A 72,089-nucleotide genomic window follows, 5' to 3' on the forward strand; every position below is an offset into this window, starting at 1 on the left:
GTTCGTTTCGTTGTAAACGATCATGGATTATTTACTGCTGGCTGGTTTGATGTGAAAAAAAAGACTGTTCCAGCTTATAATCCACGATCATATACGAGCAAGCGAACAGGCTAGATACAAACAATGTCTAGATACATAGTAAAACTAATATATTTAGAAAAGTTAAAACGTCTAATTTGGAACGGAGAGAGTATTAAAATCTTACCAAAAAAAGTTTTGAATATCAATTTTATTATTTTTTTGCAGACTTTAGTTTTGAATACTTTGTTAAGTGTTAACCAACCAGACTGGGGGCAGGTCAACATAAACAAATACAGAGCAACTGTTTAAGGTAGTGGTGGCATTAAAAATACCTAAAGTTTACTTCTGCATACACATGTATACAGAAGACAACGGCAATTGGGAATTCAGGAGATTTGGCATCAGACATAACCTCATGGCATTCTCATTTTCAGGTACAGAAACGAACATACAAGCTGAAGCGTGCTAGCTTCTGTAACAAATATACTTGCTAATGAACCAAAAACAGGCTCCAACGAAGAAAAAAAAAACAAAATAATGCAATGACTTGGCAAGATAAGCTTGGGGATCAATCTTGTCGGTGAAAGCCAAAAGACTAGACATATGAAAGCAAATGGTGACTCTTCTGCAATGAAGGGTGTCCAGCTTGCTTTTGTGTTCTTTTACCATCTACACAGAAATCAATCTTCCAGGTACAATTTGTTAAGATACAGTTCATTAGAGAAAGTTAAGTAAAAAGAATATAACGTAAAAATGATAAGCTGATACCAGATCACAACTTGCTCAGGGAATGAAGTATTCAAATGCTTTTCATTTTAATTTAATTCAATAAATGAAACCAGAGAACAACTGGATTCAGAAGAGAGTATTGCTGATGGCAGTGGAATTCCAGGCTTAAACACCCTCACAAGTTGAAAGTATATCGGAATGTAGGTACGAAAACAGGTGGAAATAATCAGAAAAAATATATTTAGGACTCCTTTGGAAGGTAGGAATCGTACATGAATTTCACTAGAATCAGCTCATTCACATGAAAACTGCAAAAAACAAGAAAAATCCTCGCATTTCACAGGTGTCCTTAAATGAAAAGAATCTTGGTGGGTCAGAAATTTTCCATGTGTCATTTCAACTACTTATTAGCGGTGGCTGCAGTATTGACTACAACAGAATAGAAAAAACAAATTTTATATACAGTAAATATCAGAAACGGTCATAAACAATCACTTTTACAAAAAATAAGTCCCTATCGATATTTACACACCAGCAGAAGCTTTCTGTGTAGAACATATGCCAAAATACAATTTCATTAAATAAGAAACAATAAAGCTACAAATCAACATAAAACTACGTTAAGCTTGCTGGAAACATGTGTTGCCTACTTGCCTTGATGGAAACTAGTTAATTTCCAGCTTGTGTGCCTTCCAAAAAAAAATCCAGCTTGTGCTGAATTGTGATTTTACGAAGAGTTAGAAACTCCTAATATAATGCTGCTGAAAGGAAAGTGCAATGGAAAAAATCATGACCATTGTTTTTTTTTTTGGGGGGGGGGGGGGGGGGGGGGGGGGGGGGGGGGGGGGGGGCACGGGGGGTGCATTGATTTAGTGGTTACTATAGTCCACTACTCCGCATCCAAACTAAGTTAACTTGTAGTCTGCTTGCACAGATAATGTATTAGGATTTAGGATATTAGGTGCAAGTTTCATACTGGACCATATTACCATGAGGAGTATAGTTCTGCCTTGAAGGGGGGCAAATTTTCTGAATGAAAGACATCTTGGTCAGTGTTCAACATGTAAATAAGAACAGTGCTGCTAAAGCATTATTGTTACCAAAATTATACAGCCAAATTATCTCTCCCTTGCAGTCATCCAGGTGTGGAGATGCCTCGGGGACATAGCTATAGTATGGCTAACTAAGCTGTACAACCATATTTTTCAATCGAACAAGATGCCTGACGAGTGGAAGAGAAGTATATTGGTACCGATCTACAAGAATAAAGGAGATATTCAAAGTTATACTAATTACCGGGGAATTAAGTTGATGAGCCATACTATGAAGCTATGGGAGAGAGTTATCGAGCATCGCTTGAGAGCAATAACGCGAGTCTCTATGAACCAATTTAGTTTCATGCCCGGAAGGTCAACCATGGAAGTCATTTTCTTAATAGGACAAGTTATGGAGCGGTATAGTGAGAAGAAGGACCTACAAATAGTTTTTATTGACTTGGAGAAGACTTATGATAAAATACCAAAGAATGTTATGTAATGGGCTTTGGACAAACATAAAGTCCCAACGAAGTACGTCGAGCTCATTAAGGACATGTACAACAATGTTGTGACTAGTGTTCGAACAAGTGACGGAGACACGGATGACTTCCCGATTAGGATAGGACTACATCAAGGGTCAGCTTTGAGCCCTTATCTGTTTGTCTTAGTGATGGATGAGATCACAAGGGACATACAAGGGGACATCCCTTGGTGTATGCTTTTCACGAACGATGTAGTGCTAGTTGATGAAAGCCGGACAGGAGTGAATTAGAAACTGGAGTGATGGCGGGAGACTTTAGAGTCCAAAGGTTTTAGACTCAGTAGAACTAAAACTGAGTATATGAGATGTGACTTAGGCACTACTACTCGGGAGGAGGAAGATATTAGTTTGGAAGGTCAAGTAGTGCCTCGGAAGGATATGAAGGATAGCTTTTGATATTTATGATCAATGCTACAGAGAGACGGGGATATTGATGAAGATGTTAGCCATAGAATCAAGCAGGGTGGATGAAGTGGCGCCAAGTATCTGGTGTCCTATGTGACAAAATGTTACCACAGAAGCTAAAAGACAAGTTTTATAGGACGGCGATTAGGCCTGCTATGTTGTATGGCGCAGAATGCTGACCTACGAAAAGATAACATGTTCAACAGATAAGTGTCGTGGAAATGCGTATGTTGCGTTGGATTTGCGGCCATACAAGAAGGGATCGAGTTCAGAACGATGATATACGTGATAGATTAGGGGTAGCACCAATTGAAGAAAAGCTTGTCCAACACCGGTTGAGATGGTTTGGACATATCCAACGGAGACCTCCAGAGGCACCGGTGCGTAGTGGAATCCTTAGCCAGGATAGTAACGTGAAGAGAGGCAGAGGAAGACCGAAGTTAACTTGGGTAGAGACAATAAAAAGAGACTTGAAATGATGGAATATATCCAAAGACTTAGCCTTAGATAGGAGTGTTTGGAAAACAACTATTCACATGCATGAACCTTGATTGCTTCTGTTGGGTTTCAACTCTAGCCTACCCTAATTTGTTTGGGACTTAAAGACTTCGTCGTCGTCCAGGTTGCTCCATCAATGACAGGCAGGGAGATGTAAGGAAATGATAAATAGTCCCTGCCTTAGTAACTACTAAGCGGACCACATAAAATGCATTTAATTCAATCCAATCACTCAAAACAGGTACTTTCATGATGGAATGCATCCCACAGCAGATTTTAAGACTAAGCTAGGAAACACTCTTTTACATAAAAAGCCATGTTAAATGTAATATCTGTGCATCTTCGATTGTTTTCTCAATTCTTTTGAAAATAGGCATGATAATTTTTTGATGAAATAGGCATGATAATTAATACATTCAGCTTTCAAGAATCAAGATTCAAGAGTATGATATATATTTTTGAATGGAGATTTGCAGAATGACTAGGTCAAGAAACCAACAACTTCGGAGGGGTTCAGTTGAGAAAGATGATATCAGAGCTCATTTGCACTGTCATGAATTTTCTACAGTATTTTGTTAGATAAATGGCAACTAAACAACTGCAGCTAGCAGTTTGTAGACATCACAATTAGCATCAGTAAATCAAGTTTGTATTGGAAGCAGTGAGCAGAGCAGATAGCATATACCCTGCCATTCTATTGCCTTAACAGCTTTTTCTGCCTCTGCTTGCGATGAATATCTGACAAAACCAAATCCCTTCATCCTTCCAGTTTGTTGGTCTCACATGAGTCGAGCGGCACTTTATAAGATACAGAGACCAACATAAAACTGAAAATAAGCTATTTTGGTTCAATTAGCACAACCAATACTGTTACGAAACCAGATATAAACTCTTAAGTTTCAATAAGAAATATGAAGATTCCCAACTGCATTTGGTAAGGAGCATGGCAGGGCCTATAATAGTATATAGCACAGGTGATCTACCTTCCTCTAAAGTGCCGAATGGTGAAAATACTTCTTTGAGTTCTTCCTCCGTTGTATAGAATGACAATCCTACAAAAACACAATAAAACAGAGTTAATACTGGATGTGGTATGCCACAACCACACTAGTAATACTAGTAACAGGCAGCATTTGACAACATACTTAGTAAGACAGGGATGTATGTTCCCTATGAACCGAACTTGTACAGCTTCATCACTCATCAGTGTGCATAGATAGTATTGAAACATTTACAGCAGCTTTCAATTTATTGAGGTCCATATTAACCAATGGGAATAATCTCCAAAACACGATTGACAGTAGTACTTCAGGAGGTGAAGATGACAGCCTACCACACATACCAGTATACCACCAAAGATGAAGGCACTGAAGTGCCAAAGCTACTCAGAATGCTGCTTCAACACTAGATGCACGAATACACCAAATTCATCAGCATTTGTTATGGCCAACTACTTATGGAGGAACTGGGAAGCAATCAGGCTTAACACAAATGGAGAAACCTTGAAATCATCATTGTCGCTATGTGTTACCATCAAAAGGAATCTCTGATAGCACCAGGCACTACTTGCAAACCCTGAAATCCACATCCTCACAAGCAAAGATGATATGATCACACATTCACAAAGTTCTGGCACAAATCGAATCATCATTTCATCACATGGTGAACCATATGGCTACAATACATAGTCAATGCTCACAAATATCTCCGTGCTGAAGAACCTGACACCCTTCAACCTCGTGACTTCGCATCTTCATCGGTAATTCGTGTCCAGTTCTCCACTCTCCGCTCAAAATGTTAGATCCCCAAATTACCAGAGCTGAAGAAAATTTGAGAAGGCACCGATACAACTATATTCCACAACGGGGGCATCAAATCTAAGGCACGATTTATAAAGCAGGGGAGCTAACTATTCGTCTTGTTCCCGATGAGAACATCAACGATTTCACAGCACATACATATGGGAGGTGAGCGGGAGAGGACACAACGAAGAACCCTCGGGAGACCTAACAAATCCGTGGATGCTCCAGCTGGTGAACTTGGTTCCAGCTCGCTCAGTTGCTGGTGAACTTGGTGACGGCCTTGGTTCCCTCGGAGACGGCGTGCTTGGCGAGCTCCCCGGGGAGGACGAGGCGCACGGAGGTCTGGATCTCGCGGGAGGTGATGGTTGGCTTCTTGTTGTACCGCGCGAGCTTGGCGGCCTCGCCGGCGAGCTTCTCGAATATGTCGTTGATGAAGGAGTTCATGATGGACATGGCCTTGGAGGAGATACCGATGTCGGGGTGCACCTGCTTCAGCACCTTGAAGATGTAGATTTTGTAGGTCTCCACGCTCTTCTTGGCCTTCTTCTTCCCCTTCTTCTCGCCGCCCTCCTTGCCGGAGGACTTGGAGGCGGGCAGGCGCTTCTCGGCCTTGGGCTTCTTCCCCGCGGGCGCCTTCTCCGCCTTCTCCTCGGCCGCCGGCTTCTTATCCGCTGGTTTCTTCTCGGCCTTGGGCGCCATCGGGTCGGGGGTGTCGGGTATACGAGGGAGACGGGGGGCGATGCGGTTGGTTCGAGACACGGGAGGGAGGAGGCTTTTCTTGGTGTGGAATGGGGATTCGGGGGAGGGGAGCTTTTGTAGAGGAACACGATGGAAGGAGATTGGTGGAGATGGGTGGGGCGCGGATCGATGAGTTGTCCCGACCTGCAGGCGTTGGATTTGGGCCGCCGCGGGAGGATGGACGGCGGAGAGTGGAGCGTTGAATTTTCCGCGGGTAGTGATAGTGACGCGTGGAACGAAGTAGATGGGTCCGCAGCGTCCGCGCGTGCTGTTTCAAGCTGGCCGTGCCGTTTGTTTCCGATATCTTGGAGATTAATTTAAAATTAGAGTTTGGCCATTTAATGGAGCCTATTTTAATTATATAAAATTAACAAAATAAAATTACCCTCGCCTCTGCATGACTGCATCAACCGACGTCTGGTCTCTCTTCCTGCACGTAGCCAGTTGGACGGGAACTCACGGTTTCTCTTTCCTACATGAACCAGAGGAAAAAACGAAAAGGGAAAACACTAGCAAAAGAACTTGTCTTCGCTTGAACTGTTACTAACAAATATGTTTGTGTATTCTAACAAAATCAACAGCTCGTTGCACGGTCAGTTAAATGACTTACGACTCGTTATTTACGTCACCGATTGTGTTATCTATTTTATCAATGAGTTTTAAGATCAGACTATGTACTATGGTTATACACATGTTGTGCTATCTCATGGTTTAGATTATGCTAGTTTTGGACGAAAACAATTATCCTTTTTGTATTTGGAATTGGAAATGTGTGGATGACAAGAGTGAGATGCAGATAGTGAGAATAAAGCGCGGTGGGATGGGCTAACATATAAAAAAAATATGAGAGCTGAATTATTTCCTTTTTTAAATATTATGTACTCAATCTATTTTAAATTATAAAACATTTTGACTTTTTTACCTATATTGTTTCCACTACGTACTCCCTCCCTTCAAAAATAATGCAACTATGAGTTATGTGCCAATCAATTAGCTTAAGTTTTTTTAACGGAGCTTAAGTTTGACCAAGTCTATAATAAATATTATCAATATTTATGTCTCCAACTAGGTTTACTATGAAAATATATTTCATAATTAATCTAGTGGTGCTTATTTTGCATCATAAATGTTAGTACATTTTTGTATAACTTTGGTCAAACCTCAAACTGTTTGACTCTAAATGTGATAATTGTGTTCTTTTTGAGATAGTAAGGGTATCTAGACGATTAGACATATTGTATATCTAAGTGTATAACAAAAATTATATATCTAGAAAAACTAAAATATCTTATAATTTGGAATACGGGGAGTGCAAAAAATATATTTATTTAGATAAATCACCATATCTCATAAAAATACAGATATGATAGGAGTACATACTGTAGTATATAGTACAATAGAGCTAACAACTTATTCATGAAGGTTTACCAAGTCTGGTAAATGGGATGTCATTCTTGTGGTCATTGACAAGTTCTCAAAGTATGGATATTTCTCTCCATTAGCTCATCCTTATACTGCTACGCACATTGCATAAACCTATTTCAATAACATCTATAGATTTCATGGCCTGCCAAAAGTTATTATTAGTGATAGAGATAGAGTGTTCACTAGTACTTTATGGCGAAAGTTGTTTTCTCACTGATACTAAGCTTATGATGAGCTCTGTATACCATCCACAGTCTGATAGCCAGAGTGAGAGATTAAATTAGTGTTTGGAAGGATTTTTGAGGTGTGTTGTTCATTCCTGTCCCAAAGAAGGGAGTAAACGGCTTCCACTTGTAGAATTTTGGTATAATACTTCTTATTAGTCTGCATATTGTATGGACACACTCATAGGCAGTTGGGTATCATTGATCCTAGAGCAGCTACTATCTCAGACTTGTCTGCTTGGCTATCTGAGAGAAATTTGTTAACAATGTTGATTCAGCAACAATTGTTGAGAGCTCAGCGGAGAATGAAGCATCATGCCGATAAACATAGATCAGAGAGAGAATTTCAAGTGGGAGATCTGGTCTATTTTAAATTACAGCCACATTTCGCACAAATCACAAGCTCTCCTTAGTTTTATGGACCTTGATTCATCCCGTGGTACATGTTTCACAGATCAAGAAACAAATACCGAGGTATTGGATTCCTTGAGTTCAGTTGCCACTGATCCAGATATGGACATGTTGCATGTCCAGGTAATTTAGGAAGCTCGAATTCTTGAAGGAAGTGTGTTGTTGTCGAAGGTACCACTGTTGTGGGACAACTTGCCCCGCTCAATGGCTATCTTTGGAGGACCCTGAAGACATGTAGCGTCGGTGTCTCACAGCTTGGAGACAAGTTATAATGGGGAAGAGTATGTCAGGTACCCAAGCAGCAAGAGCAAGCGCGGCAACTGTGGTTGAAGGCACATGGTTTAAATCGTTAGGTGCATGGGTGTGTGGATTGGCCGCTTTGCCCATCTTAGAGGCCTAAAGGTGTGTAAGTTTTGTACTGGACATGGGGGGTTAAGGAATAACTACCCTGTCACAGAGTTAGGGCTTGTTTGGTTGCAACCCTGGATCGCGATCAAAGAGTCCGACCAGGTCGCGACTTCATTCATCACCCCGTATGGTTCGTACTGTTATGTAACCATGTCTTTCGGTCTGAAGAACGCTGGCGCCACCTATCAACGGTGCATGCAGCGATGCTTTGCCGACCAAATCGACCCGCCTGACCAACCTGACCAAGTCGAGTGGCCAAAACTAACAATCACCGTCTATGTAGATGACATAGTGGTGAAAACGGCTCAAGCTAGCGACCTGATCGCAAACTTGGCCACCACATTCGCGAACCTCGAAAGGTTCAGCGTCAAATTGAATCCTGAAAAATGTGTTTTCGGGGTTTCGAAGGGGAAGCTGCTCGGATACATCGTGTCCGAGCGCGGCATCAAAGCCAACCCCGAAAAAATCACGGTCATCTCCAACATGGGCCCTATACGCAACGTCAAGGACGTACAGAGGCTCACCGGCTGTTTGGCCGCCCTGAGCCGGTTCATCTCCCGACTAGGCGAACGGGGGATGCCTATCTACAAAAGCCTCAAAACATCACTAACGTCGGCTCCAATCCTTGTCGCTCTCGAACGGGGAGAATCCCTCCTCCTCTACATCGCGGCAAGCAACCACGTTGTGAGCGCCGTCGTCGTCGTCGAGAGGGAGGAGCCGGGACACCCCCTGAAGGTCCAACGACCGGTGTACTTCTTCGGTGAGGTACTCACCGACGCCAAAATTCACTACCCCTAGGTTTAGAAGCTTCTGTACGCCGTGCTGATGGCGACTCGGAATCTCATGCACTACTTCACCGACCACGAGGTCATGGTCATCACCTCATACCCACTCGGGGAGGTCATCTGTAACCGCGTTGCCGTCGGCCAAATCTCTAAGTGGGCTCTCGAGATCATGGGCCACGACATCAGGTATGTCCCCCGCACCGCTATTAAGTCTCAGGCTCTTACCGACTTCATCGCCGAATGGACGGAAGTCCAGCTCCCGACCCCGGACGTCACCCATGAGTACTGGACGATGTACTTCGATGGGTTGGTCATGGCGCCTGGCTCGGGGGCTGGAGTGGTTTTGATCTCCCCGGATGGGAGCAGGCTCCACTACGCGATCTGTCTCTATTTTTTAGCCTCGAACAATGCCACGAAGTATGAGGCCCTCATCAATGGACTGCGCATCACCGTCGAGCTCGGCGCCACGTGGCTGTATGTCCGCGGTGACTCAGAGTTGGTCATCGACCAAGTCATGAAGGAGTCCTCCTACAAGAGCCCTCTCATGGCGACGTACTGCCAGGAGGTGCACAAACTCGAGGACAAGTTTCAAGAAATCGAACTGCATCATGTCCCTCGAAAGGACAATATCGCCGCTGACTTCCTCACAAAATTGGCGGCCAGACGGGAACCGCCCGCCGACGGGGTCTTTGTAAACGACCTCCACGAGCCATCTGCCTGCATCCTAGAGGACCCGACCCAGACATGCTCCAACACCAATCTGACACTCGGGGGCTTCGACCCCCCGACATGCCTCGACCCCGACCGAGCGCTCGAGGGCTCTAACCTTGGTGCCTCCATGACAACGTTGCCCGGTGACATCGCCGTGATGGCACTTAATCCGGCCAACTGGAGAGCACCACTGCTCGCCTACCTCCTCGAGGAGGTTCTCCTACTAGAAAGGACTGAAGCGCGATGAATCGCTCGATGCGCCAAGACGTTCGTCACCATTAGTAACAAAGTTTACAAGCGAAGTCCGCCAGGAGTGCTCATGAAGTGCATCCCGACCAACCAGGGGAAACAACTTCTCGAACTCCATGCCAGAATCTGTGGACATCACGTAGCCCCAAGGTCGCTGGTCGGGAAAGCCTTTCGCCAAGGTTTTTACTGGCCCACTACGCTGCGAGATGCAGAGGAGGTGGTCCGTAGGTGTGAAGGATGCCAGTTCTACGCTCGACAAACTCACTGAAAGCTCTAGTTTGGTTTTGGTGAATTGATAAAACCCTAAGTGTTAACCTAGTTTATCAAAGTGATTATGAGATAGGTAGCACATTCCAAGTGATGAAGCAAATGAAGATCATGACATGATGATAGTGATGCCATGGTGATGATCAAGCGCTTGGACTTGAAAAGAAGAAAGAGAAAAACAAAAGGCTCAAGGCAAAGGTATAAATTGTAGGAGCCATTTTGTTTTGGTGATCGAGACACTTAGTGTGTGTGATCACATTTAGGATCGATAGTCGTACTATTAAGAGGGGTGAAACTCGTATCGAAATGCGGTTATCAAAGTGACACTAGATGCTCTAACTCATTGCATATGTATTTAGGATCTAGTGGAGTGCTAACACCCTTGAAAATGTTTACGAAAATATGCTAGCACATGTGCACAAGGTGATACACTTGGTGGTTGGCACATTTGAGCAAGAGTTAGGAACTTCACCGGCGGAGTGTTGTGAGGTCGAGATGGCGGACTAGAGGGGGGTGAATAGTCATTTCTAAAATTAATTACGTCGGTTAACCAAAACAAGTGCGGAATTAAAACTATCGATCTAACCAAGACTACATCCCTCTATTTATGTTCTCTAGCACCTTCCAAAGATACTAATTAAGCAGCAAAGGTGCCAGGCTAGCTAGAGCTCACCTAACCAATTCTAGAAGCAAGGTCACACAAACCTATGCCACTAGTACTTTAAGCAACAAGGGAGCTTCTACACATGCTAGTAAACAAAAGCACAAAGCCAACTAAGCTCACTAGCAATGCTCAATAACAAGGCAACCAAAGCCAAATTAGAGAGCGCAAATACTTAACTACACAAACTAAGCAATGTGACTAACAAGGTTACACAAACCAAATTAGCCATGTAAGAGAGCTATTTCTATGCTACACAAGCAAGAAGGTAACTAGTGAGCTACACAAACTAACTAATTACAAGAGCAACTATACAAGCACAATGTATATAAAAAGTAATCACAAGCTTGTGTAAAGGGATTCCAAAACAACGGGAAGAACAATTTTTATCCAATTTTCATGAAATTTCTACAACATCTCATACCATAAGTCTAGAGCATGTACACCAATTTTTATGCCAATCTGATAAGTTTTGATCACACAAACATGGCTAAGATCACAGCTCACTTGGTTAGCTTATGATCATTCAACTAGCAAGCTTCAACTCAATTATTTACAAGTCATCAAATATATCCAATGAATCACCAACAACTTGAATTATAGAACTTGTATATTGATAGCACTTGGACTTCACTCAATTTTCTCTTGGCATTAGGTTTGGATGTGCACTAAGCTTATAACTTGATTCAACATATGATGAATAATGTGAGATCAATTGAATCAAGTCTCCAATGTCGATGGTACCTACAAACAATTATCCACTTTTTGATGGTACCCAAATAAGTTTGGGTCCTCTCAAGTTAGGAGCAATATACTTAGGTAACACCTTAGTATGAGTAGCAGGATGTTTTGCAATAGCAACCATAGAGGTACCATTACCATCCTTTCTAAGCACATTATTATTAACAATTGAAATAGGCTTAGAAATGTCACCTAGGGGACATGAATGTGCCATGTGTCCCTTTTCCTGGTATGAGTAGCACTCTCTTTTTGCTTGAGCCTTCTCTTCTTTGCTCATGTGGTGCTTCTCATTGCCTTGCCTCTCATGGATTGCTTGAGCATTCTTCTCAAGCTTGTTAGGTGTCGACACAGAATTTTCGTCTCCGTGCCGAGGACACACGTAGCAAGCCGGAAGGGTCCGCTCGATGGACCAGATCCGCCTAGCTTCAGCGCAAGGGTGGTCGATCCTGTGCAATCCTCTCCGAGACATGTCAATCAATTTGACCCTGCAATTGATAAGGAGAGAAAGCTCATCAGTGATTAAGGGCGGAACGTGCTAGTGTTGCCAGACAGTTCCGAATGTGCGGCTCTGAGAGCCGATATGAGAGGAGATCGACTAAATAGTCGATTCCAGCATATTCATAAGAATAAATCGATTAAAGCTCATGGGGTCATATAAGAAGAATCGGTTATCATTCAGGATAAATATTATTTAAGCAAATTTAATCAATGGCAATAAGATATCAATGATGATCGATTTATACTAAGCCAATGATTACAAGTAACTGAACTCCTTTTTATATAAAGAGACAATTCAACACCACTTAACCATTTAATAAAGATAAATCTAATGAACATGTTAGATCTCATCCATCGCCATGACCAGTGGGGCATGAGGCAGAATCATGCAGGCCGTAGTAACAACAATATACTCGATGACCCTAACTCATTACTAATATCAGTGGGGTATGAGGCAGAATCATGCTGGCCGTAATACAATAATAAGATCATGGGGCTAACATATCTTTTAACTTATCTCTACTTTAATGATCTCGTAATGTGAACTGTTCGTAAAAGCACTCGATATCGGCTAAACAACCAATTCAGGCATAGCGCATAGTTAAGGTCATGCCTCCTTAGGAACGGGTCTACCAACTAACGATCCCCACTCCATGGTGCCAACAGTGGGGTGAGAGGCAGAATCCCACAGGCCATGATGACAGGCCATGGAACGGTTTTCATTAACCAATAGATCTACTCGAGATCGAACATGCCTTAACCACACGCTATGCACGATTAAGATTGATGTAAAACAGCCGATAAAAGCATAATTCATCGTTTAAGGTGTAGATTAGATCAACTTTAAATTAGCAAATAATGAGTTAAACAAGATATAAGGCCGATCTAGATCAATCTCAATCGGGCAGAGTGATATTGCTGTAATTAGATAAACGATGAAAGCAATAAGCAATATCGGTAACTTAATGAATCTACCAAAGACTGCCATACTAAGGTAGAGCTGATAACTTGACCTTGATCTAATTCAAGTAGTGGGATGTGAGGCAGAATCACACATGCCATACTTGAATTAGATAAGAGTCGATAACTAGCCTATACCAGAGTCGCAGTGGGGATCGACCGGATCGATGCAGCCATACGAACAGAGGTATAAATCATGACGATACTTATAGACAAGCAGTGGAGGTCGACCGGATTAATGCAGCCGTACTCGTTGAAGAACTCGTCGAGATCTACTCTACTCCTACTCCTAAGGGGTGGCCGGAGCCAAAAAAAAGTAATTGACTTGTATTTAATTGATTGTTGTCTTTACAATAGCCGGGGCTTTGATATTTATACCTAGAACCTAAACATGAATCCTACTCGAGCACGATTCGTTACAATCCTTGGCATAAACGAAAATATTCCTAATTTAAGATAACTTGGACTCTAATCTTTCCCTTTTTGTAGAGTCCAGCATGTCTCGTCCTGGCGCCGATCATAACCTTCGTCATTATCTGCTGGCGCTATCTAAAGAAAGCCGATTCTAGTTTTGCGCTCAAATTAGCTGGTTCCGATCTGCACGCAATTGATTCCCTAACGACATGACCCTGGGAGCTTTTGAGTCCCTATGACTCTTCCTCCAAATTTTGGTGTAAACACATGCCCCCCAATTTTGGGATAAAAGTAATTTTATTCTAAAATTATCACGTCTGTATCCCTGATTGGTCCACAGTCATGGGTAGAGAACCTTGATCTAGGGTCTACTGCTTGTTGCCGCTTGCGTCCACTCATGAGCCTATGCCTCAAAACTTATCACTGCTTCACGGGCACTTGGATTTATCTTCATCGGCCGGCTATAAAATATCTATCCGACCTTGGTGAGAGCAACTCAACAATTCAGCCATGTCTTTCTTCTTCCTATCTCTTTGAGTGCCCCTGACTCTGCTGGACCCTCCATGGTCTTGTTATGAAGATCTTGAGCAGTTAGAAGAATTCTTATGCATAGGGTGATTGTGTCACTTATTCTAGCGCCTCGTTGGGCAAGAAGACCAGCCATTGCGGTTAGAAGAATTCTTGTGATATCACCTGAGTCCTCACTTCATGCTCACAAGGCTGTTTTGGTGTTTACGAGGGCTAGAGGGTGTGATCACCTTTCCCTTGTTGCTCCTCCAAATGCCCATCAGGAAAGCCTAGGCTTCTTTCCCATAGTTCCTCAATTTATCGAGAAATCTGTTGAGCATATGTTAGGCGGACGAACTTTCTTCTTCTCTGGTATAATTTATTGATGGGCCGATGCGACTTGGCTCACAATGAGTTTCGGTCTTGCGGAAATCTGGACTCCCTTCAATCCAAAGAAGTTCTGGTGGGTTAATCTTTAGTCAATGTATCCATCCCATGATATTTTGTAATCTGGGGAAGCAATAAATGCGAATATGTTATCTCTTCGTTATCCGTCCCCTGAATTCCCAGAGTGTTGATCCATTTCCGTTTCCGATTTCAATTTCATACCTCCATCGAAATCTATCTTCTCGCTTTCCTAGGCTATATATACGGGCTATGGCTGTGAACCAAAAAACAACCCTATTTGTCTCAACTCCTCTTTGTCTTCAGTACATCCTCTACCTTTCTGTAGGTTTGAGGTCATGGAGAACAACAAGAGGTCTACTGAAGAAGCCCGTAATGGATCCACACCATCACGCCAACGCCCTCGTCATCAAGAGGACGCATCTTGGGGTGCTCCCATCACTTTGGATCAAAGGGCCAACTCCACCCAGCTCTCGGGGTCATCTTTGGTACCAATCCACTGCTAGCTTCCCTGTCACTTGAGGCAACAGATCAGCAATGACGATCTGCTGGCCTCCATCGACCGGACCGACCAGCATCTAGCCAACTGCCTCTCCCTAGCAGAATCGACTTTGGCCATGATCGAAGACCGATCTCCCCCCAGGGTCGGCCTAGTGAGGGAAAGGTTGGCCAGGGTTGAAGCTAGAATCATGGGTGAGATGTCTGCCATTATTTCTCTGTTCTTTCTTGATTTTACCCTCAAGATCTCTGATCACTCTTTCCTTAAATATTTTAGATCTAACTGCTCAGTTGGAGAGTCTTCGATCAGCCGTGGATCATGTGGCGGGGTTTGTCAATGCTAGGGGCACCGTTTCGGTGGTTCGCTTGCATGACATCCCAAATCGTGTCAGGGAGGTTGCCCTTCATGGTGTTCGTCATGGCGCTGCCATGGCGTTGGCTGCTGCACAAGCCCGTTCGGGCCATAATCTTTGGCTTCTTCCCCATGGTTTTCTAGACACAGTGCACCCTAGGGAGCATGAGCGCTTGGTTGAAGATTTTATGAACGTCGCCAACTCTATAGCTTTCAATACCCTGGCCGACGACATAGTAGGCAAAGTGTTTTCTAGCCCGTAGCTTGTAATAGGTGATGTTTAGCAAATAACTTCCTCGCCTTGAGTGGTTTCCCATTGTTTCGTGCTTCATACCCTTCACTTTGTTTGTGTTTGCTTTGCTTCTATAGGCGATACACACCATATCGGCTTTTACTCCTTTGGGTTCACCTTTTGTACCGAAGGCGATATCTTTTTAATATCGGCTATTAAAGCTATCGACCGAACATATCGTTTATTAAGTATTGATCCAAACGCTAGGATAATATTTCTTTAAATATTTCCTGTTGATTGCTCGGTCAAATTCTTCCTCTCTTTTTAACATTTCCAAAATATAAGCATTACCAGGCGCACAACGTTTGATCCGATAGGGTCCTTCCCAGTTAGGTGACCATTTGCCGAATTTACTGTCCTTTGATCCGATCGGCAATTTCACTTTCCAGACCAAGTCTCCTTCAGAGAATTGCTTAATCTTGACCTTTTTATTATAATATTTTACAACCCTTAGTTTATTGGCTTTGATATTCTCAAGAGCACGCAGTCGAAGGCAACTCAAGTCTTCTAGATTGTCTATCATCAGATTCTTGTAAACTTCAGCTGATAAATCATTCTGCAACATAACACGTCTCGATCCGGTCTGAACTTCTCAAGGAAGGACTACGTTATGGCCATACACAAGCTCATAAGGTGATGTTTTAATTGATCCATGACAGGTCATCCTGTATGCCCATAGTGCCTCATTAAGCGTTGAATGCCACTTCCTGGGCTGTTCCTCAATTTTCTTCTTGATCAGCTTAATCATAATCTGATTGGACGCCTCTGGCAGACCATTAGCCTGAGCATAGTAAGGAGACGAATTTAGCAGCTTGATCCCTATACTGGCAGCAAAATCTCTGAATTCCTCTAATGTGAACATGGTCCCTTGATCGGTAGTAATGGTTTGGGGAATCCCAAAACGATACACAATATGCTCCTTGACAAAATCAACCATGTTTTTTGAAGTTACCGTTTTCAAGGGGACTGCTTCAACCCACTTGGTGAAGTAATCTATTGCTACCAATATGAACTTATGTCCTTTGCTCGAGGGTGGAAAGATCTGGCCAATTAAATCAATTCCCCAACCCTAAAACGGCCATGGCTTGATTATTGGGTTCATGGCCGATGCAGATGACTTCTGGATATTACCAAAATATTGATAGTCTTGGCATCCCTTATAATATTTAAAACAATCTTCTAATATTGTTGGCTAGAAATATCCAGTTCTGCGGATAATCCACTTCATCTTATAAGCCGATTGATGAGCTCCACATATCCCTTCATACACTTCACCCATCAACACCTTAGCCTCTTCTTGATTCAGGCATTTGAGTAAGGCCCCGTCGATCGTTTTGTAATACAACTGATTATCCAGCAGAACATATTTAGTAGATTTATACCTTAGCTTTCTGGTAACTTTTCGTGATGGATCTCTAAGGTAGTCGACTATCTCAACTCTCCAGTCATTATCCAAGGTTTCATTGCCCAAGATTTCTTGAATTACTCGATAACCTGATGCACTTTGAGCCAAATGGTTAGCTTCTTGATTTTGTGCCCTCGGAATGTGCTGAAATGAGACATGAGAAAACTCTTTGAGCAACCTCTAACACTTGTCATAATATCTCCTCAAAGTGTCTTCTTTGCACTCATATAGGCCGATCAACTAATTAATAATTAACAGTGAGTCTCCAAATATTTCAATTGCTTCGGCCTTTACCTCATGAAGAAGTTGAATCCCTCTCAAAACAACCTCATATTCTACTTGATTGTTGGTAACCATTGGCTTGGTTGGAAAGGCAAACTCAAAATTTGCCCCCCGAGGCGAAATAATAACAATACCAATGCCACCACCTTGCTTGCAAGATGATCCATCAAAGAATAACATCCAAGGTACCGGCTCTACATAATTCATGCTTGGTTTACGATGCTGGGTGACAAAATCGGCTATTACCTACCCTTTGACTGCTTTAGCTGATTCGTACCTCAAGTCAAACTCTGATAACACGAGAATCCATTTTTCCACTCTCCCATTTAGTATTGGCATCGATAACATGTGCTTGATTACGTCAGCCTTGGAAACAACCATACATTCAACCGACAATAAGTAATGCCTCAACTTGGTGCAAGAGAAATATAAGCACAAGCATAACTTTTCGGTGGAAGAATATCTTATTTCTAGATCTAGAAGTCTCCTGCTTAGATAGAAAACCACTCGCTCCTTTCCTTCAAACTCTTGCATCAGGGCCGATCCAATTGTTTTGTCATTGGCCGATATATACAACTTGTAAGGCTTACCCTACTGAGGAACTAGCATGGGTGGACGCTTCATATACTCTTTTATCTCTTCAAACGCCTTCTGTTGTATGTCACCCCATCTGAATTCTTGATCGTTCTTTAATTTCAACAAGGGAGAAAACGGAAGAATCCTTTCCGACAAATTTGAAATAAACCTTCTGATGAAATTAATCTTGCCAAGCAAGGATTGCAACTCTGTCTTAGTAGTCGAGGGCACCGCATCGTCAATTGCTTTCATACTCTTCTGACCGACCTCAATCCCTGTCTCATGGACCATAAAACCCAAGAATTGCCCAGCTGATACCCCAAAGGCACACTTATTAGGATTCATCTTTAGACCATGTTTTCTTGTACATTCCAAAGTTTCCCACAAATCAGCTAGATGCTCTTTATATCCTTTTGATTTTATCATCACATCATCAATGTAGATTCCAACAATCCCGCCGATCAACTTATGGAAAATATAATTCATTGCCCTTTGATAAGTGGCACCAGCATTCTTCAGACCGAAGGTCATCACAACCCACTCGAACAAGCCGATTGCGTCGGGGCACCTGAAAGCGGTCTTCGCTATGTCCTCTTTAGCCATGAAAATTTGGTTATACCCTACATTGCCGTCCATGAAGCTAATAACATTGTGCCCGGCTGCTGCATCTACTAACATATCAGCTATCGGCATTGGATAACCATCCATGGGTGTGACTTTGTTCAGATCCCTAAAATCAATGCAAACCCTTAATTTTCCATTCTTCTTGTATACAGGGACAACATTCTATATCCACTCTGCATATCGGCATGGTCGGATGAACTTCGCCTCCAGTAGCCTTTCAGTCTCTTTTTTAATATCATTAAGCATGCTCGAATTGAATCTCCTTGGAGCTTGCTTGAATGGCCGATATCCAGGTTTAATTGGCAACCGATGCTCAACAATTGACCGGTCCAAACCAGGCATCTTGTAGTATTCCCAAGCAAAGCAGTCTTTAAATTCTTTCAATAAATTAATTAATTCTTGCTTATACTCCGGATCCAATTTAGCACTTACGTACGTCGGCCTAGGTCTGTCTCTAGAACCAATATCCACTTCTTCCAATTCATCAGCCGATGTGAAGCCGTGTCCTAGTTTACCATCTGTACCATCTATTGGATTATTCATTAAAATAAATTTTCAAAGCCGACTGCTTGGATCGGCTGTGGGCTTTCATCATTGACTCTGAATTCTAATGGCAACAGAATAACCATTTGAATATTAGCCGATGGTTGCTTTCTATCAGCTATTTGCTTGCTACGCCACACTTGAGTTTTATCGGATGGCTGAGTCTGTTCTATCTTCTTATTCCTTAGGCGTTGCACTCTTCTCTTCTGGCTTCTTGTTAAACCTCTGGGGCACCATTGGCCTTCCTGCCAAACATGTTCCCTCTGGTTGCTTCCTTTTTCATGATCAGCCCAGTCTTGGTCAACAACTCTTTTTCCCAGTCGATCATGAATACTTTTATTTTTAAGCGCCGATCCATGTTATTATGATGATATGCATCCTGGGCATGGATAGACCAGCGGTTGACTTAAGATTGCCTAAACTCCCAATATTGATTGCTGCATTCTGGACAGTTGTCTAGTAGGCAATTTCAAACCCTCGTTCCAGCAGTCTCTGAAGAAAGGACAATTCTAGTGCCATTTGGCTTGCTTCCTTTCATACCTCTCTTCTTCCAGTTGACACTGGTATTCTTGACCCTCTAACCATCACTGATAATCTTTTTCCTTCTGCCGCTGCCACTTGTTTAACAGGATCTGAGATGTGACTCGTGGCTTTGTTGCTCCATCCTTTGATGTTTCCCCTGTTCATATCGGCTCCTCTGCTGATTACGACGTTTTTTAATCTCTCTGTATTCATCAGCCGATATTTGCATCTTAGGATCAACTGTTCCAGCTTCTCTCGATTTGGCCAGTGTTAGGACCTTAGTTTTTCCTTTGAATAGCCCAACATCAACCATATTTTGATCTCCTAGGAAAGAATTATCATCCACCTTCATCTTTCGAGGTGTATCAAACTTGAGCCTCCCTTGCTGAATAGCCCTCTGTATATGCTGCCGGAAAATTCTGCATTCATTAGTGGAATGAGAAGTAGCATTATGAAACTTGCAGAACTTCTTATTCTTCAACTGTTCGGGGGGCAACATAACATGATTATCCGGCAATTTGATCTGGCCCTTCTCAAGTAAGAAGTGAAAGAGCTTGTCCGATTTTGTGACATCAATGTCATAGCTCTCCTCGACTTCTCTTCCCCAAGGATTTGGCACCATTACTATCTTCTTGCTCCAATTCCATTCAGCTGCAACAACCTCCTCTTCTTCATCTTCATAGCCATCATCTGTTGAGTATGGATCGTAAGCTTCGGCTATGGTGGTACTCTTCTAGAATCGGGTATCTCTGCGCATACTCTGGAATTGGCTATTGAGTGCTGCTACTCGTTGAGCCAATTGACCCAAGTTGTCAAATTCTTGTCCTAGCAGCTTTTCTTTCCACATTGGCAACATTCCTTGGATAGCTAAATCAGCTAGCTAATCATCGGTCAAGTTCAATGAGAAGCACAAGTTCCTAGTCTCTCAGAATCTCTGAAGAAACTCAATGCCTGATTCATTAGTCCTCTGTCTCATGGTTGTCAAATCAGTTATCTTCTTTTCTCCAGTCCCAGTATAAAAATATGTATGAAACTTCTTTTCTAGGTCAGCCCAATTAGCAATGGAGTTGACTGGTAGTGACAAAAACCAAGTGAAGGCTGGCCCTGATAGGGATAAGGAGAAGAAACAAACTCGATGGGCATCCTCAACTGACGCTTCGCCCAATTGTGTAAGATCCCGACTGACATGTTCTATTGTGCTTGTACTATCTTGACCGGTGAACTTGGCGAACTCTGGGAGCCTTTAATTTGTAGGAAGAGCGACCAAATCATACCATTCTGGATATGGGCATTTGTATGAAAAGGTCAACTCCTTTGGCTTCAGACCGAACTGATTCTTCATCATCTCAGTCACCTTCAGCAGCAACTCGTCAGCTTGCGGATTTGGGTTTCTCGGTACTTGCTGACCCATCTGTGGATTGAAATCCCACGTGCCTTGATATCCTGGATTTGGCATCATGTGGAGGGTGTTATAATCCATGCCATAGTGATAGCCTTGTGGAATCTCAATCTGTTGGGTCCTTTGCTGGCTCGATGCTTGAAGTCTCTGATTATAGACATAAGGATCTATATCTCTACGGATCCTTTGAATTGATGGTGCTATTTTTTGAGTCGACGATGATATGTGGCCTGATGTGCCAAAATTGATCACCTGATTTTGACCTTGCCCCGCTGGCTGTTGCACATGCTGTATTGATGGTCTAGAATTATACTGTATCTGATTTGTAGTAGTACCTAGAGTTTGTTTAGATGAACCTTGAAGTGTCTGGACGTCACCATTATCAGCTAGTGCTGCTTCTTGATGGCTGGTACCGACTTGATTAGTCCCTTGAGTCGATAGATCTGGAATGTTGTATCAAGTCAATCCAACCTGACCAACTGGAATTCCATGAATCGCCTCTTTCATGGCGTTGTGAAATGCGTCAACGAAAGCTTCATTGCGGCTTGATATGGCATCATGAACATATTTGTCTATGGCTTCCATAAAGAAACGCCTATGTTCAGCTTCGACTGTATCTGTCTGCCCGTGTAGTAAAACTCTTGGTAGTGAAAATTTCTGAATAATTGTGCTGCCACGCGTTTTGGTGTAGGACAACAAACACTTCTTCTGAAATTCTTCTGTAGTTTTGCTGATGGTATCCTTATCTTCATCAGGTAGGACTTCATAATGTACCATAAGGATGTTGTCGTTGTTGTGAGCCGCCATGACGATTGTGGGGTCTCACCGGGTGTGCTAGAAACGCGTGTCGACATAGAATTTTCGTCTCCGTGCCGACAACACACGTAGCAAGCCGTAAGGGTCCGCTTGATGGAGCAGATCCGCCTAGCTTCAGCGCAAGGGTGGTCGATCCTACGTAATCCTTCCAAGACGTGCCAGTCAATGTGACCCTGCAATTGACAAGGAGAGAAAGCTCATCAGTAATTAAGGGTGGAACGTGCCGGTGTTGCCAGACAGTTCCGAATGTGCGGCTCTGAGAGCTGATATGAGAGGAGATCGACTAAATAGTCGATTCCAGCATATTCATAAGAATAAATCGATTAAAGCTCATGAGGTCGTATAAGAAGAATCGATTATCATTCAGGATAAATATTATTTAAGCAAATATTAATCAATAGCAATAAAATATCAATGATGATCGGTTTATACTGAGCCAATGATTACAAGTAACCAAACTCCTTTTTATATAAAGAGATAATTCAACATCACTTAACCATTTAATAAAGATAAATCTAATGAACATGTTAGATCTCATCCATCGCCATGACTAGTGGGGCATGAGGCAGAATCATGCAGGCCGTAGTAACAACAATAGGCTTGACGACCCTAACTCATTACTAATATCAGTGGGGCATGAGGTAGAATCATGTAGGCCATAATACAATAATAAGATCATGGGGCTAACATATCTTTCAACTTATCTCTACTTCAATGATCTCGTAATATGAACTGTTTGTGAAAGCACTCGATATCGACTAAATAGCCGATTCAGGCATAGCGCACAGTTAAGGTCATGCCTCCTCAGGAACGGGTCTACCAACTAACGATCCCCACTCTATGGTGCCAACAGTGGGGTGAGAGGCAGAATCCCATAGACCATGATGATGGGCCATGGAACAATTTTCATTAACGAATAGATCTACTCGAGATCGGACATGCCTTAACCGCATGCTATGCACGATTAAGATTGATGTAAAACAACCGATAAAAGCATAATTCATCGTTTAAGGTGTAGATTAGATCAACTTTAAATTAGCAAACGATGAGTTAAACAAGATATAAGGCCAATCCAGATCAATCTCAATCGGGCAGAGTGATATTGCTGTAATTAGATAAACGATGAAAGAAATAAGCAATATCGGTAACTTAATGAATCTACCAAAGACTGCCATACTAAGGTAGAGCCGATAACTTGAGCTTGATCTAATTCAAGCAGTGGGGTGTGAGGCAGAATCACATAGGCCATACTTGAATTAGATAAGAGTCGATAACTAGCCTATACTAGAGTCGCAGTGGAGGTCGACCGGATCGATGCAGCCATACGAATAGAGGTATAAACCATGACAGTACTTACATACAAGCAGTGGAGGTCGCCGGATCGATGTAACTGTACTCGCTGAAGAACTTGCCAAGATCTACTCTACTCCTACTCCTAAGGGGTGGCCGGAGCAAAAAAAAGTAACTGACTTATATTTGATTGATTGTTGTCTTTACAATAGTCGGGGCTTTGATATTTATACTCGGGACCTAAACATGAATCCTACTCGAGCACTTTTCGTTACAATCCTTGGCATAAACAAAAATATTCCTAATTTAAGATAACTTGGACTCTAATCTTTTCCCTTTTTGTAGAGTCCAGCATGTCTTGTCCTAGCGCCGATCATAACCTTCGTCATTATCCACTGGCGCTATCTAAAGAAAGCTGATTCTAGTTTTGCGCTCGAATCAGCTGGTTCTGATCTGCACACAATTGATTCCCTAACGACATGACCCTGGGAGCTTTCGAGTCCCTATGACTCTTCTTCCAAATTTTGGTATAAACAGTAGGACACTTAGAGGCAAAGTGTCCCATACTTCCACACTTGAAGCTCTTGATATGAGCATAATCTTTCTTCTCATCTTCATTCTTGCTCATCATCTTGGCATCTTGAGTTTGCATTGGATGGTTTGCCTTTCCACCCCTTCTTGTTTTCTTCTTCATCATCATCAAGTCACCACCATCTTCATGATTGATCTTGATTTGCTCTTAGGGTGTCTTCTCTTGCTCAACTTGTGGCTTTGGTTGAGGCACTTGTAGTTGCTTCACCAATTGCTTGGTTGGGCACATAGAGGTGAGATGACCCCATGTACGACACTTGAAGCACTTAACATGCCTTAGCCTCTCTTCTTCTTTCTTTAACTTGAGCTTTTCTTCATTGGGGCAACCATTTGCAAGATGTCCCACTTCATGGCACTTGAAGCACATGAAATGAGAGAGCTTCTCTTGTTCTTGCTTCTTCATCTCTCTTTCATATCTTCTCTTGCCCCATCTTTTACCCTTGATCTTGCTCTTATTGAAGCCAATGTTACTTATGTCATTGCAACTTTCTTGATGATTGACTTTGCTAGTCTTGAAGCCGACGCCACTCTTGTCACCAAAGTTTCTTTGAGTCTTCAACATATGCTCAAAGGTGACTTGAGAGTTGTAGCACCTTTCTAACTTATTGCTCAATTTCTTCACTTGTTCATTTAGCTCATTGTTCTCCTTCAAAAGATTAGTCTCATAAGACATAGAAGTAGAACAAGCATCTATATGTGAAGAGCATGGCATATCTAATAAATGGAAAAAGTCTACTTGACCCCCCCACCTATCATACTTGGTCTACTTCACCCCCTTAACTATGAAACCGTCTGTTTTACCCCCTGAACTTTCCAAAACCGTCTATTTTACCCCCTGGGCGGTTTTTCAGCGGCGGTTTTGCTACAGTAACGGTGGGTTTGCTACAATGCCGGTAGTTTTGAATTTTTTTTATATTTATTTTCGGTGAATTTTTGAAAAATCATAGTAAATCATAGAAAAATCATAAAATGAAAAATCTAATTTTATTGGACTCCACATGAGTAGATCTACACAGTGAATATATAATACGGTATGCTTTAGTACAAATTTTTTTTTGTAGCTTTAGATTAATTGGAAAATCTAATTTTGTCTGTAATTAATTGGAATAATTCATAGCTGCAGCTTCTATGGTCCAATTGTGGTGAAATTTTTATGGTACGCTAATTATTGTATGCTTGAACTATAGTAAAAATTTCGTACTCATTGGACTATGTATAACTTAGTTATAGATAAATTCTAATTAATTACAGACAAAATTGGATTTTCCAATTAATCTAAAGCTAAAAAAAATTTGTACTAAAGCATACCGTATTATATATTCACTGTGTAGATCTACTCATGTGGAGTCCAATAAAATTAGATTTTTCATTTTATGATTTTTCTATGATTTACTATGATTTTTCAAAAATTCATCGAAAATAAATAAAAAAAAAGAAATTCAAAACCGGCGGCACTGTAGCAATGAGCCGCTACTGTAGCAAACCCACCGTTACTGTAGCAAAACCGTCGCTGAAAAACCGCCCAGGGGGTAAAATAGACGGTTTTGGAAAGTTCAGGGGGTAAAACAGACGGTTTCATAGTTGAGGGGGTGAAGTAGACCCAGTATGATAGGTGGGGGGGTCAAGTAGACTTTTTCCTCTAATAAATCATCACAAGAGGTGGATACATGCTTCTTACCTACATCACAAGGGTTAGCAACAATATGTGATTGATCAATTGACCTATGTGATGAGCTTTCATTATTTTTAAGTTTCTTTGTAAATAATTTAATGAGAGAGGCATGTTCTAATAATTCATCATGAGATGCAAGAAGTGTCTCATGATTCAATCTTAGCTCATCATGTAAAGATTTAAAAGCATCAAGTAATTTCTTATGTTCTTCACAAGAGTTCTTTAGAAATGAGTTTTTATTTTTCGATTTTAATGTTTTAGCTTTCTCATTTTCTAAAGATATGGTCATGCTAGCAAGTCTACTAACAAGCTCATCATATGAATTAACATGATCAACCACATTATCATTTGATACCTTGGTGTCACCTTGTGACATGAGACAATATGGTGTAGTTTGAGAGCTAGTAGTAGCATCATCATCATAGCTTGAGCATGAACCAACATCACCATCAAGTGTGCATGTGATAGCATCATCATTTGCAACACTTGTGGCATTGCCATCACCCTTGTCAAGTGATCTTGTGGTGTGATCATCATCATCATCACTTGACCATGAGGTAGAGCAATCTTCCAGAATTACCGAATTGTGGGTATGCTCAACACACTCATGCACCTCCTTCTTGGGCTCATCCTCCTTCTTGAATTTGCCATCATCCCACATGGAGAAATCACCGTAGGTGTGCTTGATTGACTCCCATATCTCATGAGCGGTTCCCACATAGTTTATCCTTTTCATTAAATCAAAGCTCAAAGCATTCGTTAGATAACAACAAGCATGTGCATCAAGTTCATAGAGAACTCTTTGAGCTTTGGTGAGATTTCTATGGTCCAAGACATGGGTGAGACCACAAGTGACAATCCACCAAAACTTAGGTCCCTTTGCATGAAAATGATCAAGCATGTGATTTTTCCAAAGTGCAAAGTTTGGGCCATAAAAAATGTGTCTCACAAACATCTAGCCCACTAGATGTCATCCTCTCGGGTCAGTGAAGACCACAAATGAGAGACCTTGCTCTGATATCACTTGTGAGGTCGAGATGACGGACTAGAGGGGGGTGAATAGTCCTTTCTAAAATTAATCACGTCGCCTAACCGAAACTAGTGCGGAATTAAAACTATCGGTCTAGCCAAGACTACACCCCTCTATTTATGTTCTCTAGCACCTTCCAAAGATACTAATTAAGCAACAAAGGTGCCAGGCTAGCTAGAGCTCACCTAACCAATTCTAGAAGCAAGGTCACACAAACCTATGCCACTAGTACTTTAACCAACAAGGGAGCTCCTACACATGCTAGTAAGCAAAAGCACAAAGCCAACTAAGCTCACTAGCAATGCTCAATAACAAGGCAACCAAAGTCAAATTAGAGAGCGCAAATACTTAGCTACACAAACTAAGCAATGTGACTAACAAGGTTACACAAACCAAATTAGCCACGCAAGGGAGCTATTTCTATGCTACACAAGCAAGAAGGTAACTAGTGAGCTACACAAGCTAACTAATTACAAGAGCAACTACACAAGCACAATGTATATAAAAGTAATCACAAGCTTGTGTAGAGGGATTCCAAAACAACAGGAAGAACAAGGTTGACACGGTGATTTTTCTCCCAAGGTTCACGTGCTTGCCAACACGCTAGTCCCCATTGTGTCGACCGCTCACTTGGTGGTTCGGTGGCTAATTGGCATCACCCGCCAAGCCCGCACGTCGGGCACCGCAAGAACCTACCCCAAAGGTGAGGGTAGCTCAATGACACACTCAACTAGAGTTGCTCTTCGCGGCTCCCGCGGGGCGAGCACAATGCCCCTCACAAAGCTCTTCTCCGGAGCACCACACAAGCTTCTTGCGGGCTTCGACGGAGACCACCACCAAGCCATCTAGGAGGTGGCAACCTCTAAGAGTAACAAGCACCACCAGCTTGCAACTCGATCACCTAGTGCCACTCGATGCAACCTCATGATGCAATCGCACTAGAATCGCTCTCTCACACAATTGGATGATCACTATCAAGCATATATAAGATGGAGGGCTCCCAAGCACTCTCAAGCATGGACACAAAGTCCTCCAAGGTGCTCAGCCCTAGCCATGGCCGAGACCCCTTCTATTTATAGCCCCACGGGCTAAACTAGCCGCTATCCCTTCACTGGGCATTTTTTGGGTTGACCGGACGCGCCGGTCATATCGACCGGACGTTGGACCTCAGCATCCAGTCAACGGATGCTCGCCACATGTCGCCTCCGTTCAACCTCAGTTGCTTGATCTCAACGGTCAAGTGATGACCGAATGCAGCTACTCAAAGTGATCAGACGCAGAACCCCAGCGTTTGGTCGTTTCCTGTAAGGTTCCATTCACGACCGAACGCGTCCGGTCGGTCACGATCGGACGCAGCATCAGCGTCGGTCCTTCTCCAACTTTTCTTCGTCGTCTACGTCACCGTACGTCAGCCTAACCGAACGCACCCTGCCAGTGTCCGGTCACTTTCAGCACCAGCGTCCGGTCAAAGACTGATGCCTGCACGCGCTCTGCTGCCACTGACTGGACGTAGGACCCCAGCGTCCGTTCACTGTGTGACCAGCATCCGGTGCACTCTATGAGACCCTGTCTTTTCTGTATAGGGCACCGGTGGCACCGTCGGACTGTTCGCACTCTACGGGCGGACACTCCACCGGTGTAGTTTCAAACCCTTCTCACCTCTGTTCCATCGCTTTCATCTCCTTTATAAATGTGCCAACACTACCAAGTGTACACCACTATGTGTATGTGTGTTAGCATTTTCACAATCATTTTTCAAAGGATTAGCCACTAAACTTGCCACGCCACTCAATCCTAGCGACGATGCAAAGTTAGATCACTCGAGTGGCACTAGATGACCGATATGCAAACAAGTTTGCCCCTCTTGATATTACGGCCATCTATCCTAAACCCGGTCACAAACTTCTCTACACACCTATGACCGGTGAAATAAAATGCCCTAGGTTATACCTTTGCCTTGCGCATTCCATTCCATCTCCTCCAATGTCGATGCAACACATGCACCAACACGATCAACAATGATATGATCCACTTCATATCATTACATGATCATATTGGTTCATCGATCTTGACTTCACTTGCTTTTTACTGTTGCCTTCGTCCATCGGCGCTAAGTCTTGCTCAAGCTTCACCGCCACGTGGTCCATTGCTCCAAAGCCTCCGACTTGTCCTTCACGCTTGCAACCGGTCCATCAAGCCAAGTCTTGTCTTGATCTTCTTCACCTTGATCACATGACTCAATGTCATGTCTCATGTGCAATAAGCTCCTTCATCATCACATGTGTGAGCTTTGCAACATCTCCAAACCATTTTCACCTTCACGGCATATATTGCTCACACACATGTACTTCTGGAGTAATCACCTGTGTATCTCACATAAACACAATTAGTCCACCTAGGGTTGCCACTCAATTACCAAAACCCCACAAGGACCTTTCAAATGTCCACCCGTAGAGTGTGGACAGTCCGACGGTTTCACTGGCACCCTATACAGAAAAGACGGAGGTCACTGTAAGTGATCGGACGCTGGTCTCGGAAGGACCGGCACGTCTGATCAGTAGAAGCAGCGAAGACGCTGGCGTTGGTCTCTGATCGGAAGCTAGGTCACTTAGTGACCGGACGCTGGAGGGCTGCATCCGGTCCCACTAACGTGGCAGTGCATAGAGGAGACACCGAGTGACCGGACGCTGGGTGAGTCTGGTCGAGCATGACCGGACACGTCCGGTCGTGAAAAATCATTTCTAGATGCTTACTGGAAACGATCGGACGATGAGGTCCAGCGTCCGGTCACTTCACAGCAGTGCGTCCGGTCATCACTTGACCATTGGGATTGGGCACTTAGCATTTGAAGAGAGGGGACACATGGCACGCATTGCGTGACCGGACGCTGAGGTCCAGCGTCCGGTCAATATGACCGGAGCATCCGATCACCCCGTGTTGTGCCCAGTGAAGGGGTACAACGACTCTATTTCGTGGGGGCTTCTATTTAAGCCCCATAGCCGGCTCAAGCTCACTCTCTTGGCCATTTGCATTGACGTAGCAACCTTGTGAGCTTAGCCAAAGCCCTCCCACTCATCTCCATCATTGATTCATCATCTTTGTGAGATTGGGAGAGAATCCAAGTGCATTGCTTGAGTGTTTGCATCTAGAGACACTTGGTGTTCGTGTTTCGCTGCGGGATTCACTTGTTACTCTTGGTGGTTGCCACCACCTAGATGGCTTGGAGCAGCGATGATCGTTGAGCGGAGGTTGGTGATTGTTTCCGGCTCCGATCATAGTGATTGTGAGGGGTTCTTGACCTTTCCCCAGTGGAGAGCCAAAAGGTACTCTAGTGGATTGCTCGTGGCTTGTGTGATCCTTATCTTATGTTGGTTGTGTGGCACCCTATTGAGGGTTTGGCGTGTGATGCCAATTAGCTCGTGAACCTCGAAGTGAGTGAATCACCATAATGAGGAGTAGCTTGCCGGTAAGCAAGTGAACCTCGGTAAAAAATTATTGTGTTCATCATTTGATTCCGAGGTGATTGGTCTTCATTGGTATTCATTCTTATGATTGATTGGCTCCTTCGTCGATATGGCGGTATAAACAAATTGTTCACTCTCTTTACATTACCGCAAACTAGTTGTCAAGCTCTTTAGTGTAGCTAGTTGTGAGAGCTTGTTAGTTTGGTTAGTGTGTCTCTTTAGTTAGCTTTTGAGAGCACACTAACTTAGTGTAGTGTCATAACTATTGTGTGGATAGAAACTATATAAACTAGAATTGTGGTAGGTGGCTTGCATTTTTAGTAGGCTAGCGCAACACTTGCTTCGCCTCATAATTGTCTAACCAGTTTGTTAAGTGTTGTTGTAGAAATTTTTAATAGGCTATTCACCCCCCTCTAGCCATTAGGACATTTCACTCACCTGCTGGCGTAGGAGCTTCAGACCAGCCCCATCACCTGGCCATTCGTGATCTGGGGCCTCGACATGGTCGGACCCCCCAAAAAGGCCCCGAATGGCTTCACTCACCTACTCGTGGCGGTGGACAAGTTCACCAAGTGGATAGAGGCGAAGCCCATCACCAATATCTGCTCGGAAGAGGCGATCAAGTTTTTCCTCAACATCATCTATTTGTTTGGTGTCCCTAACTGTATCATCACCGACCACAGAACAAACTTCACCAGGAAGAAGTTCCTAGACTTCTATGATGGATACGACATCAGGATCGATTGGGCTCCGGTCAGACACCCACATACTAACAGTTAGGTCGAACAGGCCAATGGCATGGTCCTTCAAGGACTCAAGCCCTGCATCTTCGACCGACTCAAAAAGTATGATGGACGATGGGTTGCAGAGGTCCCAGCGATCCCCTAGAGCCTAAGAACGACCCCAAACCGGTCCACGGGGTTCACCCCTTTCTTCCTGGCATACGGAGCCAAAGCAGTGTTGCCATCCGACCTCGATCACGACGCCCCAAGAGTAAAGGCCTTCGACCGAGACCGAGTCGTGGAGGCTCAGCAGGACGCGGTTGACCTGCTTGAGGAGGTTCGTGAGACGACCGTCATCCGCTCCGCTCATTACCAACAAACTCTCTGCAGGTACCATGAAAGAAAAATCAGGGGGAGGATCCTCGAGGTCGGTGATCTCGTACTCTGGAGGATCCAGTCAACCAAGGACAAACATAAGCTCTTTCCGCCATGGGAAGGACCGTACACGGTGGCCGAGGTGATCCGACCGGGCGCCTATCGGCTAACGGACGACAACGACAACGTTCTCACCAACACATGGAACATCGAACAGTTACGACGTTTTTTTCCTAAAGCTCGGTCTTACCGTTTATTTCCATTCAATGCTTGCTCCTATAGCGCTCCAGCCCGAGCACTCTCGGCCTGGGTCGCTCGGGGGCTCCACGGGGGTGCAATACCACCCCTTTTTTACTATCATTTTTTTACTATCATGTAGTAACACTTTTCGCCCAAACAAAAGGGCGTCGCCCAAACAAAATGGCATCCCGTTCCTTTGATTACCCTACGTAACTTGCGCTTTAGCCTCCCGACCGATCACACCCCGCCACGACCTACGACTAGAGCAACTGAGCCTCACGGGCCATGCCCGGGTTCTTAAGGTTGCAACCTACGGGTCAATGGGTAGGTGCGAAAAAGAAATGACAAAAAACAAAGCTACGCAAGGATAAAAACAAGGGCGGATGGGACAAGCTTCCCCTCACGAGTGATTTCATAAAAAAACGAACTTAAAATATTCACAAATGTAAAACTGTTCACATGGGGGCTCCCCCACGAATTCATCTTTTACATAAATTGACCATTTCTACTCTAACCCTATTGTGCCCCCCCGGCTGTGTCGGTTGACGGTGCGGTTGGCGAGGACGAAGGCAGCTCGGTTGTGGTCGGGACGACAACGCTCGGCTCAGCTACGGTCGGGACGATGTTCGGCTTGGTTGGGGGTGTGACGACGCTCGCCTCCGACCCAGCCTCCGCTGCCTCCACAGGCTGGACGACGTCTTCCCAGCGTACATCTGCAGCCACGGTCGAACGGCGAGCCTCCATCACCCACTGCACGGTGACCTGCTCAGCGACCACTTGTGCATGCGGCACCAAACTTCCCCCAGCACATGGATCTCGTCTGCGCTCCACCCGTCGACATATCTTCTGCAGATGGCCACGAAGTCCAGATCTGGGTAGTGGGTCGCCACCGAGGTCAGCACCCCCAACGTCCCGTAGAACATGCCGTCGGAGATGAGCGTCCGAACTTCATTCGGGACCTCCGCCAGCTGAACGGCGAGCGTACTCGTGCTCGGTCCCGACCCGAACACCTCGGAGACCACCACCTGCGCAATGTTGCGAAGCTAGTCAAGCTCTCTCTCGAGAGCGCGTCGCTCCTCAAGGGACTGGGCTAGCGCCTCCATGCTCTGACTGACCGCCACTTTGACCGTCTCCAGCTCTTCCTCCCAAGAGCCGATCTTTCCACCCAGTTCTGGAAACAGATGACAAATCCAGGAGCAAGGAAAAGAAAAATTCAAGGCATCAACCGAGGGCAGAACAGGTACGTACCAAGGCGAGCACTTTGGAGAATGGAAAGCCCTTCCTCTTGACTGGTCACCCTCTCGAGCAGCTAAGTGTTCGACTCCTCTGCCCCGAGCATCTGCCCCGGAGCGCGACGACCTCCCGCTCGGCGTCCGACCGGGTCTTCCGCTCCGCTTCTAGAGCCTCCAGGGACTTCCTGAGCACCGCCATGGTCTCCGCCAAGTGGGCCTTCACTGCGTCGAGTTTCTACTCGGCAGCAGTCGCCCGCTCGACCGCCCTCAGCTCCACCGCCCGTGCTCCCGTCGCCTCGGCTGCCCAGTCTTGGGACTCACGGCGGGCGGACTTCAGCTTGTGCCTGAGCTCGTCGACCCGCCGCAACACCACCGCTTCTTGTTCCATCCGACCGTGCTCCTCCCGAAGAAACCGGGACTTGCGGATCGACATCATCTCTAGATCCAGCGAGACAAGAAGCAGGCGTGCTGAGACAACCGCTTAAATGCCAAGGAATCAAAGACAACACTAGGAACGCAAAAAACTTACCTCTGCAACACGTGGCAGGTTGACAGTCACGGCCTGATGGACGAGCTCAACCCTCTCCAAGGCCTCCTTAAGCTTCGTCTTGGTAAGGGCGAGATCGAACTCCATCGACAGTCCTCTCTCCCCAAGCAGATGCCAAAGCTTCACCTCCTCATCGTGAAGGACGAACCGGGCCTTTCCCGGCTCACCGGGACAAGGCCACACCAGCTCGCAGGTCGCCTCCGACCCGCCGGAAGATCCAGCCATCACAGTATCAAGCAGCGACCGATCCATGCTGCTATCCAGGACTCCAACTAAATACCATCCAGGCAAGGTACAGGCAGCAAACATCCCAGGCAAAATTCATCCAGGGTTGCATCCAAACACACCCTTATTCCCCATTTCTGTAACTCTGTTGTTCTTCGATCTTATCCCACATTCTCTGTTGTTCTAGCCTCGAATCTATCCATTTCTACTCTTTGCTTTACAAGTTCGTGACAATGGCCCTGGAGGCTCTGGAGTAATGCCGCCGGCTTCAGAGATTTTGGGCCAAAAATGACACGGGCCTTTTCTGACGAAGCACAAAATAGAATATCGGGGAGGGCATTCGTGGTAGCGAAGCGAGCATCTGCATCGTGTGGCCGCCGTCTGTTGGGACACCACAACCCAACCCGTTCGGATAGATAGCCGGTCGCCCGCCTCCCTCCCTTCTCCCCACCACATCTCCACTGACAAGCCGCCGCCGCTCTTCCACCCCCCCACCCCCCTCTCCCCGGCCTCGCACCCATGGCCACGGCTATGATGGCTGCAGCCACCACCTCCTGCTCCCCTCGCCGCGCCGCGCTGCTCCTGAAGCCGGTGGCGTCCTCCTCCAGCAGCAGCTCGGCGCGGCCGCGGCGGCTCTTGGCGCAGCAGCTCCCGCGGCTGCTGGCGACGGCGGCGGCGGCAGTGGCAGTGGCGGCCGCGCCGCTCCCGGCGCTGGCGGAGCAGATGGAGAAGGCCCAGCTGTTCGACTTCAACCTGACGCTCCCGGCGATCGCAACCGAGTTCCTGCTGCTCATGGTGGCGCTGGACAAGCTCTACTTCACGCCGCTGGGTAAGTTCATGGACGAGCGGGACGCCAAGATCCGCGGCGAGCTGGGCAACGTCAAGGACGCCTCCGAGGAGGTGAAGCAGCTGGAGGAGCAGGCGGCCGCCATCATGAAGGCGGCGCGCGCCGAGATCGCGGCGGCGCTCAACAAGATGAAGAAGGAGACCACCGCGGAGCTGGAGGCCAAGCTGGAGGAGGGCCGCAGCCGCGTGGAGGCCGAGCTCGTCGAGGCGCTCGCCAACCTCGAGGCGCAGAAGGAGGAGGCCGTCAAAGCGCTCGACGCGCAGATCGCCTCGCTCAGCGATGAGATCGTCAAGAAGGTGCTCCCATCGGCGTAGCGAGCCGGCCGGGCCGGCGGGCGTTCCTTTCTTACCTTTCTGATCAGTGTGTATACGCTTGTCGGGCTGCCGTCCATGGGCGGCCGCGGCCCTGCCTTCTTTATCTTATGACTGTAATTGCATGAACATTATAAATGAATGATAATTTTGAAGAAATCTCAGACTCTCTACTCAACTACTCATGAAAGATTACTGGATGGTGCTGTGTTCACCGCCTGTGTTGGATTGTTGCAGACTCGCAACGAGGTTACTTGATACGCTTGTGCAACTAGTGATTTCAACCATTAACCATAGGATACATTTCATCCTAGTGATTTCAACCATTAAATCTTAAGTTATATCCAATCCAAATGATTGTACATTTGGCAGTAATCTGTAACTCGGCTTACTCACTATTATTCGTTCTAGGCCTTGAGCCAAGTTCAAAGTTCGATCATGTTCCAGGCACAGATCTTCAACTGCAACCATCATGCCTCAATGGGTTCTTACTCATCATCATCATCATCTTCCTCTGAGCGTGAGATCTCATCGCTGCTACTATCGTAGCCTCTTAACACCTGTTTCAGAAGAGGAAACCAACTATGAGTTCATTTAATTTATTACGACCATGGGCAAAAAATGCGACCATTGTTAATATAAGAACCGCCACTCATGTTTACACTTGTCGTCGACGTAATAATAAATAAACTGTGACTCTGAAGCAGGGGAAAATTAAAGGGTGCATGGGTGCTGAACGCTGTTGGGCAGTTTTTAGGCCGCTAATGGAAAGGCACAAGAGAAACAGAGCACAACAAGATTTTGCAGCCAAAAGTCTCTCTGAAATTGCATATACATGCATCGATCAAAAGCTCATGTCTTTGAGGGATATATTGCATAATGCATCAAAAGCTCAAAACATTCATAATTATTACCTCTTTGCTCTGGGTAATGGCGCTGCCTGCAAGCAGTGTCTTCCTAAGCTTATCGATGTATGAATAGTTCTGTCGCAGACAGCATGTGTACATAATCATCAGATGCTTAGTAACCTGCTTGGGAGAAGAGAGAAGGTTAAGTGTCTCGGCAGCTTTAAACGGAAACAAATTAACTGGATGACGCTGTCACATGCATGCAAATGAAATTAAAGTCGACTCCACACAACAATGAACAATAATCAACATCATCTTTTGACAATTGAGGGGAAGAATGCAATATAACCCATCCAATTTATTAGTAGTCATCTACTTATATTTTGAGATGTATATTCTTCGTTATTAATATATATTTTGAGATACATACAGCTTCTGTTGAAAACATTGCTTCAAACAGAAGATCAATTGTAACCGGGGGGAGAGGCCCCATCAAATTTTTATTTGTCAGGAAAGCAAATTAAGTTGCAATAATAAGCAAAGTCGTGCAGGGGTAGGCAAGCACTATCCTCATAACTGTGTGATGGTAACAATTATTCTTTGTTTCTGCTTGGATGTAGATCAGAATTATTATCTGAATTCTGAAGGCAATGCCCTGTGTGTTTTTAAACACGCCTGCTACTATTTTTTTGGTCCTGTTTCGCGATATGTATGTATGTCTTGCTACATCTAGTACTGTACTGTCTCATTGTTAAATCATCATGTGGTTCTGGTGTCATCGGGGGTGATATTAATGATGCCTCAAGCATCTTGGCAACATTTGTTCAAATTATCTCTGAGCATATATCTTTGACTTAATAATAAAATAACCAGGTTTTAGTTATTTCGTGCATCTGAACGAATGTCACTTCATCCAAATTAAGTTTGAAAGGCCACACTGCTGCAGCTATTCTGACAACAAATTAAATTCCCCAAGTTCATTTTACGAATAACGTGCTAAATTTCTCTAGTTTCCGATCGTGTTAACTACATACAGATCGATTTGATTCATGGATGAGAGATTACATTGTACAGAGAGAATTTAAAGCAGGAGAAGAATACATACCTCCTCGACGCTCCCATCCTCAATGTCGACGTTGAAGGACTCGTCCATGGCGTCGTACAGCAATCCCTCCAGCTCGTCCTGGTCGAGTGGGCCAGTGCCTTTAGTAATTCAATCCACCGTTAGCGCACAAACGAAACAAACCAAATCAATCGTAATTCATCAAAACAGATGGAATGATTTCGATTCCAGATTAATTGAGTTTGAAAGACAACAATAATGCAATGCGGCGGCGCGGGTGAACCAGGAGAGGACGGAGGAGGCGAGCCGGTCGGCCTTGGCCTACGAGTCGAGGCCGCCCCACCGGTTCTGCACCGCCAGCTGCAGCGCCGTCCACCTCCCGAACAGCAGGCCGATGCACTCCGCCATTGCCGTCGCCCCCTCCTTGGACAGCACCACCCTGCCGCCGGCGCCGGCGGCCGTGCCGGAGGACGAGGAAGAGGCCATGGCCCTCTGGGTTTGGCTTTGGCCTCGCGATGGATCGATGGGATCAGTCGATCGGTGGATGCTATGGGCTAGGGTTTTCACCGGAAGACGACTCACAGGTTTGCCTTCAAACTAAAACATTACTAGGGTCGATTTGAATTTCGGAGAGAGCTTAGAAATCAGGTTTGTCGAAAGTTCATGTATTCGTACAACCTATTCGTTTCGGCTTAAACAATCCTAGATTATTACTGCTGACTAAATTATCGTAGAGAAGAGAAAAATACTATTCTAACTTACAATCCATTATCCTTTACAACCAAGCGATCCTCCCGTCTGAAATACAAAAGGCAATATAGAAATACAGAAATAGGGCTGAGCAGGCCAATAGACGCGCCGACAAGCCCAAACAGGCAAGCAGGCAGGCTCTTCTGGGCCAGAGCCGAGATCTAGCCGAACCTTCACCGGCAACCCAAAAGCAAAGCCCGAAACTAGGAGCAAGAGGCGGGTAGGGTTCTAGCTGCCGGCGACAGCCATGGCCGCCTCCTCCGCCGCCCCGGTCCTGCTTCGCCGCCTCTTCTGCAGCTCCACCCCAGCCTTCTCCTCCGTACTGCGCGCTACCTTTTGCTCCTCTGCCGGCTTCGGCCCGTCTCCTCTGTCCTCCATATTCGGTGACGGCACCGAGGTCGCCAACGTTCCACCGCTCACCACACCCAAGCTCTTCGTCAGCGGTAACGTCTCTCCGCCTTGCCCCGCCCCTCCCAACTCATTGCACAATAATTATTATAAAGAGGGCCTCAGGGAACACAATTTCACAGTGAACTTTTATTAAAAAAAAACAGTCCTGCTTATGTTTGTGTGAATTTGCCCAAATTAGAGCTGCGGGCACTTGGATACCTTTATGCTATGTTTGTGACCAATCCAATATCGATGAACCACTGCATTTAAACCTGTTACGGACTTCCAGTTTAGGGGTCCAGTGACTAAAATTTAGGAGGTGTCATATGAGGGTGTTGCATGGGGTGTTTGGATACTAATAAAAAAATAAATTACAGAATCCGTTAGTACTCCACGAGACGAATTTATTAAGCCTAATTAATCCACCATTAGCACATGTTTACTATAGTACCACGTTATCAAATCATGAACTCATTAGGCTTAAAAGATTCGTCTCGCAAATTAGTCGCAAACTATGCAATTAGTTTCGTAATTAGTCTATATTTAATACTCTATGCATGTGTCCAAACATCTGATGAGACCGTAGCTAAAGTTTAGGAGGAGCAACCAAACACCCCCTTACATGCCATCCTGCAGCTCTTGTGCCGTCAAATCCTATCGCACCTGTGCGGATTTCCTTTTTATCATTGTATAAAAATGACCTTGTCCCATTTCATTTAGATTGTACTCCCTCTGCTCCCAATTGTTCTCGTTTTGATTTTCTAGATACATTGTTTTTTTTTGTTATGTATCTAGACATAGCATATATCAAAAGCTATATTAGAAAACCCATAATGACTAACAATTTGGAACGTAGACAGTAGTTTGCAGCTATGCTCGGTAACAATACTCTCTCAGCAAGCAGCAGGTCCGAGTTCATTTCACATATAGGTTTCCCTATAAAAATAAATCGCTTTGAGGCTCCTGATTTTCATTCACTTGGGTGCAGGCCTTTCAAGGCTAACAACAGATGAGAAGCTCCAGGGTGCATTTGCTCCTTTCGGGAGGCTCCTTGAAGGTACAAAGCAAGCTTTCTTGGAGTAGTAATTTTTAGGCATCTGTTCATCCTGTTCCTCACTCCTAATTGTAGTGTGCTTTTTATATTACTTTGTGCAGCAAAAGTGGTGACAGATAGAGTTTCTGGGAGGTCAAAGGGTTTCGGTTTCGTGAGGTATGCCACCATAGAAGAGGCCGAGAAAGCGCGGCAGGAGATGAACGCCAAGTTTCTGGATGGATGGGTCATCTTCGTTGACCCTGCCAAACCAAGGCAGCCAAAGCCCGCTCCTGAGCAGGACACCCGTTCCTCGCATGCTGGTTTCACGACGAACAAGACTGTAGGATGGTGCGGCTAGGCGCATTGATCTTTCACGGCACAAAACTTGGATGATGGACACCCGAGAGTAGCTCTGGTTTGATTATACTATCAGAGACACCCAAAGTGTAGGCTTGGTAATTGGTATGGCATGGCCGGGCAATGCAGATAGCTGGGGTGGGGACAGTTCTATGTTTGGCCTCGTTGTTTTGTGTTCATTCAAAGATGTCCTCGTCGTTGCTCTAGGCCTCTAGCACATGATGATGATTGGTGCAAAGTTGATTATGCTATTTGTACCCTCTCTTTACATGGTTGCGTCGTCCTGTTACCTTTTTTTTTGCAATTTATTAGGCAACTAACCCACAGATTTGGCTGATATTCCAGACTAGAACAAAATCGTTGGAACATTCAGTTCAGTTTAGATAAACTTGGAGTGTGATGAGTAATGACACAACGTCGAGATGATCCACTCTTCTAAAGAGCTACTCCGTAGGCTGATATACGCATTGATGCATATTTTTGAGGTCAACTTCGGGGGCTGCATTTCCATTCCACAATCCACGGATGCCCGGGAGGACCCGGTTGGTGGAAGGCATGCTCTTGCACGGTTACAATGATGATCATAGGTTTGGGGGGGTGCGTTTAGATTACATAGGCAGTGTTTGTCTCCAGCTACTTGCTAGCGCTTCATCCTTCCTTGGTATGCGGCAACTCCAGGCCTTGATAGATTCTTTGCACGCCGAGGTGTGTGTGTGTGTGTGTGTGTGTGTGTGTGTGTGTGTGTGGGTGTGGGGGGGGGGGGGGGGGGGGGGGGGGGGGGGGGGGGGCGCAAACCGCGGAAGACGACGTTAAATGAGAAGCTATTACACAACTAATGTATATTAAGTAGGGTTTAAAACAAATTTTTATTCAACAAAAATGCTATAGAACATATATGTGGCGCTTAAATAAAGTTTGAAATATGAACTTTGTAGATGACAATAAATACTTGCTGTAGAAAAATAACATTGCTATCTAACATTTCTAATAGCCTAAAAATGGAACTTGGGATCAAAGTTCAGCTCAAAGATTATTTTAAGTTTATAGACAACAAGACAATGTAATGTTTGACGATTTATTTTGTGAAATCGAGTTAGGAGGTGGTGTCGTGTTTTAGCTCGGGTTGGTAGCCTCACATGCCATCTTGAGCATGGTGAGGATGGTTTGGTTCCTAAAGCAACCGTTTAGTTGTTATGGGCGCTTTAAAATGCGTGCACGACACGTTCTCGGGCTGGCTCGCCGGGTGGACGCGGTCACCAAGCTCGGGCGCTCGGCGTCACCGCGCTAGTCACGCGTGCGTGCGCATGGCTGGCCATGGCTGCCTTTGACCTGGCTGTGGCCCGGCCGCCACTGGCCCCACCGCGCGGAACTGCTGCTGCCGCCTGCCTCGCCCCGCGCCGCGACGAAGCCACTGCCGGCGCCATCACCTCGTCATCGCGTCCACGTACTGCTACCCTGCCTCGCGTTGTCGCTACCGATGCCACCGCGACGCCGTGCTGCGCTGTTGCCGCTCGCTCTGCCACCGCGGGCACATGGGTTGTCCCAGCGGCGCTCGCGCCGTCGCCTCGCCTTAATGGCACTGCGGCCGCGCAGGCCGTGCCCCCACTTGCCTCCCCGCGCGCGCACGTGGTCTGGTCGCGTGTCGTGTAGCGAGTGCGTAGGCACGGTCGCGAGTCCGGCCGACCGCTAGCTACCAAGGTGAGGACGACCAAAGCTCGGACCCGTCCCTCTTTCCCTCTGTAGCCGCCGTCGGAGCCGCGCTAGCACGTTAGACAGTGAGAGGTCATCTCCAATCAATTCCACCCGTCTACGACCCAGCCAGTGAGTTCTCTAGCTGCCCAACCCCACCCAGCCATGAAGCACGTACTGCCAAGCTCTAATTTGGAGCTTTCCCCGCCACCGGGTCGATAAGGCCGTGATCGACAGGTGCCGATGGCAGCCCTCCTACCACCACCCCGAACCAATTCACCTGCACTACTAGCTTCGTCTTGCCTCCCTCTCCACCTTGCGCACGCTAGAGGAACCGCTACCGCCTCCCCGTCGCCGCTGACACGACCGTGCCATCGCGGTGCGTCGCTGCACGGCTTGGCCGCATGTGGCCACCCCTCCTCCGCCATCCTCCACCCAACCGTCACCTTGTCCTGGTCCACAGTAGTCTCCTGATGCTCACTTGCTAGCCAATTAGGTTCGTAGCAGCCCCAGCTCACCGAAGCGGGTGCTCCACCGTCGTGGACGGCCGCGCGTCGCTGCAGCTCGCTCCAGCGCGTGCCGCTGCCCCGCGTTGTTGCTTGGTGTAGGCGGTTGGACCGTAGTTGAAGGTCAGCCCGACCGACGAGCTAGCGCGAGCCTCTAGTGGCCGACACGGTCGCATCGTTTCACCGCCCGCCGCGCCACCGTGCGCTGAGTCGCTTGGGGTACGTGTGGGTGAATTAGGGAAAGGTTGGGGGTTAAGTGAGAAGACATGTGAGGAGAAAATAGTGTTAGTACTTAGTTGTGATTTGAAAGAAGTTCTTGGCCTCTTTTGCATAAAGCGCCAAGCGCGCGGGCGCCTCGCGCGTGGGCCAGCCTCGCGTGGGTCGCGGAAGCGGGCCGCGGAGCGCGCGCTATGTCGCGCGTGTGGGCTTTGCGGGAGATTCACTTTTCATTTTCCTAAGGAATTAGAAATAGTTTTATAATTTAATTTCTGAGCTGATCTTTAATAATCAATATAAAATCATGTAGGTGTCCAGAAATTGTGAAATAAAATTTCTTAGGTTCCTAAATATGTGATCTATCTGTTAGCATATTTAGTTCATATTTATATGTGTTGACACTAGGAGCTATTAAATAGTATGAGAATGCTTAATATTATTAAGTTGATTATTGTAGAAATTTTTGTGGTGAATTAGTGATAGTTTTGATCATGAAATTTTTACAACAGTTTTATTGTATTATTATGTGTTCACTGTAATTTTTGTAGCTTTAGAATTGACTAGCATTAGGGTAGTTAAATGCTCTTTGTTTCAATATACATTAAATCACTAGTAGAAATAAAGATATATCCTTAAATTGCTAAGCTAATGGTTTGTTAGTTGAACCCAACACTTTGCTTGATGAAGATGGTAGTTAGCTTAGTACCTTAGTCATTAGAGCTAGCTTAGTAGCTTAGTATGCGTATTCTTATTTTAAGAGTTGTTGTTGCCTAAATACTAAGTGTTGCATCATCATCGCATGCATGTAGAGAACGAGTTGGTGGAGATAGAGACCATAGACGACCGCGAGTTCGAGGAGATCGTCGAGGAGTACGAGGAGGAGATTCTCGTGCAGGAGGAGGTCCCGGAGTCACTAACGACTGACTTAGCTGACACCGCGCCTGCCCAAGGTAAGCCCCGGTGTATAACCCTTATCTTTGATAATCACTGAATATATATATATATATATATATATATATATATATATATATATATATATATATATATATATGTGTGTGTGTGTGTGTGTGTGTGTGTGTGTGTGTGATGTGCATTTACGTTACAAGAATTTTATGAAAACCACATGCATAAATATATCTGTCCTATGAGTCTTACTAGTGCAGGTTCAAGTAGTTGCTATGCTTAGGTTCTCGGTAGCGTGAGTAACCTGTCGTTACTCACACAATAGGTGATTATTATAATTACTCTCAAGATAAAAATGATCAAAGGAAAATGGAGACCGGGCAGGGATATGGTATGGGTTATGGTGGGTGTGATGAGTTTTGTCCTGCGACCACAGGACTTAGCTTTGTTACACTGTTTCCCTGTCCGTGTCGACTAAGGATCGTTCGTTGCTGTGGATGGTAGTCAGGTCACAGACTTATTATCCTGAGCACATACTTGCTTATGGGAGCGGGAAGGCTTGTTACGCTCTTATCGTGGGTTCTGGCTCTTTTCGGACCGACAGATTAGAGGCAGGGAAAGGTGGAGGTCTAAGCACCATATTGAGACCGGGTCTCAAGTGTGGAGGTTTGGAGTCCAAGTTTAGACGGGGACCTAGACCCTATGACAAGAGTGGCATGGGTTGGTCTTGTTTGTGCCTGGGGTACAAACGGAATGTGTGTTTTGGGGTACCCAGCTGGGATACATTAGTTCACGAATCACCATTTCTATGAGACGGTACGACTTGGCTATGGTCTAGCACCGTAGTAAGAACTGGAAAATGAAAAATGGTAAAATGGTTCTGATTGCTCAACCCTTGCTCAAAAGTAGAACAGGTGCTTACCTAGAATGGTTAGTTAATGAAGTAATCATGACTGCTAATTAAACTTGATCTTAAGGACGTACTTCTAGTAACGCTTTTTGCAAACAAAAGGAAAACAACAAACCCATATTGCCTATCATACCCCTTGGAGTAGGGAAACTATTCCCACTAGTCGGGTAAGCCTTGTGAGTACATTGCGTACTTAGGGTTTATTTTACCCTGATATAGGTGTAGCTTGAGGAGTAGCTCTTATGTGGAGGATTCTTCTGGTGGGCACAGACGGATCCTTGTATCTTTTCCGCTAGATGTTATTTTGAATTCCTATGTTTAATTATCGTACTCTAAACTCTGGTATTATAATAAATAATTTCTAAGAACCCTTGTTGTATGAAATAGACTAAGTATTGTAAGCTCGTACTCATTATTGGGTTCTGGATGTAAAATGTGGATTGTTTTGAGTTCTCTCATGGGGTGTGCTCGATGGAACTGTCTAATGTAGCTAAGTTTTAGGGGTGCTTAGTGTCTAGTGGAAGACAAGCGCCTCCGAAGGCATATTATTTTGGGCAGTTCTGCCACAGGTGGTATTAGAGCCAATAATGAGTCTATGAGTTTAGAAACCCTTTTCGAAAACCTAAAATTTTACCAACAAAAGCTTTGCGAAAAGTAGAATGCGATAAATTATGTAAGTAAGTATAAGCCCTCTTAATATGGTCTATCTAGGATAGTGGCACTGGTTTTATCTAATCAATCTTCTGTAGGTACACTAACTTACACTGCGTAAGAATCATTTATTGTACGGGAAGTGAGTGTGCGCTGTGCCAAAAATTATATGCGAATGTCGCTATAATCTGGCTTGAGCGAACGAATAGGTCGATCCATGCATCATGAAAAGAGAATCTTGTTTAAACTAAACTTCCCCCACACATATAATTTTTGGGTGGTGAATTGATAGGATAATAAATAAAGAGAAATGCTTTAACCTTTAAAGAAAAATTCTCACTTGTAACCATTTATTGAGCCTTGTCATCTCTCTAGCCATTTGTTTCTAAGTATGGAGGCTTGGTTCCCAATGATGGGTTCCTATCTATTTACAGATGAGCTTGAGGTCTGGTCGTGGGAGCACCAGTGCTGGGATGGGCCATGGTCTTGGTGAAGACCAAGGCAAAAATGGTCATGGCGATGATCATGGCAATGCCAACGGGGAGAGCCATGAGGCCCCACTCCTTGGTCCTCCTCCTCTGCCACCACCACCGCCTCCGATGACTCATACAGAGATGATGGCCAAGATATTGGCTACTCGTCGCGAGTTAGCCCGTGCCCTGGAGATGCTGGCATAAGCTATTGGTGGCTTCGCCTGTGGAGGCCCCGGTGGCAACAGCGGGAACGGGGGTGGTGCCCGCGGTCCCGAGAGGCCCTGTTCCTATTAGGACTTCTTGGGGACACACCCGCCCATGTTCACGCCGACTGCTGAGCCTATGAATGCGGAGCATTGGCTTCATATTCTAGAGTAGAAGTTTCGGCCCGCCATCTTCCTTGTCCTTGCAGACGTTCTCCTAGGCAACAAGGCACTGTGCATCGAACACCGTGTCCATGCCTATCCAAAAGAACGCGCACTAGCGTGCATCCAAGGCTTTGACAACCCCAGGTAGGAGTGCCATGGCACCCATGGCATATGTCGGGAGCCCACCCAACACTGCGTTGATTAGCATCACCCTTCCTACTATGCTTAGGAGGAGAGCTTGCTAGCTAGCAAGGTACCTATCCACCTTGGCGATGAGCGGGGCAAAAGCTGATAGCGATAGCTTGACATTGGAGAGGGGGAGACCTAGGTATGTCTGTGGTAACTTCTATAACACCCTTGGTGCTACGCCCTAAACAAACTACTAAATCGTGTCATGAGCATCATGTTTATGTGATAATGTATGTGATGGAATGTGTAGATAGCATTTTTGTAACATTTCCATTACTCATATGTATCAAGTAGGGTTTAAAACTAATTTTTATTGAACAAAAATGCTATAGAATATATATGTGGCGCTAAATAAGTTTAGAATATGAACTTTGTAAATGACAATGAAATACTTGTCGTGAAAAAAACAGTGGTAGCCAACATTTCTAATAGCCTAGAAATACAATTTGGAATCAAGTTCAACTAAAAAAATTAGAATATTTTCAAGTATGTTGATAGCTAGACGATGCAATGTTTGGCGATTTATTTTGTCAAATCGAATTAGGAGGTTGTGTCATGTTTTAGCTCGAGTTGGTAGCCTCATATCCCCTCTGGAGCATGGTGAAGATGGTTTAGGTTCTAGAGCAACCATTTAGTTTTTATAGACGCTTTAAAATTCGTGCAAGACGTGATTTCGGGCTAGTTCACCAGGTGAGCACGGTCACCACGTCTCGGGGGCGCGACGTCACCACGCTTGGTCGCTCTACATGCGCACATGCGCTGCCGCGCATGTACAGCTACAACTGCCTTGGCCTAGCCACCACTGGCTCTACCACGTGGAGCCGTTGTTGCTGCTCGCACGGTCGGGCGACGCTACAGCCTGCCTCACCGTGCTGCCGCACCACCGATCCGCCCTACGCCACGACATAGCTACCGCCGGTGCCGTTGCCTTGCCGTCATGTTCGCGCCTCCCTCTACATCTCTGCGCCACTGCTGGCCCAGTTTGATGCCACCGCTGACGCGCACACGTGGTTGAGCTCATCGTCGCCTTGTCATTTATGGCACTACGGCCGCGCGGGCCATGCCGGTCGTGGACACACGTGCTTGTCTGTTGCATCTACGCACGTGTCGCACCAAGATCACGCTGGCCACGTCCTGCCAAGGCGAGACCAAGACAATCCCACTTGCCGCCTCGTCTCCCTCTTTCCCTCTGTTGCCGTCGTCGAGCCGCGCCATCCAATTGGCCACCGAGTGATCACTTCCATTGAATTCAGCATGTCTGTGGCTTCACCACCAAGTTCTCTTGCTGCCCAACCCCACCCAGCCATGAAGAAGGCACTGCCAAGCTCCAATTTGGCACTTTTCTCGCCACCGTGCCAATAAGGTCACGTCCGACCATGGACGAGGGCAGCCCTCCTACTGTCTCTCCCGAGCCAATTCACCTGCACTAGTTGCTTCGCCTTGCCTCCCTCTCCACCTTATGCACACTAGTGGAACCGCTACCGCCTCCCCATCACCGCTGACGTGATCGCACCACCGTGGTGCGCCACCGCACGGCTCGGCCGCACGTGGCCACACCTCCTCCACCATCCTCTACCCCAACCATCACCTCGGCTATGTCCATGGTAGTATACTGATGCTTCCTCACTAGCTAGTTAGGTTCTTAGGCACTCTGGTTCGCTGGGGCAGCCGCGCTACCATCACGGACGGCCACACGTCACTGCAGCTCGCTCCAACACGTCCTGCCACCTCATGTTGTTGCTTGGTGTAGGCGGTTGGACCATAGTCAAAGGTCAGCCCGACCAACGGGCCAGCGTGAGCCTCTAGTGGCCGACGCGGTCGTGCTGTGTTGCCATCCTCGAAGCTACCGTGCACTGAGCCGCTGAGGGTGCGCGCGGGTGAATTAAGGAAATGACGGGGGGGGGGGGTTAAGTGAGAAGGTCTGAGAGAGGGGGAAACAGTGTTAGCAGTTAGTTGTGATTTGGGAAAAGTGCGAGTCCTCTTTTGCAAAAGCGCCAACACGCGTGGGACTCCCTCGCTGCAGGCCGCCTCGCGAGCGGGTCAGCCTCGCATGGGCCACGCCAATGGGCCGCTGTGCGTGCACTGGGTCACACGGTCCGCGCGTGTGGGCCACACATGAGATTCACCTTTTGTTTTCCTAAGGAATTAGAAATAATTTTCTAATCTATTTTTTGAGCTGATCTTTGGTAATTAATATAAAGTCATGTAGGTGTCCAAAAATTGTAAAACAAGTTTTGTAGGTTCCTAAAATTGTGCTATATCTGTTGGTGTATTTAGTTCATGTTTATATGTATTGACATTAGGAGCTATTAAATCATTTGAGAATGCTTAATAATATTAAGTTAATTATTGTAGGATTTTTTGTGGAATTGATGATAGTTTTGATCCTGAAATTTTTATAGCAGTTTCATTTTATTATTATGCGCTCACTGTAATTTTTGTAGCTTTAGAATAGACTAAGCATAGGGTAGTTAAATGCTCTTTGTTTCAATATACATTAAATCACTAGTAGAAATAAAGATATATCCTTAAATTGCCAACCTAAGGGTTTGTTAGTTGAACCCAACACTTTGCTTGATGAAAATGATAGTTAGCTTAGTATCTTAATCATTAAATCTATCTTAGTAGCTTGGTATGCGTATTCTTATTTTAAGAGTTGCTGTTGTCTAAATGCTAAGTGTTGCATCATCATCGCATGCATATAGAGAACGAGTTGGTAGAGATCGTGACCACCGGTGATCACGAGTTTGAGGAGATTGTCGAGTACGGGGAGGAGATTCTCATGCAGGAGGAGGTCCCAAAGCCACCACTGACTGACTCAGCTGACACCGCACCTACCCAAGGCAAGCCCCGGTGCATAACCCCTATTTTATAATTCACCGTATATATATGTGTTGTGCATTTACGTTACAGGAATTTTATGGAAACCACATGCATAGAGATACCTATCCTAAGAGTCTTACTAGTGCAGGTTCGAGTAGATGCTATGCTTAGGTCATCGGTAGCATGAGTAACCTGCTGTTGCTCACAATAGGTGATTATTATTACTCTCACAATAAAATGATGAAAGGTAAAATAGAGACAGGGTAGGGATATGGTATGGGTATTGGTGGGTGTAACAGGTTGTGTCCCGTGGCCAACGGGACTTAGCTTGGTTACACTATTTTCTCTGTCATGTCGATTAAGGACCATCCATTGCTGTGGATGGTAGTCAGGTCACAGACTTATTATCCTGAGCACATACTTGCTTATGGGAGCAAGAAGGCTTGTTACATTCTTGTCGTGGGTTCCGGCTCTTTTCAGTCCGACTGATTAGAGGCGGGGAAAGGTGGAGGTCTAAGCACCATGTTGAGACCGGGTCTCAAGTGTGGGGGCTTGGAGTCCAAGTTTGGACGGGGACCTGGACCCGTGATAGGAGTGGAATGGGTTGGTCTTGTTTGTGCCTGGGGTACAAATGGTGTGTGTGTTTCGGGGTACCTAGCTAGGATACATTGGTTTGCGAATCGCTGTTTCTATGAGATGGTATGACTTGGATATGGTCTAGCACCGTAGTAAGAACAAGAAGATGAAAGATGGTGAAATGGTTCTGATTGCTTAACCCTTGCTTGAAAGTAGAATAGGTGCTTACCTAGAATGGTTAGCTAATGAAGTAATCATGACTGCTAATAAAACTTGACTGTAAGGATAAACTATTAGTAATGCTTTCTGCAATAAAAAAGAAAACAACAAACCCATATTGCCTATCATATCCTTGAGAGTTAGGAAACTATTCCCACTAGTTGGGTAAGTCTTGCGAGTACATTGTGTACTCAGGGTTTATTTTACCCCTGTTGTAGGTGTAGCTTGGGGAGTAGCTCTTGTGTGGAAGATTCTTCTGGTGGGCATAGATGGATTCTTGTATCGTTTCTGCTAGATGTTTATTTTTATTCTGCTGTTTAATTATCGCAGTCTGAACTCTGGTATTATAATAAATAATTTCTAAGAACTCTTGTTGTATGAAATGGACTAAGTATTGTAAGCTCATACTCATTATTGGATTCTAGACCCCAACTCTGGATCGAAGGCACCACAGGGACACACTCTAAGTCCAGTAAGGAGCCCACCATGCAAAGGCGGTGGCCACCGAAGGCAGTCAAGGGGTGGTCGACCCAGGGGGCGCCCAACCCCTTGCTGGCCCGCTCATCCCCTCCTTCATCTAGCGGTGGCATGGAGGCATGCAGAGGCGGTGGAAGCAAGGTTTTTGCACCAAAGATAGCTGCAACACCGCCTTACTCCCGGTATAAATAGAGGGGCAGAGCTCCCCTCTAGAACACACACCAAGAGAGCAAAAGAAGAGAAGAAGAGCTTCATTCTACTTTAGCTTTAGCTAGAATAACCGTGGGAGTGAGTGAGGAAAGAGTTGGAGAAGTGCCAGGGCTATCAGTAACCTCCCCTAGTGTGCTTGCTACACTTGGCGGAAGAGTGTCAGAGCTAGCAACTACTCCACTTGTACCTCTACGATCATCTTACAACTTGGAGTAAGAAGTTCGTGTTTAACTTTGACATTGATATCTTAAGAAAGCTATTCTCATTCATTATAAACTTGCTGGTTCATCATCCGTCCTTGTGGCGGGTACTCTAGTAGAAGGGCCCTAATAGAGACAGATAACCCTTGCATGCACGCTAGAGTAATAGTTGATAGCATAGACGTGGTGTCTAGGCTAGAGGCTATCTTCGTTTGCCTCGTTCTCCACGGTTGAGGTGTAGGCGGTAGGTGGTGATAGCCCTATCCGTCCCTTGTATTCCCCCATGTCTGGGTTCGATGTAGAGCTACAGGCCGACAATGCTTGGTAGACCAGGTGTTCTCTAGTGCCCGAAGTAAGTTCATAGTGTCTAGATTATCTTTACTTAAGTCATCTATCCTTAGAAAAAGCTCACTACAAAAGCTACCCCTTTCACTTGTTTTCTTTAGGTGAACTAGCTAAGAGACTTACACATCCGTTCTTTTGGGAAAATATGATACCCTGAATACTTCTAGATGAAGTGCTATAATGGTGTATCAATGTGCTTGCAGATTCCTCTGCTTGCGCTAAGAAACACCAAGCATTTATGGCGCCATTGCCAGGGAACGGTTGTCGTAGTTATCTCTAAACCTAGTTCACCCGTGTATCCTTTTATTTTATATTTCTTTTATTTTTATTCTTTTACCAATAGAGCACAAAACCATCCAAAACCTTTCTGCTCCCAAGGGCGAGTTTGTAGAACCACCACAGTCTTCGAAGCCAATCACAACTTCCAGTTACAAACTCCATCCTAGCTTTATAGGCATGGTTCAGGAACAAACCTTCTCAGGTTTAGACTATGAAAACCCATACACACACTTGAGGGAGTTTGAGCAGCTCTGTGCCTGCCTGACCATTTCAGGCATATCACAAGACAGACTTCGGTGGAAGTTGTTTCCTTTCTCACTTGATGAGAGGGCGAAACAATGGTACATCCATAACGTAGGGAAGGTAGCTAGCGATTGGGAAGAACTAAGGAACAGATTTTGTCTTGTGTTCTTCCCTATGTCCCGAATTGCTGCCCTACGACAAGAGATCCTCAGCTTTCAACAAAAAGAAAAGGAAACCATAGGTGCAGCCTGGGACAGATTTTCAATCCTAACACATTCTGGCCCTGACTTGTCTATACCCAACCATGTGTTGTTGTAACATTTTTTGTTAGGGCTTAGCAAGGAGTCTGCCCTACAACTTGACATAACTAACGGAGGTTCATTCACGCACAAAACCTCTGAGGAAGGATAAGCCCTCCTAGACCATATTCTAGAAAACAATCCTCCCTTAGAACCCCTCCGTGTAGAACCTATGTTATGCCATGAGGAAGTCTCTTTGGCCGAGGCTAAACCTACACTTTCCATTCAAGAGTCCTCACCCAAACCAGAAGATCCGAAGGAAGGTTTCCAACCTTCAGACATTCCACCTTTCAAGGATGAACTTTTCAAAGATTTTAGAAACACCTCGAATTATTTATGCCAAAAGAGACCACCAATTCCTATCACTGCATTAGATCCGTTAGACAAAGAAATCCTTAGGGAATCCATCAAGGAGTTGACTGCTATCATAAGCACAGAATGGGTAGAAGAAGTGGAACTTTCTTGCGAAGAAATTCAAATCCGCATCCCTTCCTCAATTATCCAATGCCAAATTAGTAGAATCACGATGAACGTCCTGTATAATCCAATTGTCAGAGTAAACCTCATGTCCACATCTTTTGCATCCACCTACCAAGGTGATGAGCCTCTTACTCTGACCAACAAAACCTTCAAGATTGCTCCTAGCTCTAGACTAGAAGGATCAGGGATTCTTCACAACATTTCCCTATACCATAATAATGTTGAAGTCATCCTAAATTTTCATGTCTTTGACACTAAAGGCTTCGACATCCTAATAGGACACCCCCTGGAAAAATTCCATGTAGAACCACCACCATTAGGGGACCTGGACTTAAAGCTAGGGAAAGACACATTTTCAATTCCTATCACTTGAGCTAAAAACTCAGTGTCAGACACTCCTTCCTACCATGACCTACTCAAGGAAGTCATGTCGGTCTCACCATTTGAATCTCCTGAGTCGTCCTTAGACAAAGATGCCAAACTCTTCATAGAAGAAGAGGATGACTTAGGCGAAACCATTGATCTTCCTCAAGAGGAAGCGCCAGCATGACCTCCCGTTGAATGTAAACCCCTACCCGTTGGCCTGTGCTATGCTTTCTTGAATGGCAACAAACAAGCTCCTGTAATCATAAGCGACAAGCTTACTGATGAAGAGATGTCCAAACTCATCGCTATCTTAGAAAACATAGGTCAGTTTTTGGGTATTCACTCCAAGATCTTAAGGGGATAAGTCCGACGCTTTGCATCCATCGTATCCCAATTGACCCTGCAAGCACCCCACCATGTGAACCCCAATGTAGGCTCAATAATACGATGTGGAAAGTCATGAAGTGTTGACACCGTTTTTTGCACGTGTCAATGATCAGAGTGGGCTAATCGGCAGGTGGAAAGTTACTGTATACGTTGACAACCGATAAAAATCAGCTTGTAAAGATGGTTGCCGATGAATGGTGGTGATCGATGGAGAAGTTGATTTACTCGGGCGTTACCAATAAGGTTGGAGATGTTATTGTCGATGCCGATGAAGGGAGGCTTGAAGACTACTGCCGATGAAACAGGAAGTATGCCGATGGAAAGGAGGTTGGTGAGATTTCCATCGTAATTGAAGCGGACAGGGAAATAGATAGGAGTTGATTTCCTTTTCTATATTTGTTAGAGTATGATTCATATAAAGAGTCACATGTTTCCTTAGATATGGACTTGGTGTCCTAGTTGTATTTTGGTTATGTCTCTTTAGATCAGGGTATAAATATAGATTGAGGGGCAATGTAATGGATATCAATCAATATCAAAACCAAATTTTACTCCTATTTGCATCTACTTACTTTTTCGGTGACTTCGTCAATTTGCATATTTTTCCTTTTTACGAGTTCTCATTGATTCGGCGAGTTGCATAGCTTCAGTGCGACCTTCGGCGATTCTCGAGTTCCGCGTGAGTACCTCTTGGCCGTGACTTCTGGGCATATCGCTGTTGTCAGGACCAAAGTGATCGTATCTTCATCCTTGTCGATTAACAGGTCAAATTGACTGGCACGCTTTGGATATCGATTCGGGTATTAGCCCTTTGTGTTTGCAGATCCACGTTTTGCATCAACACATCTTTTGGCACGCTCGGTGGGACCAATCAATCCGATCAATATGTTCAATTCCGAGATCGATTCAGGGAACATTATCACGGTATCAGAAGAAGATCTTAAGGAAGAGCAGAGGCAGGCTATGGAAAAGGCTGTAGAAGAATACAGGCAGCTTTGTCTGAAATCGTTTAGCCTGAACAAGAGTGGACAAGTCATCTAGAAGCAAGATTTGTCGTTGCCTCGGCAGGTTACCTTTGACTCCAATCCTGGTAAACTTCAAGAGATGGTTAATTCTGCAGTAAATCATGCTTTGATTAATCATTCCAATGTGCTGTCTAATACCGTTCATAATGCTGTGGTTCGAACTCTCAAAGAAGGACAAGCGTCACCGCATTACGTTGGGCCTGCCTATCACCAACCAGAGCCGGCATCTGTCAATACTCCATTGGCTCCCTCGGCCGTTGTGGGTACAGAAGTTACTTCCCCTCCAGTATCAGCAGGCTTACCTAATATTCAATCTACACCGATACGATCAGATCAGGTACTACCAGGAGGACGATTTCAGCTTAATATAGATCTATTGACATCAGCTATGTCAGGCCCTGCGTCTCAGAATAGCTAGATTCCTGCTAATTGGTGGGGATATGGTATGCCTCCGGAGTCATCTGCTTTCAATCCTGGGTTACCTCAAGTGTTTGATGCAGCAGGAAAAGCTCCTATACCATTGGCTGTTTCGCCGATGGCTCAAGTGCCTCAATATGCCACAACAACTACTGTGCAACCAACTCCAGGAGGTTTCCAGATGCCTTTGGTTCAAACACCCAATTCAAGTCCATCGGCAAGCTTACTGCCGATGCAGCAGAAAGCCCCTGCTACGAGTCAAACTGGGGTTCGGTTCATGCCTCAAACTGGTTATAATTATCCAACAATGTCAGCAAATTACCAGCCATCGGTAAGTTTTGTACCGATGAGTTCTAATAATGGTTGGTCAGGACAGTTACCTATTCAGCATATAGTTCAGCAAAATCAGCATGTTGCAGGGATTCAACAAGGTCATATGCAAGCTGGTTTCCAGAATCAGGCATCGGCAGCTCAGCCGATGAATCCTTTCCAACAGGTTAATGGACCACAAGTAACGGCAAATATGCCGATTGCTGGAGATCGTGGGCCATAAAGATATGTGGAGGGATATCAGCAAGCCCCTCCTATAGAAATTCAGCCAGTTCGTCAGCAGGAAGCTGATGCTTTTTGGGCCGATAAGATAGCAGAAATTATGAAGGATCAGTTTGGGATAAAGCCCAAGGTCAATACTTATTCTTATCGGACTCCATACCCTCCTGCATATGATTTAATTCCTCTCCCAAATCGGTACAAGGTACCAGATTTCACTAAATTCTCTGGGCAAGATGATACATCAACAATGGAACACGTCAATCGCTTCATTATTCAATGTGGAGAGGCAGCTAGCAGAGATGAATTAAGAGTTTGATTATTTTCATCATCTTTGTTGGATCGGCATTTACATGGTTCATTTCATTACCACCAAATTCTATTATTACTTGGGTTGATCTAGAAAAACAGTTTTATAAGTATTTCTTTGCTGGAATCCATGAAAAGAAGCTTACCGATTTGGTAAAATTGAGACAGCGTAATGATGAATAGGTAGAAAGCTTTGTGCAAAGGCTATGAGACGTAAAAAATAAGTGCTACAGCCTGGTGCTGGATGATCGGCAGCTTGCCGATCTAGCTTTCCAAGGGTTATTGCCACATCTTAAAGACAGATATGCTTCTCAGGAGTTTGAAAGCCTCAGTCATCTTGTGCAAAGGATCTCTGATCAAGATGCTAGGGTTTTTGAACCTAAAAAGAATTGGAGTAAAAAAGTATCATTTGTTGAAGAAGTAGGAGATTCTGATTCTGATGAAGAACCAGTTATCGGCTTAGCTGAGTGGGTTAAGAATAAAAAACCGATATCTTGTCCCTTTGGTCAGAAAGAGCCAGAAAAGTTTACCTTTGATATCACCAAGGCCGACAAGATATTTGATCTTCTGCTTCAAGAGGGCCAAATTAAGCTGTCACCTAATCATGTGATCCCATCGGCAGAAGAGTTGAAGAAGATCTTGTACTGTAAATGGCACAATGCAACTTCACACAGTACAAATGAGTGCAAGGTGTTCAGGCAACAGTTACAATCGGCTATTGAATCTAGGAGAATTAAGTTTGGTACTTCCAATGCCCAGAAGCCGATGAAAATTGATCAACACCCTTTTCCAGCAAATACGTTGGAGGCCAAAGGGAAGACCAAGGTATTGACGTCAGAGGCTGCTGAGAAAAATGCATCAGTGGATCCCCAACATCGGATAACTACCGATGATGCAAAAAGTAAGGGTTTGCTGGGAGAAAGCAGTAGTTCCAAAAACCCTCCTCGACCTAGCATTGTGATTACTCATCGAAGGCAGCAGGAGGGTTGGCGTCAGCGTAATGACCGATATCGACAACAGCAAGAAGAGGGACGTCGGGAAGAATGGTATCGGCATAAAAATCATTGGAGGTGCCCGTTTTTCATCCATTGCTGGGAAGAAGGTATTAAATTGCCAACTGTTGAAAATTGCCCTGAGTGCAATGGTTATTATGGGGTTAATCGGTCAGAAAGGAGGTTTCAACCTGGCAATCAGGGTTTATTTATCAATGAGCCAATCAGAAGCAGAGCATCAGTGCATGATCGGCTGGGGGGCAGACTTAGTGTACATGAGAGGCTTGGTAAACGCGCTGGATATTTTCCAAGGAATCAAGAGGAGCTTGAGGAGATGGCAAACGCAAGAGTTCTCGATGAAGAAATATTCTACAGGGACCCTAATATACGCCGTGTAGAATCAACTGGGACTTGTTATCAGCCGGTTTGGAAAACCAAGTTTCCTCGATGGTGCCCGGAGGGTCTGACAAAGATACAGAAAAGGAGGATGCAACGTGAGCATCAGGAGGATTTATACCGAGAGGAAAATTCCTCCAATGAGAGGTCCGGTCATCAGCAGTGGCAGGTAAAACACAAAAATAAGGGTCCATCGGCAGATGTTAATATGGTATTCATGTTGCCGATGGAGTTTTTGGCACTATCTGATAATGAGGAAGAAGTTGTTCTCTCTGATCAAGTAGCTCAGTTGACACTAGATCCAATGATGGCTATTTTTGAGAAACCTACCGATGACGAGAGACAGCATCTTAAGGCTTTGTTTGTGAAAGGCAGAGTTGATGGGCAGCCTGTATCTAAGATACTTATCGATGGAGGGGCTGCGATTAATATTATGCCTTATGTGATGTATCGGAAACTTGGTAAGGGAGATCAAGACTTGACCAAAACCGATATGATGCTGAAGGATTTTGAAGGCAATGTGTCACCGGCTAAAGGGGCAGTATGCGTTGAATTGACTATCGGCAGCAAAACCTTGCCAATGACGTTCTTTGTTATTAATGGCAAGAGTGCATATAATTTGCTTCTAGGGAGGGATTGGATTCATGCTAATTGTTGTGTTCCTTCTACAATGCATCAATGCCTCGTACAGTGGATTGGGGATAAGATTGAGGTTGTCCCTGGTGATTCTTCTTATATCATCGCATCGGCAGAATCAGATACTTATGAGCGAACTAAATGCATATCAGGAGAAGTTTGGGAAAAAGAGTTCCTTAGAGTTGCTGATTATGAAGTTCCACCGATCCAAGCAGTCGGTTCTGAAGAAGAGTTTTAATGGATAGGTTTGCCGATGATGGAAAATTAGGTCAAGGGTTCACATCGGCAGATGATTTAGTAGAAGTAGATATTGGTGATGGCGATAGGTCAAGACCTACTTTTATTAGTGCTAAGTTAGATTCCAAGTGTAAGCAGTGAATAACTGATTTGTTAAAAGAGTATAAAGATTGTTTTGCTTGGGATTATACTGAGATGCCTGGATTAGACCGATCGATAGTTGAACATCGGTTACCTATCAAATCTGGATTTCAGCCACATCAGCAGCCAGCGCGCCGATGCAACCCTAATATACTTCCTGACATTAAGGCCGAAGTAACTAAATTAATTGAAGCAAAGTTTATTCGGTAGTGTCGATATGCAGAGTGGATCTCTAATGTGGTTCTTGTTTATAAGAAAAATGGAAAACTTCGTGTTTGTATTGATTTCAGGAATCTCAACAAAGCCACACCGATGGATGGCTATCCAATGCCGATTGCTGATTTGTTGATTGATGCTGCAGCCGGACATTAAATTATAAGCTTCATGGATGGTAATGCAGGTTACAATCAAATATTCATGGCTGAAGAAGATATTCCCAAGACTGCTTTCAGATGTCCAGGTCATGTGGGGTTGTTTGAGTGGATAGTCATGACGTTTGGTTTGAAAAATGCCGGCGCTACTTATCAAAGATCTATGAACTTTATTTTTCATGAATACATCGGCACATTAGTGGAAATCTACATTGATGATGTAGTGATTAAGTCTGGAGATGTCACAAAACATTTAGCCAATCTACGAAAAGATACTAGAGTGCACAAGGAAGCATGGATTGAAGATGAATCCTAATAAATGTGCATTTGGTGTATCGGCAGGTCAATTCTTGGGTTTTATGGTGCATCAGCGGGGCATCGAAATTAGTAGGAAGTCTATTGATACAATTAACAAGGTGGTTGCTCCTGCCAATAAGACTGAATTGCAATCTTTGATCGGTAAGATTAATTTCATTAGAAGATTCATATCTAATCTGTCGGGTAAGATCAAGGCTTTCAGTCCGTTACTTAAATTGAAAGCCGATCAAGAATTTGTATGGGGAGTTGAGCAGCAGTTAGCCCTCGATGAAATTAAGAAATATTTAACAAATCCTCTAGTGCTAGTTCCACCTCAATACGGGAAACCCTTCAGGTTGTATTTGTCAACTGATGATACCGTTATCGGTTCAGCTCTTATTCAAGAATTTGAAGGGAAAGAACGTGTTATTTATTATTTGAGCAGAAGATTAGTGGATGCTGAGACAAGGTATTCAGCCATCGAAAAATTATGTCTGTGTTTATACTTTTCCTGTGTCAAATTAAGACATTATTTGTTATCTGCCAAATGTACGGTCATATGCAAAGACGACGTAGTCAAGCATATGCTGTCGATGCCGATATTAAGTGGTAGAATCGGCAAGTGGATTTTGGCATTATCAGAATTTGAACTACGTTACGAATCGACTAAGGCAGTTAAGGGGCGAGTTATGGCTGATTTTGTCACTCAGCATTGTAATATAGTGGACTCTCTGGAGGTTGCTCCTTGGACACTTTTCTTCGATGGGTCTACATGTGGTGAAGGAGCAGGTATCGGCATTGTGTTGATTTCACCTCAAGGAAGGAAGTATGAGTTTTCATTGCCGATTGTTGCTACATCGACAAACAATCAAGCTGAATACCAAGCCTTGATAAAAGGGTTAGAATTGCTGAAGGAGATACGTGCTGATGCTGTTGAAATCTTTGGTGATTCTATGCTAGTTATAAATCAATTGGCTGGAATTTATGAATGCCAAAGTGAAGTTTTAATTTCGTATTATGAAAGATGTTTGCAATTGTTGAAAGGGTTTAGAGATTTTCGTCTTGAACATATTTCTCGACTGCATAATGAAGAGGCTAATCGACTAGCTCAGCATGCTTCAGGGTATCAGCCTATTCAGGAAGTGCTAACATCGGCAGTCGATACCGATGACTGGAGAAAGGAGATTGTTGATTATTTAAAGGATCCATATAAAAAGGTTGAAAGACGTATAAGGTTCCAAGCTACCAAGTATGTGCTCCTCGATGATGAATTATATTATCGAACTATAGATGGAGTTTTACTCAGATGTGTTAGCAGTGATGAATCGAAAAGTTTGATGGGTGAAATTCATGAAGGAGTGTGTGGGGCGCATCAATCGGCTTTCAAGATGAAGTGGATGATCAGAAGGAATGGATACTATTGGCCGACTATTCTTGAAGATTGTTTTAAATATTTTAAAGGATGTCAGGGATGTCAAAAGTTTGGTAATATTCAAAGAGCGCCTGCATCGGCTATGAACCCTATAATTAAACCTTGGCCATTCCGGGGATGGGCTATCGATCTCATCGGTCAGATTTATCCACCATCAAGCAAAGGACATAAATTTATTCTGGTTGCTACTGATTATTTCACAAAATGGGTTGAGGCAATTCCTTTAAAAAAGGTGACATCGGCTAATATGGTCGATTTTGTGAAAGAGCATATTGTTTACCGATTTGGTATTTCTCAGACTATCACTACCGATCAGGGTACTATGTTTACATCGGGAGAATTTGATGAGTTTGCTGTAGGTATGGGAATTAAAGTTTTAAATTCTTCTCCATATTATGCTCAAGCTAATGGTCAGGCTGAGGCTTCTAACAAAGGGATCATCAAACTCATTAAGCGCAAAATTAAAGAAAATCCTAAGAGGTGGCATACAGTATTAAATGAAGCCTTGTGGTCATATCGGATGTCATATCATGGTGCAACCAAAGTAACGCCTTATCAGTTAGTATATGGACACGATGCAGTATTGCCTTGGGAAATTAAAACTGGCTCTAGGCGAATACGTTCTCAAAATCAGCTGACAGCCGATGATTATGATATTCTTATGAAGGATGAGTTGGAAGATGTGGCGGGTCATCGGTTAAGAGCTTTAGTTAGCATCGAAGAAAATAAGAAAAGAGTAGCCAGATGGTATGACAAGAGGGTGAAGGTAAAGGAGTTTGCCGATGGGGATCTGGTCTGGAAATTGATTTTACCGATTGGGACTAAAAGTTCAAAGTTTGGAAAGTGGTCTCCTAATTGGGAAGGTCCATATCAGATAAATCAGTCTGCTCCTGGTAATGCATATATTCTAGAAACCCTCGAAGGGGTTGTGTTTCCCAGAGCATTAAATGGGAAATATTTGAAGAAATATTACCCTAGTATTTGGATGGATGCATAAAAGTATAAGTGCCGATAACAGTCCTATCGGCTAGAATTATACAAGGATGTCAATGTCTCATAAAGTGCCGATGCAATAGACAAGATTTACAAGTTTAACAAGGATTGGATAGCCAATATCGCACGCAGGCGAATCTAGTCGGCTTCCTTCATTTCTTTGATGTCTTCATCGGCAGCACCCTCCACAGGCTTGAGTTTTTTCTTCATGGCCAAGGCTTTGCGAGCCTGGATGTCTCTTTCTTGCTGAAGGGCCTTGATGGCATCGGGTAGCTGGCTTTCTTCGTGTTGGGCATGAGTTAAGGCTGCCTCGACTTCTTTCAATTCAGCCAATAGAGCCATCCTCTTTGCCGATAAATCTAAGATTTTCTGCTTAAGTTCAGCGCCTGAAGTCTACAAGTTGCCAATGCCCTTGTGCTTCTCATCGGCAATCTGTTTTAGTTGTAGCATCTCTTCTTTGAGTTGAGCCTGAGCTGCTCTATCGGCAATGCGTTGAGCAGCCCGTTGATATTGCAGTTGGCGGCTTTCTAAATGGGCTGCTGGGAAGAGTGCTTCTTCAACATCGGTAGGGACCTGGCCACGGATTGTTTTGAAAATTGCCTTTGCGGGGTCCGAGTCATCTACCAGTTGAGCGGTATCCTATTGTAACAAGTTCAGGAGAGCTTCCAACTTGGACTTAGTTTCTGCCGATATTGTTCCCAATGCAAGAGAAGAACTTGTTTCCTCTCCCTCATCGTCAGAAACATCAATGGCAAAGGAAAATAGGCTGTTTGGGGAGTCTTGTTCCTGAGAAAAAGAAAAGGAGGTCAGTTAAGGATAAGTATGAATGTTATAAATCGACTAGGTCAATCGGCTTACCTGTTTCAAGGCAATTTCCTGTAATTGGCTGGAGGAAGTAGCCTGGAGTACGCCGTGTGGAGGATCGGCTGAGCTTGCCGATGGGATATCCTCTGTGGCCTCGTCGGTGGTTGGCCCTTGGGGTATGATGACCGATGGTATGTCCTGTACAGGAGGATTAACTGCTTGCTCAGTTGCTTCGACTGATTCTGGCCGGCTTGCAGACGTTGGGGCAGATGTGGGGATCGGCATGGACTTCTGTCGTTTTGGCTGTGCCTCGGCATCTGTTAAGGCTTTGCGCTTTGCTTGGGCCTCAGCAACGGTTGGCTGGGGGGCATCGGCACTTGTTGGTTGTGGAGCTTGAACATCTGATACGCTTGCCGATGTACCCATTTGTTGCTGCAAAACAAGTGTAAGGTATGATATTTAACAGATAAAATGTAAAATCAAAGGGATACCTCTGAAGGTTTGCCAGAGGTAGTAGTGCTTGATGTCGGAGGAATTGCCAATGACGATCCAGCAGCGGCTCTTACACCCTGATGATTAATGTTAATACAGTTTGTGATCGGCATGAATAGAAATAAATAGGGTTGTTACCTTGAATGCCTTGACCAGGGTTGTAGCAGCAGCCAATGGAGTGGCCCTAGCTGTAGCCAATTTGGACTTGGAGGTGATGGTCTTGGCACAGGTCTTCTAATGAGCCAAAGCAGCTAAGGTGGGGGCGTTGTAGCCGATCGATGATATCGGAGAAATAGGCCGAAGATCGAAGGGTTTCCCACTTTTGCTCATAGATGGTGCTGGGTCGTTAACCTGTCACGAGAAAGTTAGTTACCGATATATGAAAGGAAAAAGCAGAAGGGAGTTAAAAGAAACTTACTGCGTCATCGGGAATGGCGTATTCAGGGTCGATCATGTGCCGATATGTGTGAGTAGATGTTGCAAACAGTTGTTCCCTCCACTCTCGCCACCATTGCTTATATGATTCGGTGATAAAAGATGCTGGCGTCCAGATGGATATATCGACATCTGTAGTATCGGCATCGGGGGAGAGTTGCACTACCCTGCTCCAATCTGTTCCGCAGGTGATTGTTTCTCTGGGTTTGATCACATCAGCAAAACAAAGTTTGACTGGCAGTTGCCCAAAAGCCAATTGACGGGATACTGCCGATGGATTGTAGAATTCATACGTGATGTTGGTGTTTTTCCCGCTACCGAATGTGTTTACTAGGATTGCCCTGGGAGTAATGATGGCCATCATGAGTTCGTTATCTTGATTCAGAGTGTCATCGGCAAAGTTGAAAAGAAGGGGGGATCTATTTTCTTCGTCGATATAAGGTACCCAGGCCCTATGATCATGAGAAAGACCATTGTAGAAGCTTTGGAAGAATCTGCCGATCTGGTCTTCATTGGCCTCTGTCCCAGGGAGGACAATTATGGCTTCACCAAAATTGAGGGGTGAGCGTGTTGCCGATTCCTCATCCCCAAGCACGTGGTCTTCAGTAATTTCTCGTGGAAATTGTTGGGCAAAGAAGTCCCATTGCAAACGTTTGTGCATATGGGCATTCAGCCACATGTTGATAAACCACCACGGGCCTCCTAAGTTGCCGATGGGTTTGCCAAGCAAAAGTTTCTGAGACACTTGATGAAGAAGATGATAAGTGGAGCTCAGAAGGTATCGGCCAAGAGGGAACCTTACACCATTGGCCAAGAGTTCAGCCGCGGGGAGGAAGGCGTTGGTTGGTCCTACTGATCGACCACAGAAGATAAATTTTTCTAACCACATATTCAAGAATGTGGCATGTTCCCTTTGGTTAACTGTCCCGGTCCTCTAGCATTCTTGAATATATCCTGTCCAACCGCCGATGTTGCGGGTGTTCACCCTATGTTCAGATTTTCTACCATAGATGGAGCCTTCATCGGCAGTTGAAATGTCCAAGCCAGTGAGCATGTAGACATCGGCAAGTGTGGGAGTAGCTGGGCCATGTCCAAACATAAAAGTGTTTGTTGTGTCTGACCAGAAGTAAGCAGCTGCAATCATCATTGACTCGTTCTTTTGCATATCGGCAATGGATAGCCTGATGCATTGGTCTAGCTTCCGTTCTGCCCAGTGTACTTGCATCGACCTGTTGACCCTCAAGTACCAATCTTTCCACCCTTTGGTGGGTTTGGGCCAAGATCGGAATGTATCTTTCCAAAGATTCAGAGAGAAATTTTGGGCTCTAAAAGGGATTCTGTTAACCTCTGCATTAATCAAATCAGTTGGATCTGGGTTGCCCATTGGTCCTAGGCATTGGAAATGCGGCTGATCGATTAGAATAACTAATTTATTGCGAAGTTCCTAAGTTTAGAAGATCTGAAGAACAAAGAAAAAGAGAAAAATTACCAACTGTATGAACTCGCAATCAAGGTAAAAAGTAACGGAAGTGGAACGAACCGCAGGGACGTCGAAGTTGATTGCCATTGTCTTGAGGTAGATGGGGGCACGAGCTGGAGACTCGAGGTTGACGATGGAGAAAAGTTCTTGTTGGTTGAGGTCGCGCAGTTGTTCGTCGGAGTCGCCGCCGGAAAGAGAGAATGCCAAAGATTGGAGTCTGAGGGTAGAAAACGAGGGTTCCGGAGAAATCTATTTATAAGCCGCTTGGAGTAGGGGTATTTTGGACTTATCTCTATGCCGCGTGCATGTAGGTCGAGATGGTTCAGATGGATATGGTAACTGTTCACACGATAATCAAGGAATTGTACAGATGATTTGATGACAAGTAATCATGATTTGGAAGAGATCTCGGTACAGGATATTTTAATTCTGAAAATGGCGGCATTATTATCTTGCCGATGGATTATTATTTCGGTATCTTAACCATAATCAGGGCAAGAGTGGTTGGAAATTGTGCGATATTTACTGAGGTGCGTGAATCAGGACTAGATTTGATTAGATTTGATAACAGATCAAGTTTTGGCTTGGAGGATGAGTTACGGTAATTGGGCGAAGGCAAACGTTATCTGGAGTAAATTTCGGAGCATTAATGGTTTTATACTCCGAAATTGGGGGGCATGTGTTGACATCGTTTTTTGCACGTGTCAATGATCAGAGTGGGCTAATCGGCAGGTGGAAAGTTACTGTATACGTTGACAACCGATGAAAATCAGCTTGTAAAGATGGTTGCCGATGAATGGTGGTGATCGATGGAGAAGTTGATTTACTCGGGCGTTACCGATAAGGTTGGAGATGTTATTGTCGATGCCGATGAAGGGAGGCTTGAAGACTACTGCCGATGAAACAGGAAGTATGCTGATGGAAAGGAGGTTGGTGAGATTTCCATCGTAATTGAAGCGGACAGGGAAATAGATAGGAGTTGATTTCCTTTTCTATATTTGTTAGAGTATGATTCATATAAAGAGTCACGTGTTTCCTTAGATATGGACTTGGTGTCCTAGTTGTATTTTGGTTATGTCTCTTTAGATCAGGGTATAAATATAGATTGAGGGGCAATGTAATGGATATCAATCAATATCAAAACCAATTTTTACTCCTATTTGCATCTACTTACTTTTTCGGCGACTTCGTCAATTTGCATATTTTTCCTTTTTACGAGTTCTCATTGATTCAGCGAGTTGCATAGCTTTAGTGCGACCTTCGGCGATTCTCGAGTTCCGCGTGAGTACCTCTTGGCCGTGACTTCTGGGCGTATCACTGTTGTCAGGACCAAAGTGCTCGTATCTTCATCCTTGTCGATTAACAGGTCAAATCGACTGGCACGCTTTGGATATCGATTCGGGTATTAGCCCTTTGTGTTTGCAGATCCACGTTTTGCATCAACATGAAGAAGGAAGCCCTAAAACTTCTTCATGTCGGGATTATCTATCCCGTACCACACAACGACTAGGTCAGCCCTGTCCAAGTGGTGCCCAAGAAAGGGGGCATGACGGTCATAGAAAACAATAAAAATGAATTGATCCCACAACGAACCGTCATAGGGTGGAGAATGTGTATAGACTACCGAAAACTCAACACAGCCATAAAGAAAGACCACTTCCCACTGCCCTTCATTGATGAAATATTAGAGCGGTTGGCGAAACATTCTTTCTTTTATTTTCTCGATGGGTATTCGGGGTATCATCAAATTCCTATCCACCATGATGACCAAAGCAAGCCTACTTTCACATGCCCATATGGAACATATGCATATAGATGAATGTCTTTTGGGCTATGTAATGCTCCTACCTCTTTCCAAAGGTGCATGTTGTCAATTTTCTCAGACATGATAGAAGAAATTATGGAGGTTTTTATGGATGATTTTTTAGTCTATGGAAAAACCTTTGACCACTATCTAGAGAACTTAGACAAAGTCTTGCAACGATGTCAGGAAAAAGATTTTGTGCTTAATTGGGAAAAATGCCATTTCATGGTTTGAGAGGGCATCGTTTTTGGACACTTAGTGTCTGAGAGAGGGATTGAGGTTGACAAAGCTAAAATCAAAGTTATAGAGCAGCTACCACCCCCCTGTGAACATAAAAGGAATCCATAGCTTTTTAGGATATGCAGGTTTTTATAGACATTTCATTAAAGACTTCTCATAGATCTCTAGACCACTAACAAACCTGCTAGCTAAGGATGTACCCTTTGAGTTCACTGATGAGTGTTTAAATGCCATTCATACACTCAAGGAAGCACTCATCTTAGCACCAATCATCCAACCACCCAATTGGTCGATGCCCTTTGAAATAATATGTGATGCTAGTGACTACGTTGTTGGTGCAGTCCTTGGCCAAACCAAAGATAAAAAGCATCATGCAATTGCCTATGCTAGCAAAACGCTGGCGAGAGCACAACTCAATTATGCAACTACTAAAAAAGAACTCCTTGCAGTTGTTTTTGCTATTAACAAATTCAGATCTTACTTAGTGGGAGCAAAAGTAATTGTTTATACTGATCATGCTGCACTTAAATACTTGCTCACTAAGAAAGATGCAAAACCACGCCTAATAAGATGGATTCTTCTACTATAAGAATTTGACTTACAAATAAAAGATAAAAAGGGAGTAGAGAATACCGTTGCAGATCATCTATCACGTATGCAAGTCACTGACATGCAGGAACTTCCGATTAATGACTTTCTACGCGATGACATGCTGCTATGGGTGATGGATTCAAACTCGTGGTACGCGAACATTGTGAATTTTATGGGTTCAGGGTACGTACCACCAGGCGAGAACAAGAAGAAGCTGTAACCCAAAAGCAAACGTCACCTTTGGGATGACCCGTACCTCTATAGGATATGTTCTGATGGCTTGTTAAGAAGGTGTGTGCCCACGACGGAGGGTGTACAAATCATCGAAAAGTGCCATGCAGCCCCATACGGAGGTCACTATGGAGCATTCCGCACTCAAGCCAAAATCTGGTAGTATAGATTCTTCTGGCCGACGATGTATGAAGACACCAAAGAATTCATTCGACGGTGTTAGAAATGGCAGCTGCAAGGTGGCATCACCTCTCGCAATGCAATGCGCCTCGACTACAATCTCCAAATAGAAATATTTGATGTGTGGGCATTAACTTCATGGGACCGTTCCAAAAGTCTCAGGACTGCGAGTACATCCTTGTCGCCATTGACTACATGTCAAAGTGGGTGGAAGCATTGCCATGTAGGGCTACCGACACCAAGCATGCCAGAAAGATGTTCCATGAAGTGATCTTCCCTCGCTTTGGAACATCGAGAATGGTGATAAGCGATGGAGGGTCACACTTCATCGACAAAACCTTCAGAGCCTTCCTAAGAGAGCTTGGGGCCAAGCACAACATTGCCACCCTATATCATCCGCAAACTAGTGGCCAGGCAAAAACTTCAAACAAGCAAATTAAAAATATCCTACAGAAGACGATCAATGAAATGGGGAAAGAATGGAAGAACAAGCTTCCTGATGCACTCTAGGCATACAAGATAGCTTACAAAACCCCCATAGGCATGTTACCATTCCAGCTTGTCTGTGGGAAAAGTTACCACTTACCAGTCGAGCTTGAACACCAAGCTCACTGGGCAATCAAGAACTAGAACATGGATGTAAAGCTAGCCGACAAGAACCGACATAAACAAATCTCCGAGCTAGAAGAATGGAGTGAGAAAACATATCACGGTGCCAGACTCTACAAAGAAAGGACCCAGAGATGGCACGACCACCGAATCCAACAAAAAGAATTCAAGGAGGGAGACAAAGTCTTACTTTTCAACTCCCGAGTCAAGCTCTTCGGTAAGGGAAAGTTACACAGCAAATGGGAAGGACCGTTTACCATCATCAACTCATCAACACATGGCGCAATTACCATCCAGGATAATGATGGTAGCACTTTTAAAGTTAATGGTCAAAGATTGAAAATTTTTCTAGAACCTTCTCATGATATTGATCAAGAAATTGATGAAATAGATTTAATCTCTTTTAATGAATTTATTGCAAATCTATGAAAATTTAAATATTTCTAATAAATTCTTGCATTAAAAAATACTACTCACATGTATTTTTCATTCATGATCATAGACTATGTGAAACAATACCTTGCTCATGTAAACATCATACAAAAATTACCAACCTCATTTAAAAATTCAAAGGATAAAATTAGAAAACCGAGAGGAATGGATATTTCATGCATGGAAGAGCTTCTAGAAGGAGCCGCAATCAGGGCAACGTCCCTCAGGGGGCGGGCGACCCCAGGGATTGGACGCCCCCTCCTGGCTCCTCTCGAGCCCTGTCCATGGGGATAACCTCTTATGACCAAGTGCTTCGTGATCCTTTAGGGTTTGGTGCAGAAATATCCCTCTATCGCACAGTAGCTGAGCCTATATAAAAGCACCTTAAGCCTCCCTTCATTCCACACCAAAGCATTCCTCTCCTCCTCACAAAACATTGTCCCAAGCACTCCTAGTTGAGCCATGGCAGACAAGGCACTTGCTCTGTACACCGACTCCAGCTCCACCTTCAACTTAGAGGAAATTCCACAAGCCATCAACCCAGCCCCTGAAACTACCTTTGTGAGAGAAGAAGCGAGAGCTGTCATGATGGCTCCACTTGCCGTCATGCCTCCACTCCTTAGTGGGGCAAGTGGAGGTACGAGTGTGTGGTCCACTATAAGGACCAAGGCGCCACAAGACGGCGCCCAGCCTAGGCAAGTGCACCCATCAAGGTCGGCTTCGGGGGCCGATAGCCTCAAGAGAAAAACTCTAGAGAGTGCGACAAAAAGTGTTCATGTAACGCCTTCAGGCAACACCATTTATAGTCATAGCTACACTGTAGTGGGCATCCAAAAGCCCGATGGTGAGTGTGGGAAGGGGCTTAAAGGGAAAGGGCCGGCAATCCCCGTTAAAAAATCTGTCTCAAAGGAGACAACCGGCTCATCTTCTAAGCCGTTTAGGATTAAGAGGGCCAATAAGCCTCCGGTCTTAAAATCATGCACTATCTTTGAGGAGGACGAAGAGCCTTTACCTCCCCCAAGATCCTGAAATTACCTTGCTGAAGAACAAGATCACATCCCTACACGAGGATGTTAGATTCCTTAGGGGCCAGGTAGATAATAGCAAGATTAAGATTACCGGCCTTGAGCACCAATTGAATGTATGCATATTTAGCTTTGGGTGTAGGCTGGCTAAGGTGGCAAGGGCTGCAAGGGTAGAGCATGCTCTTGACCTATAAATTCATCTTACCCACAATAATTAGGCGCAAGATTTACTTTTCTTAGTTCTGATCATTTTTCTTTAATTTCCCATCATGTAATGCGTCTCTCATTTTGATGATTGAATAAAGATTTCTTTTAGAATTATTTATCTACACTTGTCTTTTGGACTCCTATTGTTGTCAAATGTAAAATAAAGACAGGTACAAGTGTGGGGGAGGCGCCACAGTCACCTCCAATTTGCACAGATAAACAGCACACACACAAAAATTACGGTCGGTGCAATTCTCTCTCTCGCTCTATTTTAATAATAAGAGTTTTAAAACTGAAACCAAACAAATTAAAATAAAAAGTGATGCTCTATGTCCATATCTTCTCATGATTAAAAGTTTGTATACTGTTTATTCCCTGCTAAAATTCCTAAGATTTGTGAACACTCAGATTAGGGACCCCTCTTTATCTAAGTAATTGGAATTTGAGATATAGTAGGATGAAATGAAATTTGCTCACTTGTGTAAGGTACTTGGGAGTTATCTTTAAAAAAAATAAAATGCAACTAGCATGTTCCTTGAGTGAAAATTAAATGTCCCATCAAAGCCATATCCATGGTTGGCATGAACCATCCACATACGCAACTTATCTTGTGTTGAGTTTTGTCAAGTTCTGCAATCACCGTTGAGAGATTTTTCATGCTCCCAAGATCAAAACTCACGTACACGCCACATATAACAGCTATTACTACACTGGGAATATGCAAAAGCATGTTTCCCTCACCACCACATAAATACTCCATGTTCTAAAGATGTGATCTCCCTAGCATAGTAAAAGAGACAGAAAGGCTATACAAAGTATTAAAAAGTTAATATATGAGACACATGAAAGTCTCCAAAATTTTTTGGAACACATGAAGGTTCCAACGTGTTGAAAAAAAGAGATGAGCACAATGAAGGCTCATAATGCTAGCCATGTCTCAAAATAAAAGCTAGGAGAAAAGATCATATCAAAAAGAGGAGTATAAGTCCATCATATTTCCACACACGTGCATTGTTTTGATCTAAGAGTATGACGTTTCTCTCCACAAGATCCAGGATTTGACCTTACAACATATACAAGATAAGTGTGCCACAAACTTCATCACCATCTATGCTCCATATAAGCCTTAGAAGTAGGATGATTCAAAGAAGACAAACCACCAAAATATGCCTTGGTGAGGAACCACCCACAAATTTGAGTGACTTGAGAGAATCACTCAAGGAACATAAGCTATCTTTATTTTCAAAACAATACAAAAACCCAAGTTTCTAAACATGAGTTGAGTAAAAGATTTGAATCCAGCTGTTCCATTTTCCAATTACTCAAGATATTTTGGTAGACACTTGGAAGTTCACAAATTTATGGTGAAGCTTGGAATAACCTGTATATAGATTTCAAATCAAGGAGATGAATCCGCTTAGTCCTTAAACTTTACTCGAGGACAAGCAAAGGACTAAGTGTGGGGGAGCTTGTTGGCGGTGCTTAACTCATGATCCCACCGTCAACATTTAAACAAAATAAACAAATGTGGACACCATGTTGAGACCGGGTCTCAAGTGTGGGGGCTTAGAGTCCAAGTTTAGACAGGGACCTGGACCCATGACAGGAGTGAAATGGGTTGGTCTTGTTTGTGTCTGGGGTACAAATAGGACATGTGTTTCAGGATACCTAGCTAGGATACATTGGTTCACGAATCGCTGTTTCTGTGAGACGGTATGACTTGGCTATGGTCTAGCACCGTAGTAAGAACTAGAAGATGAAAGATGGTGAAATGGTTCTGATTGCTTAACCCTTGCTTGAAAGTAGAACATGTGCTTACCTAGAATGGTTAGCTAATGAAGTAATCATGACTGCTAATAAAACTTGACTGTAAGGATGAACTATTAGTAATGCTTTCCGCAATCAAAAAGAAAACAACAAACCCATATTGTCTATCATATCCTTGAGAGTCGGGAAACTATTCCCACTAGTTGGGTAAGTCTTGCGAGTACATTATGTACTCAGGGTTTATTTTACTCTTGTTGCAGCTGCAGCTTGAGGAGTAGCTCTTGTGTGGAGGATTCTTCTGGTGGGCACAGATGGATCCTTGTATCGTTTCCGCTAGATGTTTATTTTCATTCCGCTGTTTAATTATCGCACTCTGAACTCTGGTATTGTAATAATTAATTTCCAAGAACTCTTGTTGTATGAAATGGACTAAGTATTGTAAGCTCGTACTCATTATTGGATTATGGATGTAAAACATGGATTGTTTCGAGTTTTCCCTTGGGGTGTGCTTGACGGAACTATCCGATGTAGCTCACTTTCGAGTGGAAGACGAGCGCCTCCGAAAGCGTGTTATTTCGGACGCTTCTGCCACAACTTCCCTTCCTTACATTGCAGGACGTCCATGTATGCTTGGAGGTCAGCCGGGGGACATGCATCGGTGTGGTCGTGCTCTTCCCAAAGTTGATCACCAGCCCTGTGCTTGCGAAGAAGCTGTCGAGGGCAAGCTTCAGGTGTTGGACGCTCTCCATGTCGGCGCGGACCAGGATCGTGGTGTCGTCGGCGTACTGGAGCATGGGAGCTGTTCTAGACGTCATTGGGTGCTTGATCGTTGTTGTTGGTGCTTAACTCATGATCCTACCGCCAACATTTAAACAAAATAAACAAATGTGGACACCAAAACTTAGAATTAGGGATTTTAACTCACACTTTCCATGAGTTTTGGTACAAGCTTGTTTTGCTGGACACAACTATGAAACACATGACAAAATACGCAATCAAGGAAAGCGGAATGCGCATCCACGACAAAGAAACATAGAGTGGCCCCTCCAAACCCCAACTCTAGACCGAAGGCACCATGGGGACGCACTCTAAGTCCAGCAAGGAGCCCACCATGCGAAGGCGGTGGCCACCGGAGGCAGTCAAGGGGCGGCCGACCCAGGGGGAGCCCAACCCCTTGCTGGCGCCGCTCGTCCCCTCCTTCGTCTGGCGGTGGCATGGAGGCATGCAGAGGCGGTGGAAGCTGTGTTTTCACACCAAAGATAGCTACAGCACCGCCTTACTCCCTGTATAAATAGAGGGGTAGAGCTCCCCTCTAGAACACACACCAAGAGAGCAAAAAAAAGAGAAGAAGAGCTTCATTCTACTTTAGCTTTAGCTAGAATAAGCGTGGGAGTGAGTGAGGAAAGAGTTGGAGAAGTGCCAGGGCTATCGGTAACCTCCCCTAGTGTGCTTGCTGCACTTGGCGGAAGAGTGTCGAAGCTAGCAACTACTCCACTTGTACCTCTACGATCATCTTACTACTTGGAGTAAGAAGTTCGTGTTTAACTTTGACATTGATATCTTAAGAAAGCTATTCTTATTCATTATAAACTTGCGGGTTCGTCATCCGTCCTTGTGGCGGGTACTCTAGTAGAAGGGCCCTGATAGAGACAGATAACCCTTGCATGCACGCTAGAGTAATAGTTGATAGTATAGACGTGGTGTCTAGGCTAGAGGCTATCTTCGTTTGCCTCGTTCCCCACGGTTGAGGGGTAGGTGGCAGGTGGTGACAGCCCTGTCCATGCCTTATTCCCCCATGTCCGGGTTCAACGTAGAGCCGGCAACGCTTAGCAGACTAGGTGTTCTCCGGTGTCCGAAGTAAGTTCATAGTGTCTAGATTATCTTTACTTAAGGCATCTATCCTTAGAAAAAACTTACTACCCAAACTACTCCTTTCACTTGTTTTCTTTAGGTGAACTAGCTAAGAGATTTACACATCTGTTCCTTTGGGAAAATACGATATCCTAAATATTTTTGGATGAAGTGCTACAACGGTGTATCCATACGTTTACGGATTTCTCTACTTAGGCTAAGAAACACCAACAATCGCCGCGTCTGCCTTGATCATGGACTGGAGGACGTCCGCGACCAGCAGGAAAAGGTAAGGCGACAGCGCATCCCCTTGCCTGAGCCCCCTCTTGCAGGTAATCCAGGGGCCCGGTACTCCGTTAAGGAGTACGGCGGACCTGGATGTAACAAGGAGCAGGCGCATCCAGTCACACCACTTGCTGGGGAAGCCGCGCGCCTGCAGGACCTTGAGGAGGATCGCCCAGTTCACCGAATCAAAGGCCTTCGCGAAATCTAGCTTAATCACTAGAGTTGGCGCTCGACGTTTGTGGCAGCACTGCACCAACTCCGTGGCGAGCACACAGTTCTCGGCGATGGATCTCCCTTTGATGAGCCCGGTTTGGTCGAC

The 72,089-nt window shown here is 44.6% G+C and overlaps 3 protein-coding genes and 2 pseudogenes across 3 annotated transcripts; 2 read left to right on the forward strand and 3 right to left on the reverse strand.

Moving 5' to 3' along the window:
* Positions 1-353: 353 nt before the first annotated feature.
* LOC136537529 (uncharacterized) lies at positions 354-4,435 on the reverse strand (annotated as a pseudogene).
* A 651-nt stretch (positions 4,436-5,086) lies between these two features.
* LOC136535916 (histone H2B.1-like) lies at positions 5,087-5,812 on the reverse strand. The gene has a single exon (XM_066528360.1). It carries the CDS (start codon positions 5,730-5,732, stop codon positions 5,286-5,288), a length of 447 nt encoding a protein of 148 aa, XP_066384457.1. The 5' UTR covers positions 5,733-5,812; the 3' UTR covers positions 5,087-5,285.
* A 27,756-nt stretch (positions 5,813-33,568) lies between these two features.
* On the forward strand, positions 33,569-34,451 carry LOC136540865 (ATP synthase subunit b', chloroplastic-like). Its single transcript, XM_066532898.1, has one exon. It carries the CDS (start codon positions 33,654-33,656, stop codon positions 34,293-34,295), a length of 642 nt encoding a protein of 213 aa, XP_066388995.1. The 5' UTR covers positions 33,569-33,653; the 3' UTR covers positions 34,296-34,451.
* Positions 34,452-34,560: 109 nt separating this feature from the next.
* On the reverse strand, positions 34,561-36,813 carry LOC136535917 (pre-rRNA-processing protein TSR2-like; annotated as a pseudogene).
* Positions 36,814-37,145: 332 nt separating this feature from the next.
* LOC136540866 (organelle RRM domain-containing protein 2, mitochondrial) lies at positions 37,146-38,941 on the forward strand. Its single transcript, XM_066532899.1, has 3 exons — positions 37,146-37,396; positions 38,332-38,400; positions 38,499-38,941. Exons 1-3 carry the CDS (start codon positions 37,201-37,203, stop codon positions 38,732-38,734), a joined length of 501 nt encoding a protein of 166 aa, XP_066388996.1. The 5' UTR covers positions 37,146-37,200; the 3' UTR covers positions 38,735-38,941.
* The last annotated feature ends 33,148 nt before the right edge of the window (positions 38,942-72,089 follow it).

Source organism: Miscanthus floridulus, chromosome 2, assembly GCF_019320115.1.
Source record: "Miscanthus floridulus cultivar M001 chromosome 2, ASM1932011v1, whole genome shotgun sequence".
Lineage (NCBI taxonomy): Eukaryota > Viridiplantae > Streptophyta > Magnoliopsida > Poales > Poaceae > Miscanthus > Miscanthus floridulus.

Coding starts and splice junctions, on each gene's coding strand:
- LOC136535916 (XM_066528360.1), bottom strand. CDS start 5,732: ATGGCGCCCAAGGCCGAGAAGAAACCAGCGGATAAGAAGCCGGCGGCC.
- LOC136540865 (XM_066532898.1), top strand. CDS start 33,654: ATGGCCACGGCTATGATGGCTGCAGCCACCACCTCCTGCTCCCCTCGC.
- LOC136540866 (XM_066532899.1), top strand. CDS start 37,201: ATGGCCGCCTCCTCCGCCGCCCCGGTCCTGCTTCGCCGCCTCTTCTGC. Junction 37,397..38,331: donor ACCCAAGCTCTTCGTCAGCG/GTAACGTCTCTC, acceptor ACTTGGGTGCAG/GCCTTTCAAGGCTAACAACA. Junction 38,401..38,498: donor TTTCGGGAGGCTCCTTGAAG/GTACAAAGCAAG, acceptor TACTTTGTGCAG/CAAAAGTGGTGACAGATAGA.